Source organism: Thamnophis sirtalis, unplaced genomic scaffold (assembly GCF_051295495.1).
Source record: "Thamnophis sirtalis isolate CommonGarterSnake01/CBP01778 unplaced genomic scaffold, rThaSir2_p1.2 scaffold_3, whole genome shotgun sequence".
NCBI classification, from domain to species: Eukaryota; Metazoa; Chordata; class Lepidosauria; order Squamata; family Natricidae; genus Thamnophis; species Thamnophis sirtalis.
In genome coordinates, this window is record NW_028261383.1 from 127,417,650 (window position 1) to 127,480,978 (window position 63,329).

Consider the following 63,329-nt stretch of genomic DNA (forward strand, 5'->3'; position numbering starts at 1 on the left):
GGTGGACGAATGTTGCCACTCTCTGGCCTAGAGACTATTTCAAAGATATCTCCAGATGATCTTGCTGCAGGAGTAAGTCAAGCAGATAAACCATTGGAATTTTAGTTTGATCCCCAGGAGCTAAACATCAAAGCCTTGTCTGATTGTTGCTTTGAAGAGATAAAGGCTTCTGGTTCAAAGACCACCCTGGGGGAGGGGGAGGACATACAGCAGCTCTTCCACTTAAAAAAAATACCTCTGCTAGAGCTGCCAAACTTTCAAGATATTTACCCAAACATTTTATTTTCTGTTAGCCGTCATAGGACTATCCCCAGGACACCATTTGCGGGGCTTCAGATGACACAATGAATGTATTTTACCCTCTGGCTATTTTCTTCAAGCTACACCAGTGAATGGACTCTTTGGACAAATTCTGGTGGGATTTTTCTCCTTTTGAAGACAGGGTGGGAGCCATTTTGCAGATCTGGACAAGTTTAAGAGATTAAGTAGAAGACAAGTCTGGCACTTTTGTCTCATGTTTCTCCCATTGAAATACAAATAGCCTGTTTTGCAGCCAAGCCATAACTGACAAAAAAGACTTACCTGTCAAAATGTAGAAATCTCCCTGGAAGGGAAGATTTAGCTATTTTCACATATACCAGAATTGTTTATTCTGCTTGTCAGCTGGAGCTCAGACAATCTTGATAAGTTTAAATCTAATTTGCTGTTTGGAGGGGGAGGGGGGAGGCAGGTTTTTGTTTGTTTGTGTTTGACTAATAATCACTCCAAATGTTCCTAATGCTATCATTGAAAATTAATCTAATTGGGAAATGCCTGGGATCGCTTCTATAGTCTTAACATGTAAGTTACCAGAATGCAGTTACTTATTTACTCTTTCCTGTCTGTGAGATTGAAAAGAAGGAATGTGAGGTATATTTGTGTTCAGGTTTTATTTTAAGGACAGTTAATGTAACACTCGATATGGCTAACCCATAAAGAGATAGCTGCAGTAAATTTATATTTCTTTGCTCCTATCCCCCCTCCCTTTAACACCTTATTTGTACTATACTGTCTTTCATGTTTAAAGGCAAGCAGGCTTTCCTTTAACTTAACAGCTAGGTTCATGCATTGCATGAAACCAGTTTATCCATGGTTTGTTAGACAGCCCATGCCCCAGTTAGGCAAAACCAAAGAAATCACACTGCAGCTTAGCATGCTGTATTTATACAGCTAATTACTGTCTTGAGTTCCATAGCCTGTTGAATGATTTACTTGAACTTTAGTTAGAACTATGGCTACGTATCTGCAGATAAAAAAAACAGAAGGAAATGACGGCGATTAGGAAGTGCTCTGTTGCACCAATGGGCCTCCAGTTTGCTAGTTTCACACATTGCATTAAGCTATAAAAGAGTTTCGACTCAAATTGCAATAGGAAGCCAGTCACCGTGACCTATTGAATCATCCCATTTTGGCTTGGTGGGATATGTGAAGTCAAGTCAGACTCATTTTTACATCAAATCTTAAAAGGGAGAAGCAAATCTGCAACTTGCCTCATCTGGGGTTATCTGTGGCATTCATTGACTGAGGTCCCAAAATACCCAAAGTCAAAATGTGGCTGGTTTCTTTGGGATCAGTGGGATATGCATTTGTCAATGAAACATGAAAAAAAAATCATGCCGGTAAATGCACATGAAATCTAGCATTATTGCATTTCATATTCTAACGGTGTACAGTGCAGGGTGATTTGACAATTTTCCCAGTGAAGACAAGCCCTAAATTTACAATATTTTTTTTCAATCTAAAAAAAAGCAGGCGGTCAATGAAAGATGAAGACTGACTGAATAATGTATGTGATTTAGAAGGGAACAGGCACTCTTGCACTCTTCAGATGTTTAAACCCTTAACTTCTTAGGCCCCAGGAAATGTTGCTAATGGTCAAGGAAGGTTGTCAACTGTGCACTAGAACTGTATGTGGCTACCTGGAGGCACAGGCATTTAAGTTTTCAGATTTCATGGGTGAAAGCAGGCCGAAACACATACACTTTGCCATGCAATTGCATCCCATCCCATCTATAATCTTGATTGCCTATGCTATGCTGTGGCCTACATCCTAGGTCACCTGCTTTTTCCTTCTTCAGTTGGTCACAGTGACAAAGACATGTATCCAAGGACTGGAATTTCAATATTGTATATTAAGGACGTGTTGTTTTTTTAATAGCGGCAAGACCAGTCACCACTGTAAAATAATTTCAAAGTAATGAGTCTTAACAGAAAAATTATCTAGAGATGAAAAGTTCTACACAGGTGCCATAAAAGTCAAATTTATAATTAGTCTAAAGCAATCAAGTTGTCTTGCTTCCTCCTTTTGTTGCAATAAAGTTTCAATGATGTATTGCTATAAAGGTTTCCCAAATAGTCATATGCTGTATAACTGGGACTGAAGCCATACTCGGCTCTAAGGAATAACTGTGGTTCACATGTGATGCTACAACCTATGGTTTTCAAACCACCTGGCTGGATCCACACCATGCACTACGACAGAGGTGTCAACCTCAATTTCATTGAAGGCCGGATCAGGATTGCGTTTGACCTGGGGGGGGGGGGGCTGGGCATGGCCAGCTTGAAATCACTCGTGCTGGCGGCATCTATGGTGGCCCGAGTGCTCTGTCAGCAAAAATGTGCTCCAGAGCTCCATTTCAGTTACAACGGCCTCCTGCAACCCTCTGCCAGCGAAAACAGAGCTGGAGAGGGCCACATGCAGCCCTCCTGAGCTCTGTTTTCATTGGCAGAGGTACTGTGGGCCGCTCCTTCACGGTTTCCAAGGCAGCCCCGTGAGGCAGCTCTAAGCACCCCATATGCCATACTGGCCCCCAGGCCTTGAGTTTGACACCCCTGCATTAAGCCAAGCGAACACCAAAGAAACTACATTTTATCTGAACAAGCTGTGTAAACTGATCAGTGCTTGACACATTGGATAAGGAAGAAGCTGAGATGGGATAGGAACTTCCTGCTCGACTGCATCTATAGCAGCTGCACATCTGTTTGGTACATAGCAGGCAGCACTGCAAAAGTTTATTGTGTGCATACATTGGTATAACTCATGACATTAAAATGTGTACATACTGTTCCCAGATTGTGATGTGCTGAAGTTGGGAAGAAAAAATGTCATACATCTGCAGGTAGACATCACTACTGGTGTATGAAATCTGCTGAGAATACTCAAGGACACTCTTAAATTGGAAACCTATCTCCAGCATCTGCTTTTACCCCAAGAATAAAGAATTGGCTTGAGATGGTTCTGCTGAAATGAGCAGCAGTGTATTACTGTTGTGTTTTGGAAAGAAACACTTATCAATCTTTATTTCAGCAGCACACATCAGAGGTGTGTGTTAAGAACATGTCTCTATGATATGCTGTAGATGCTGCAAATATTGCTTCGTTCCCAGCTGCAGAGGACTAACCAAAAGCCATTCAGCGCTAGCTCTCAGATCATGGTGATCAACTTAAACCTCCCCACTTCTTCGGTAGGAACAACATTGATGAAAGTTTTATACAGCACAGCTCCTTTGGGCAACCGGCAGATCACTTCTCGGCTTTCCTTGCTACGGGGAGGCGGTACGTAGATTTCTTTGGTGAACCTCACAATTCCATCTTCAAGAGCATACAACCATTTGTTGTATCCCATCCCCACCTGGGTCAATGAGACACAATCATAATTAAAGAAGGGAAGAAGCAGCCTCTGGAGCAGAGCGCAGGCCCATGCCTATCATTGGGACTGTCAACAATTCTCAAATTCTGGTATAGTTTGCCAACTGTGTGCTAAACTGCTTGCGCAAGAAAAACATTGCTATCACCAGAAGGATACAGCATAATGCAAAGATGTCGAAGTGAGACTGCAGGATTCCAGTTACTTGCAGAAATGAAAGACACGTCTGCAAATTAAATTCAGAATCCCTGTTCTGGTAGGGTCTATACTTGTAACCAGGGGTGCCTGGATTTACGGGTTGTAGCAAGTAATTTGTTTTTCCTTGCAAGTCAATTACATTTGCTCCTTGTCTCTCCAGCTTTTGTTGACACCTGCTCTTGATGGTGTGTTTTGGACTTCTAATAACATCACAGTTGAACCCATTCAGCCTGAATCTGATTCCATGCCAGCTGAATAAGAGGAATGTCAGCTTGTGAGCTCAAAAATGTTGAGTGACAGCTGATTTCTTCACATCCAAAAATGGCTGAAAATAATTTTAGTTTTAAAGATGGTATCTCCAACAAGCCCAATTTTATATATCATTCTACCCAGCTACTTCTGGGCAGAGTAAGCAAGCATTTCTCTTTAGAAGGTACTGATTACAAAAATATATGCAAGTTGTGTTGTGGATCAATGTAAAGAAATGCCTAATTATTTTCCTTTTTCACAACTTGATCCCCTCCCCCTCCAATGATCAAAGTCATCCAATGCTCCAAGATGCATTTTCTTATGTTGTTCTTTCTTTACCTCAGGATATTCTAAAGGGAGGCTGTCCCATCTATGAGGATGGGTTTCCAGAGTATCTGACACATTCTTGTATTTCTACACTGGATCTGAATTTTTACTAAATAGGTGGTTCGAAGTCTGTGAAACTCTAATCAGGATGAGAGGCAGGCTCCAGTTTCTGGTTATTAATGTCAACACTTTTATAGCAAGAGAGATCAAAAACAGAATTTTATTCTGGTCTCAGCTGAGAGGAAGATTCTTGGAAAAAAGGATAAAACTGAAACCAAGAGGTTTGACAGACCATGATGAAAAATGTTTAATTCCAGGATAATTTAGACTAAGACAAGGAAACAGATGCTTTGATAAAAAATGGAATGAAGTCTTAATTAAATGGCATTTGAAATAACAAAGAGAACATCTTACGTGAGCTCCCGGATGCCACCGAAACACCCGCTGAGTGGCCAATATGTTGCCTGCATGAACAAATTGTCCTGCAAATGAGTTAAAGAAAGTAAACCTCAGAAACAAGACAGCTTGAATGCATTTTAGCTGAATACAAATGGACAAGTACAACAGAGCAACTGTCTTTAACATTCCTTCTCACAAAATAGGACCCATTGCAGAAGATAAGAGGTCAAAGGTGAAAAATCTCAGACTCAAACCTTGAGAGTCATGCCCCTAATTTTACTTCGTCTGATTGGCTGAGGCTTTCTAGCACACCTATCCAAAGTATTTTCTCAACAGATTATCAGAATAGCCTCGATTCATACATTAATTCACCACATTACACTCCATTTAGTGTAGACTGCCATCTTGAGATTACCAAAAGGAAAAGAAGGAAAACTCTTCCATTTCACTAATCCTGAATCCATATTCAAGTACAGGTAGTCCTTGGCTTACTACCACAATTGGGACCAGAGGTTCAGTTGCTAAGACAGTTGTTAAGTGATTTGTGCCTCAATTTTACAACCATGTTGCCATGGTTATTACACAAATCCCTGCAGTTATTAAATGAATCATTTGAGTGTTGAGCTAATCCAGCTTTCCCCATTGACTTTGCTTGTCAGAGGCCAGCTGGGAAGGTCACAAAATGGTGAGCACAAGACCTTGAAATGCTGCAACCATCATAAATACGTGCCGGTTGCCAAGCACTCAAATTTGACCATGGAGATATTTAGGAGGCCATATGAGAACTAGTCGTAAATCACTTTTTCCAGGGCCCTTGTAACTCAAACAATTGCTAAATAAATGGGTTTTCAATCGAGAACTACTTGTAACCCAACATGTTATGGCTTAATTTACAAGGACTCATGGGGACATCCTTGCTTTCCTCATAGGGAAATTATGGAGAAGACAACATTAGGAGGGCTGCTAAGCTAAATGGGAAAATAGGGAGTGGGACTTATGATAGCACTGAATTGTTTTGTATTTGTGTGAGAAGGATGAAGAAATCTGGTATCTAGCTGCGTAACTTACTGATTATGTTGAGCAGGATGACACAAGGAAAGAGTCCCTTCTGCATCATCACAGGGCCAGAGTGTCCATGTCCTGAGCCATATTAATGACTCATCTGCCTTGGACTAAGCATTGTAACTTGATGGTTTGTGGACACTTATTTGTTTTGGTTTAGAAGTTCTCAGGGCTTGGTCTGGGCCGTAGACCACCAGGGAATGTCAGGTCTGTAGAAAAATGTGGAGTTTGGCAAACATCCTGGAGGGAGGAAACTGACAAACCTCTGCAGCACTATTGCCAAGAGAATGATACAGATGTGGCTATATGTCACCAAGATCAACCAACATCACTTCTGATTTGGTTCATTCCAAACGGAGCAAGTCAGCAGCCAAATCTGTACCCACTGAAGTTACACTCTTCTGACTTAAAAAAGAAACGTGTAGTAAAACCATGTAATATGTTCTCCAGCTTTGTTACTGCAAACATTATTTTTCAACATCCCATATACTTCCTTAAGGATATAAATTAATGTTACATTTTGAACAGAAGAGGAACCATACATTGTGTCAATACCCCCAACGAAATAAAACTCTGAGGCTTAAGTTTCCTCAAAGTTCCACTTTATTACAGATGCCATGTTGGCACATATAGGAAAACTTGGATCTGAAATCTTCCAGGTTTTCCCACCCAGTTGAAAGTTCAAGATCCTATCCCCACACCCACAAGTTCATCACATAGTCCAATCTTCCACTGCCTTGCTGGCAGTTCCACCCATCCAGTTCTGGCCAGGTGCAGAGACAAGGATGATCTTGGCTTTCTAAGAAGAATGTTATTATGGCTACATATCACCCAACTGCATATAATCCCCCTCCCATTTTCCCACAATAGAAAAAGGGCGTTGGTACTTACCTGATACGCCTCTTCTCATAGTGGGGGGAGGAGTATCCAGAATGGGTTGACCTTGTCCTCTCATGATTAGATGAGTCAGATAAGCTCTTTGCGCCCCCTGGCCAGCAGATATTCCCCATATTTGACAAAGAGCTCTATCCGACTCGTTGCACCATTCACTCCAGACTCTTAATTCAGTTCTTAGCTTTAATCATCTTCAACATCAGTATTTATATAACTTCATAAAAGCATGAACATAACACTTAGTCGTACAAACATAGTCAGGGAGGGACTGGATACCCCTCCCCACACTATGAGAGGCGTATCAGGTAAGTACCAGCGCCCTTTCTCCATAGTGAGGGGGGAGGAGTATCCAGAATGGGACGTACCAAAGCCTGCACGTCCCTAGGGAGGGAGACCCCTGAGGCCCCATGTCCCCCCCTCATGCCAGTTGAGGCATGGGCCCCGCCCTGTGAACCGCCTGCAACACCCTGCAGAAAAAGAGGCTTCTGCCAAGGCAAAAGAGTCCAGTTTATAGTTCCTAGCGAAGGGAGAGGGGAAAGCCCACGTGGCTGCCCTGCAGATTTCGGCCAGGGATGTCTGCATGGCCCAGGCCGTGGATGTGGCTGCACTCCGCATGGAGTGAGCTGTGATATGATTGGTGTCTGTAAGCCCTGCGATTGGTATGCAGTGGCAATGCAGGTTCGCAACCACCTGCCTATTGTGGTGGAAGTCACCTCGTTACCCAGGACCTGGTTGGAAGAAGACAAACAAAGCTTCGGATTTCCTGTTTGACCTGGTTCTCCTGAGGTAAATCCTCAGAACCCTCCTTACGCCCAGTGTGTGCCACTTCTTCTCCAACGGGTGGGACAGGAGTTGGGCAAATCAGTTCCTGGGCTCGATGGAAGCAGGGGCCCACCTTGGGGATGAAGGACGGATCCAGTCATAACCCCACCCTGTCTTGGTGGAAGAAGCAGGGATCCTCCCTGGTGGACAGAGCTTGCAGTTCGGATATCTGCCTGGCGGAGGTGATGGCCACCAGAAAGGCCACCGTAAGAGTCAGGAATTTAAGGGAAACTGTTTGTAAAGGGTCAAATGGAGCACCTGTTGGAGCGTCCCCTATCCTTTGTAAGTTCCAGGAAGGGTACCTGAATACTGTGTGTGGTTTGGGGTTGGAAGCCCTCATGAGGAATTGCCTGACCATAGGATGGTGAGTCAAGCTCTGGCTCCTGCCACGCAGGAGAACTGACGAGATGGCTGAAACCTGTCTCCTAATTGTGTTAGGAGCTAACCCTCTGTCCCGGCCTGCCTGGAGGAAGTCCAGAACCTGAGGCACTGAGGCCTGGATAGGATTGTACCCCAGGGAGTTACACCATGACGCAAAGGCCCACCACATGGAGCCATAGATACACTCTGTGGAGGGTGTGCAGGCAGTCTGGATAGTCTGCATCACCCTGGAGGGGAAGAGTCTTTCCCCAGGATGCTCCGCTCAAGAGCTAACTGGTCAGCTGAAGCCATTGAAGGTCTGGGTGCTCCAGCGACCCCTGGTTAAGGGATATACCCTCCTGGGGGATTCTCCAGGGCCTCTCCCCTGAAAGTAACTGGAGATCTGCAAACCACGGCCTCCGGGGCCAGTGAGGCCAACAGAACCCCTTCCGCCTCCTCCCGAAGGATTTTCCATATGACCCTGGGGATCAGGGGTAAGGGCGGAAAGGTATATCGACGACCCCTGGGCCAGGGGCTTCGCACAGCATCCACCCCTACTGCCCCCCGTGTCTGGTACCTGGAGAAGAACCTCGGGAGCTGAGCGTTGAGGGGCATGGCGAATAAGTCAACCTCTGGCCGTCCGAAGCACTCCGCCAGCTCCTTGAAGATTGCTGGCTGCAGCTTCCGCTCCAAATTGTCCACCTCGGTCCGGCTGAGCCAGTCGGCTCTGATGTTCTCCACCCCTGCTATATGTTCTGCCCTCAGCAAATGCTGTCTAAGATCATAGGCTATCTGAGGTGCTTCTGCGATTTCGCATAGTTGGACATCCCATTCTGAGTTTGTGGTGGGTTCTGGCATGGGGACTGGCCTGTCTGACATTTTTCCCTGGCCATAAGTGTGCTATGATTTTATGGCTATGATTAGCGCAGAGATATTCTGAATGTAAACACAGACGGAGTTCAATGGTCAGCCCCTAGAGTGCGTGTAAAGATAAAGTGAGGGAAGCTAAGGCTCACAATAAAGAAAGGCCTGCCACAAAGGTAAAACAACAACAACAACAACAACAACAACAACAACAATGAAAAAGCATCAAAGCCAAAGTGGAAAATCCGATTAGAACAAAAAGGTCAAAAAATTAAGGGCAGATGCTAGTAACTTAAAGAAAATGCATGAGCAACAGCTTAAAAACAACAAAATCATAAATCGGCTAATCAGAAGATATAGATTGGATACAAGAAACATCAATGAAGCTGTAGAGATTGTAAAACAGCAGATAACAGCAACAGCTAGAAAAATTGAAAGATATGAGGCACGAATCATCCAATATAAACAAAATCAGCAATTTCGATCAGACCAACGGCGTTTTTATCAAAGTCTTAATGTGAATGGTGACATCAAAAGTGAAAAACCAGAAAAGCAGGCCACAGTTGAATTCTGGAAAGAATTGTGGGAAAATGCAAAGGACTACAATAAGGAAGCAAAGTGGATACATGACTTTGAGAAAAGCATTGGCAACAAACAAATGCAAGTATTAGAAATAACAACTGAGATGGTCAAAAATCGAGTAAAAAAAGGTAAAGAATTGGACATCACCTGGAATGGACCGATTACATGGTTTCTGGCTCAAATACCTGACTAGTTTACATGCAATATTGGCCAGGCAATTGAATGAAATTTTACAAAAGGGCCAAATTGATGAATGGTTGACAACTGGAAAAATATACTTGATTCAGAAAGATGCAACATGCAGATAACATGATGGATTATTTGGAAACAAACAACATCTTGCCAGTAGAGCAAAAAGGCAACAAAAGAAGGAGCAGGGGCACAAAAGATCAGCTCCTAATTGATAAAATGACATTAGAAAATTGTAAGAACAGAAAAACGAACTTGAATATGGTCTGGATTGATTACAAAAAGGCATTTGACTCACTGCCACAGAGTTGGATCATAAAATGCTTAGAAATAACTGGCATTAGCAAAAATATTACATCCTTTACTGAAAAGGCGATGAAACAATGGAGAACTGAGTTGGCAGTAGGGAATGAGATCTACGGAATGGTTAATATCAAGCGAGGAATTTTCCAGGGTGATTCACTTTCACCTCTTCTCTTCATCATCGCAATGATCCCACTATCAGTAATCTTAAAAAAAATGAAATTAAGCTACCAAACAGCCAAAGAAGCTGGAAAAATTTCGCATTTACTATATATGGATGATTTGAAACTCTATGGAAAGTCAGAAAGAGAAATCCAATCATTGACAAACACAGTCCGAGTATTCAGCACCGATATTTCAATGCAGTTTGGCATGGAAAAATGTGCCACTGTATCCATAAAAGGGGGCAAAATCACTGCATGTGAGGGAATTGAAATGTCCAATGGCCAATTAATTAAATGCAACGAAAATGAAGCCTACAAATACTTAGGCATTCTGCAGTTGGATAACATCAAGCATGGAGAAGTAAAAACTATTGTCAGGCAAGAGTACACCAACAGAGTTAGGAAAATTTTTGAAATCTAAATTGAATGGTAGAAATACAATCAAGGCCATAAATACCTGGGCAATACCAGTTATAAGACACACAGCTGATTTGGACATTTTGGATCAAAAAACCAGGAAACTAATGACAATGCACTACAGTTTACATCCACGTGCTGATACTGATAGACTGTACCTGCCCCGAAAATCAGGTGGCAGAGGATTATTACAAGTGAAGCAAACAGTTGAAGAAGAAAACATGCACTGGCTGACTATTTAAAAGAAAGTCAAGAACATCTATTAATCGAAGTAAAGAACAAAAATCTACTGAAGGCCCAACAGACGAAACAAGAATACAGAAAAGATGTGATAAAATCAAGAATGGAGAGTTGGCAGAACAAAGCACTGCATGGCCAATTTCTGGAAAAAATAAAAGATAAAGTGGACAGTGAACAAACTTGGTTATGGTTAACAACAGGTACATTAAAGAAAGAAACAGAGTCACTAATCCTGGCTGCGCGAGAACAAGCTATCCGCACAAATGCCATTAAGGCCAAAATCAAAAAATCCTCTGATGATGCCAAATGCAGACTTTGCAAAGAAGCTGATGAAATTGTTGATCACATAATCAGCGGCCTTCGATACCATCGACCATGGTATCCTTCTGCGACGGTTGCGAGAGGTGGGGGTGGGAGGCACCGTTTTTCGGTGGTTCTCCTCCTACCTCTCGGACAGGTCGCAGTCGGTGTTAGTTGGGGAGGAGAGGTCGACCCCTAGGCCCCTGAAATATGGGGTTCCTCAGGGTTCGGTCCTGTCCCCCCTGCTGTTTAATATCTACATGAAGCCACTGGGTGAGATCATTCAACGGCATGGGATAAAACACCATCAATATGCGGACAATACACAGCTGTATCTGTCCGCCCCGTGCCAACTCAGTGAAGCGGTTGACATGATCTGCCAGTGCCTGGAGGCTGTTAGGGTCTGGATGGGAGTTAACAAGCTTGTACTCAATCCAGACAAGACCGAGTGGCTGTTGTGTTTCCCTCCCAAAAATTTGGTCAATATTCCATCACTCAGGCTGGGGGGTGAAAATCTACGCCCCTCAGACAGGGCTCGCAACTTGGGGGTTCTCCTGGAGCCACAGCTGACCTTAGAACACCATTTGTCGGCTGTGACCAGGGGGGCATTTGCCCAGGTTCGCCTGATGCACCAGTTGCGTCCCTACCTGGACCGGGAGGTGCTCGCAAGAGTCACTCACGCCCTCGTGACCTCAAGACTGGACTACTGCAATGCGCTCTACATGGGGCAGCCCTTGAAGAGTATTCGGAGACTTCAACTCGTCCAGAATGCAGCCGCGCGAGCGATTGTGGGTGCACCTCAGTACACCCACGTTACACCTATCCTCCGCGAGCTGCACTGGTTACCGATCAGTCTCCGGATACGCTTCAAGGTGCTAGTCGTAACTTATAAAGCCCTTCATGGTATTGGATCTGGGTACTTGAGAGACCGCCTGCTGCCAATTATCTCCCACAGACCCATTAGATCTCACAGGGTTGGCCAACTCCGGGTTCCATCTACTAGCCAATGCCATCTGGCTACTACCTGGGGAAGGGCCTTCTCTGTGGCAGCTCCGGCCCTCTGGAATGAACTCCCCGCAGGGATTCGGACCCTCATCTCTCTCCAGGCCTTCCGAAAAGCCGTCAAAACCTGGCTTTGCCGGCAGGCCTGGGGGTGATGAGTTCCCTCCCCTCTCAACTTGTATGGTTGTGTGATTCTTGCTTATTTTAATTATCTGTATTCGTTTTATGTTCCCCCTTTTCCCCTTTTGAATTGTTCGCCGCCCTGAGTCCTCCCAGAGAAGGGCGGCATATAAATAATAAAATTCAATTCAATTCAATTCAGCTTAAAACTGAGGAGAAATTTCCTGACGTAATTGAGAGCCTTCTCGCCCCGCCCCCCTCTTTCTCCTACTTAAAGGAGAGTGTTCTTAAGGGGGAAGCCTCTGGAATTCTCCTGTTACTTGGCAGTCAGAAAAGGGACAGAAACGGGCTTGCATACATCGTGAGGCAAGGTTGCTGTAACACCAGAGGACAAGCCGAAGGGGACCCTCCCCTGGGGGGAGGAGTTCTCAGGTGGGGGGGGGGGTTTCTTCCTGCTGCAAGTCTTGTGGCAGCTGCCTCTGTGATTCATCTAGGAGGTAGGCTTGGAGGGAGGGGATTGATCCACCACCTGCCCCTTTAACCTCCTTGATAAGCCTCCTTTTGGCCCTTTGCTGCCTCTCCCGCCCTTGGCTAATGCCTCTGCGATGGTTTCTCACCTTTTTAAGGGCGCCTCAGAGCCTCCGGTGGTGGTTGTTGCTGGAGGGCTGAGAGCTGGGCTCCTGCCGGCCTCCTCTGAGCTGCTGGGGGGCGCCATCTTGAACCACGTGATTGCAAGATGGCCCCCGGCTCCAAATTCAAAAGGCTCCTCTTTGCTGGAGGACATGGAAATGGCTTGTGCCTTTGCAGGCTGCCATGCGGCTGCCGCTGCCGTGCCTCCCCCTGCCTCCCGCAGCTCTTTCTGAGCCTTTCTGGCTCTCACCTTGTTCACTGGTGATAGCTGCCAGCACAGGCTTTCCAGGGCGTTTTAACAACCCGCGGTTCGTGGCTCAACCCCTGAGGGGAGCGGAGGAGCGCTCCTGCTCCTGAGAAGCCTCTGCGGCAAGGGCTTGCCTCTAGGAAGCATGTGCCCTGTCCTCCTGGTTGCCCCAGCAAAGGTCCTCACTGAGTGACTCCATCTCACTCAGTGGCCAGGGCAGCATGCCGCCCCAGGGGGCTTGTGGCAGTCCAGTCCTTGCAGGAGGCTGTGCGTGATGTAGGAAGGCAGGATTCGCCAGGTCCAAGTTTATTTTCCTTAATCCTTTGTAAATTACTGGAGGTCCAGAGTGGTGCAACCTATCCAGTGAGTGGATGAGTCAAATATGGGGAATATCTGCTGGCCAGGGGGCGTTGCCCAAAGAGCTTATCTGACTCATCCAATCATGAGAGGACAAGGTCAACCCATTCTGGCTACTCCTTCCCCCTCACTATGGAGAATGAATAGTAGAAAGTGTGGCAGGCCTGAAGTCCAAAAGAAAAGATCGCTTGCAAGCATGACACGTTGGCTTGCTTCAGGGGGTGGTCCTGAATTTTTGCATATATGTCCTCCCAGATTCCATCTGACCTTGCAGGTTTTGTTAATGCTAGGGTCAAGTCAGGCTCCCTGTACCCCAACCCATTTTTATTCCATCACAAGAGAGCTGGATTTGCTAAGCATATAAAGAATTAGTGAACTGCATCAAGCCAATAGCCCATTTAGTTCAGCCTTTAATGACCCTCAAACAGATGTCTCTATCGAAGTTCAAAGCCTTAGCAAGGAGGGCAAGCACTCTTTTCCATTGTTCCTACAAAAGCAGCTGATATGTCAGGAGTGCTGTTGAAAATCCTGGAGACACCAAACAACCATCAGGACTAGTGACTATTGATAACCCTAATCTAATCCTCTTTTTTATAGTGGTCTAAATCTCTAACCATGACCATCTGATTGCAGTATATTCAGTTTAAATGGAATTAACTTTTTGTTGTTAAAAAAGAAAGGAGCTCCTCAAGTCAAAACTGATTTCAAGCAACTCCAGGTACATTTTGTCAAGAATATGAGCACTACAGTATTTGCTAATAGCTGCTTCTAGGATATTTTTCTGGCTCCACAATCCAGTCAACAGCTGACATTTCCTACCAAGGATGGTAGAAGATAAACACATCTGATCCTGCTTAGATTATTCTGAGAGCAAGCAAGGCGAACAAGATATTGCATCTGACTGCCAGTTTTAAAAAAAATACTTCTTTTCGTTAGTCTTGAATCTCTGAATTCAGAATTTAGTGCATGATCTTGCAAAACCCTGCATTTTTGTGCTCAGTTATCTTAATGAAGGTGTTACATAAGACAGTGTTTCTCAGCCTTGCCAGTTTTAGGATGTGTGGACTTCAACTCCACGAATTTCCCAGCCAGCATGATGTCCACATTATTTTAAATTTGTCAAGGTTGAGAAACACTGTCCTAAGATAAAAATCGACGTAAGTATCATCACTGTCATCACCACTACATCATCAAATTGGGGGTGGGGGGAATACTATTGACTATTGACCCTACGGGATTGGGCAGCATACAAATTTATTAAATTATTAAATTACTAAATTACTAATTACTATTGACTCCCCCCCAACCCCAGTCTCCTTATTTCCAGGGCTAGACTTTTAACTCTTTTTAGCATACAGGTAGACCTCGAGTTATAACAGTTCTCTTAAGGACTGTTCAAAGTTACAACGGCATTGGAAAAATAACATGACCATTGCAGCATCCCCATGGTTATATGATTTACATTCGGGTGCTTGACAACTGACTCATATTTACGACGGTTGCAGTGTCCCAGGGACATGTGATTCTCTTTGGCAACCTTCTGACAAGCAAAGTCAATGGGAAGCCAAATTCACTTAACAATCATGTGAGTAACTTAACAATGGCAGTGGCTCACTTAACAAATGTGTCAAGAAAAGTTGTAAAATGTGAAAAACTCACTTAGCATATTTCTCACTTAGCAACATAAAATTTTGGGCTCAACTGTGGTCATAAATTGAGGATTACCTGTATTTCCTTAAAGCTTCATGTGTGCATAGCTCTACAAAAGCAACCCCCACAAAAAGGGCTTTCAACTTATCCTCCCCCTCCCCCAAAATCTGGACTCTGCTTCAACATCTGACTGTTAGAACAATGTTTCTCAACCTCAACCACTTTTAAGTTGTGTGGACTTCCAAGTCCCAAAAATCCCCAGGCAATGCAGAGAGTTTAAAAGGCTGAAGTTGAGAAGCCCTGCTTTAGAGAGAAAAGGGGGATTGGAGCCAAGCTTTGCTATATATTTTTTTTCATTTCCTTTCCTCCCACACTGTTCCTTCTCTCAGTTAACACATGTTCAAATTTCTATGACCATGCGTCTGCTACAACAAGGGACCCTTGCGGTAACATCAAGAGTAACAAATCTACCATTGCACACTGGACTTCATAAAAGGCATTCTGGACATGATCAGAGAATGATCGAATCATAGGGCTGGAAGGTAAATATTTGTCCCCTAAGGGCTTTTGGCTTAAACGTTATTTTTGCTATCAGAGGTGCTTTTGGAAGGATACTTCTGCACAATATGTAGTCTACTGAATATCTTTATTTTCCCTCTGGTTTCCCAATAACACCACTGGCTATAATTTTGACCCAATTTACCAACCAGATTTACTCGCCAGCAACCAAGGATGGCGTAAAGGAAAAACCAGCAATGTTCTACAGAGTTATATAAACCTGATTAAGAATTCTCAGTACCAATTACTTATTGGTAATTTATTTAGACTCTCCCTATTGCAATGATGGCTAACCTTTTTGTTGCTGCGTGCCTAAAGCGCGCGTGCGCTCACCTATGATGTAATGCACACATGACCCTCCTGTGCCCCTATGCATGCATGTGCAACCTCCCCAGCATGCATCCCGCCCCCCAACATGTGTGTGACCTCCATGCATCCACACTCCGCCCCTCACACACATCCCTGCATATGAGCACATATCTCCCACATGCGCCCTGCGCCCCCCCCCCCACATGTGCAGCAAAGGGCCAAAAACCAGCTGGCTGCCAGGAGGCATGCCGCATGCACGGTGGAGCTGAGCTGGGACAACTGCTCGCGTACCCGGGAGAGAGCTCTGCGTGGCAACTGTGGCATACGTGCCATGGGTTCGCCATCATGGCGCTATTGTATCCTCCCCCCCCCCCAAGTTATATTCTAAAGAAAAATGTACAGAATATAAGCACTAATTGTAAATAGTGGATCTACATTCTGCAAGAAATAGACACAATTTTGCAGTATACTATTGCAGTTCTACCACCTACTGGCTGTCTCATAGTTTACAGGCATAACACAGGACTATCCAGATGGCCAAATCATATTCATCAATTGCAAAAGGCAACTTTACCTGAAATAGTTTATATCCTGTAACAATATTTTAATGCCATCAAATAACAACATCTCCCTATCCCAGGTCCTTGGGAATCAATAGGTGGCTAAAAATGCCAAATCCAGTCTAACCATCTTGCTGACTGTGGAACAAACCGTAATACATAGTACCTAACATGGCAATGCATTGACGAAATTTCCATCTGTCAACTGCAGATCACACTGATTAGACCTGCACATATACTGTAATACAGGTAGTCCTCAACTTACAACAGTTCATTTAATGACCGTTCAAAGTTACAGCAGCACTGAAAAAAGTGACTTATGACCGTTTTTCACACTTATGACCGTTGCGCCATCCCCTTGGTCACAGGAGCAAAATTCGGGTGCTTGACAACTGACTCATATTGATGACCGTTGCAGTGTCCTGGGACCACGTGATCCTTTTTTGCAACCTTCTGACAAACAAAGTCAATAGGGAAGCCAGATTCACTTAACAAGATTACCAACATAACATCTGAAATGATTCACTTAACAACTGTGGCAAGAAAGATTATAAAATGGGGCAAAACTCACTTAACATGTTTTACTTAGCAACATAAATTTTGGGCTCAATTGTGCTCATATATTGAGGACTACCTGTTTACCGATACATTTGAACAGCCAACGTTCTTGAGAATGATTCAATGCATATGCAGGCCAACACCAGCTAAAGAGCTGGCAGCTGTGACCTCACGTTGTTGTGAACAGATGAAAATAATAATGGATTAAATTTATATGCTGCCCAAAACTCTTAGCCACTCTAGGCCACTTAACAAATTGGTATAAAATATTCAAAAACAAAGAAAAAAACCCCAAACCCCAAAAGGTTCACCCACAAATGCGCGAACAACAAAAGTGCGCCTGACTAAACCGCGGTGACAAAAGCGCGCCGACGAATGAGCGCTGAAGTGCGCCAACAACAACGCGCCGACAGAAGCGCGCTGTAACCCTAACCCTAAACCTTACCTTAACTTAAATCGCGCTTCTGTCGGCGTGCTGTTGTCGGCGCGCTTTTGACATCGTGGTTTTAGCGCCGCGCTTTTGTCGGCACGCTTTTGTCGTTCGCGCATTTGTCGGGTCACGACCCCAAAAAGAATAAAGTTGGCCGAAGTGACAAAACTGGATGGAACAAAGGGAAGAGGAAGGGAAAGGATTCTTCAATCACCAAAGCCATGGCCTCAGGACCCTTCAAACAGTATAGTCCATGTTTGATAGCAAAGAGCAAGAAAATTAATTTGGTTTTTTTTTTTCAGTTGGTTTTTTGATGGGCTGTTAATGATAACATAATAAACATAATAAACACAATAAACGTAACAACAACAATTGCAGCTTCCTGCATTAACACCAGCGGAACTGCAAAACAATGCATTACTCGGAACATCGTATATTTTAAGAAGGTACTTGGTTGATATTTAGGCAGCAACCCATATCAACCATTAGCACTAGTCAATGGTATTTGTGATGCATTTTTGATGTTCAGTTGGCTAAGTTTCATGTTTAATGAATAAAGTATGTAATAATGTAACAGTGATACCCATTGTCATCGAGGCACTTAGCACCATGTCCAAGAATTTTATAAAATACATCAAGAAATTGCAGCTTCCTGCAACAACACCAGCGGAACTGCAAAAATCTGTGCTATTCGGAACACTGTATATTTAAGAAGGTACTTGGTTGATACCTGGAATGCTGACAGCAACCCCTATCAACCATCAGCACCAGTCAATGGTATTTGTGATGCATTTTTGGATTTTCAGTTGATTGAGTTTCATGTTTAATGAATAAAGTAAATAATAATAATAATAATAATAAGCAGGAAACCGAATTAAAGTGATTGAGAAACTTACCATCAAATTTTTTGAAGCCGTACCTTTTTCCAGCTCTGTTCCCTCCACGATTTCTGGTGCTGCCTCCACTTTTTTTGGATGCAAATCTCACCACAGTTGCACTGAATGTGGGAACAGGCAAAACTGTTACAGGAAGGGGAAGAAAGCAAGAGTTTGCAATGATTAATCTGCTAATAATAAAAAGCATCCACTATGAGCCAGCAGTTCCCAGTCCAAAATGCAAATCAATTCCCCATGTTTAAGACAATTTGAAATAACTACAGCTTAGTTTAGTAAATGTAGTTTTAACAGCTTTTCTAAAATAAAACATCAGGAGAGTTCAATCTTCCAGATTTCAGGTTGGGGAGACTGTTCCAGGAGGCTGAAACCACAACTAAAAAGCACCAAACACCAGCAAAACCTTTCTGAATTTTTCCAGTATAGTAACCCTCAGCATCCTATTTAGGACATGGATGCTTGGACAGGTAGATTTTTTACAGTATTTGAAGCAAGATATCATACAACTATGTAGCAAAGTGTCAAACCACAGAGATGCAATCAAACACTCAGAATTATTGGGTAGACCATAACCTACTACTAGATAAAGTAGAAGGATGTGGGTTAGACAGCATCACCACCAGATGGATTCGTAACTGGCTGACCAACCACACTCAATGTGTAGTCCTCAATGGAACTGCATCTACATGGAGGGAAGTATGCAGTGGAGTACCCCAAGGCTCTGTTTTAGGCCCAGTACTCTTCAACATCTTCATCAATGATTTGGATGAGGGAATAAATGGGGAACTCATCAAATTTGCAGATGACACCAAGCTGGCAGGAATAGCCAATACTCCAGAAGACAGGCTCAAGATACAGAAGGATCTTGACGAACTTGAACATTGGGCACTATCTAATAAAATGAAATTCAATGGTGAAGAGAGTAAGGTTCTACATTTAGGCAACAAAAACAAAATGCAGAGATACAGTATAGGTGGTACCTTCCTCAATAGTAGTAACTGTGAGAGGGATCTAGGAGTCCTAGTGGACAACCATTTAAATATGAGCCAGCAGTGTGCAGCAGCTGCCAAAAAAGCCAACACAGTTCTAGGCTACATAAACAGAGGGATAGAGTCAAGATCACGTGAAGTGTTAATACCACTTGATAATGCCTTAGTAAGGCCACACGTGGAATACTGAATTCAGTTTTGGTCGCCACGATGTAGAAAAGATGTGGAGACTCGAGAAAGAGTGCAGAGAAGAGCAACAAAGATGATTAGGGGACTGGAGACTAAAACATATGAAGAACGGTTGCAGGAACTGGGTATGTCTAGTTTAATGAAAAGAAGGACTAGGGGATACATGATAGCAGTCTTCCAATATCTCATGGGTTGCCACAAAGAAAAGGGAGTCAAACTATTCTCCAAGGCACCTGAGGATAGAACAAGAAGCAATGGGTAGAAACTGATCAAGGAGAGAAGCAACTTAGTACTGAGGAGAAATTTCCTGGCAATTAGAACAATTAACCAGTGGAACAGCTTGCCTCCAGAAGTTGTGACTGCCTCAACACTGTAAGTCTTGAAGAAGATGTTGGATAGCCATCTGTCTGAAACGGTATAGGGTTTCCTGCCTAGGCAGGGAGTTGGACTGGAAGACCTCCAAGGTCCCTTCCAACTCTGCTATTGTATTGTATTGTATTGTATTGTATTGTATTGTATTGTATTGTATTGTATTAATTTATAAGTTAATCAATTATTCAGTCAAATTGTTCCTAAAGATGGTTACATGACTCTAGGACACGGCAACCGTCATAAATAAATATGAGCTAGTTACCAAGCACCCAAATTCTGATCACGTGACCACATGGATGCTGTAACGGTCCTAAGTGTGAAAAATGGTCATAAGTCACTCTTTTCAGTACCATTGTAATTTTGAATGGTCAGTAAATGAAAGGTTGTAAGTCGAAGGCTACCTGTACTGGTTGAAGTCAGTGGAAAAGGAAATGGCCTAAAATTCTTAGGATTTTTTTTTTAAGCCTACATATGGGTTTTGTCAATATCACATTGTTCAACTGCTCCAAAATGGGACCTTTAAGAATAATTTTAAAAAAGACAGAATAATCTAAATTCTGAAAGCTGATGAAGCCTACCCATAGCACCGTTAAAACAAAACAGTACCTTGTGACACCAATGAAGGAAGATGACTGAACTCCCCAAGGAAGATACATTTAGTAGAATCTAGGTATGTATGAGATTCTCAGTCATCATCCAGGTCCTAGTTGTCCCAAAGGTGCTTTTTCAAGAGGCAACTGGACTTTCTTTGTTTTTCCTTGAAGATGTTTCACTTCTCATTCAAGGAGAGGTGAAGAAGCTTCTTGGATGAGAAGTGAAATGTAAAAACCAGAAAGTCCAGTTGCCTCTTGGGAGGGGGAAAAAGAAGCACATTTGGGATTTAGTAGAATCATTCACAACTATACACCTTCGGTCTGACCTAAGTGTAGTATATAAAATTATCTGCTACAATGTCCTACCTGTCAATAACTACTTTAGCTTCAACCACAACAATACAGGAGCACACAATAGATACAAACTCAAGGTAAATCACTCAAAACTCGATTGCAGAAAATACGACTTCAGCAACAGAGTGATCAACGCATGGAATGCACTACCTGACTCTGTGGTTTCTTCCCTAAACCCCCAAAACTTTAACCTTAGACCAATGGTTCCCAACCTTTTTTTGGCCATGCCCCACCTAAGCATCTCTAAAATCCTGATGCACACCATATAATTCTTACTTTACTCAAAAAGTGAACTCTACTCATGTGGAGGAAGCCTAAAAGGCCATTAACTTGGTTTAAACAAAGTTCAAATTGCCCCCATTAAAAATCAAATTGGGCCCCAAGTTGGGAACTACTGCCTGCCTACTGTCGACTCACCCCATTCCTAAGAGGTCTGTCAGCATAAGCTCACCAGCCTGCCTACCGTCCTTGTCTTAATGTTCCCTTGTATTCGTATCCATTTCATGTATCCAAAATTATGTTTATTCTTATAGATGTTATCTAATGCATGCTTGACGAAATAAATAAAATAAAAATAAATAAAATAAACATCGCCCAACAGAGCGAGCTTTGTAGGAGTTTTTCCAGGCTCGCTCCTAAGCGGGGACAGGGACGAAATGCATCAATTTCTGCAAAGGATCGGCGGTTTGCAATCAATGCAAACCTTGTGCATGAACTTCTACTAGGAACATACTCCTCTGACCCATTTGCAGGCGAAGGAAGCACTGCCTGCGCCAAGCGTAAGCGTTTCTCCCCCTCTTGCTCGTAACTACACACACATTCTACATCTTCCCAGTCCCACCAGTTAGCGTTGCCCGCTGCCATTTCCCCAGAGTTAACCCCCAGTCCGGGTAGGCTTCCGCCCTCCCGACCTTCCCGACTCACGTTGCCTGCCGGCCACGGAACTTAAAGAAGCCAGCCGGCCCAGCAGAGCCGCCATTTGACCTTCCCTCGCCGCCCTGCGAAGCGGCCCAGCCTCCGCTGCGACACTTCCGGGTCCGGGAGCGGCGGCGGCGAGCGCGCGATTTGAACGAACGTTTTGAATGAATGAGCGAAGCGCCTGGCTTCGGAGGTGCAGGGTCTGGTTTTGCAAAGAGATCGAAAGCGAGGGGGTGAGAGCCGAAACGTTTCGTGTGGTTTTGTAAACGGAGAATTCTGGAGGACCAGCACCCGAGTTCACGTGATGAAGGGTGGAGTAATATTTTAAGGCGGTTTGCGTAAACAGAAAATACCTTACTTCCTTGCTTCCTTCCCTCCTTCCTTCCCTCCCTCCCTCCTTCTCTTCCTCCCTTCTCTCCTTCCTTTCCCCCTCCCTCCCTTTTTCCTTCCTTTCATCCACCAATTAGGGCATAAAGCCAGCAAGCTGAATTCCATAGCTGGTTCAAACTCGCTTTTAATATATAGTACAGTAGTTCTTTTTCTTCAAACGAATCTGATGTTTATAAGATTTTAGACAAATCTTTCCGTAATACTTTCAAGATTTAAAAAAAAGTTATGATGTGCTTGGAATGGGGCATATTTTATAAATATTTATACAGTTGGGCAGATATGGTACCATTGGACAATGTTGTAAGCTTTCTCTGATATCTTCTTTAGTTTGTTATGTTCGCACAACATTTCCTTAATCTTTGTTGTCACCCCATCAGCGAGATAGGCTTATAACAATAGCACTTAGACTTATATACTGCTTCACAGTGCTTTTACAGCCCTCTCTAAGCAGTTTTTACAGAGCCAACATATCCCCCCCAACAATCTGGGTCCTCATTTTACCCACGGATGGAAGGCTGAGTCAACCTGGTCATCATTCTAACTGTTTTTGGTTTTTTTTTAAAGTGTTATTGCCAACAGCAAGTTGAAGCAGTTAATCCTATGTGTATGTGTACTGAGCAGATCCACTTTCCTGCACAGGGATGTAGCTGGATATGCCTCCCACTGCAATATATTCTATCTGTCTACTTAGAAATGAACCCTACTCAATAAAAAAGTCAAAACTTTAACAATCAGAAACAGAATTTGCAACAACTCATAAAAAAGATGAAAATTCTTCAAAGAGGCTTCATCCTTCCAAAGCAAACTGTATCTTCCTGGGAGGGGAAAAGAGATTGATGGGCCATTTTAGTGTAGGATTGCTTTTAAATTATAAATAGGGAAGATAATACTGGTAAAGCAATACAAAATCAGTCTTTCATCTAAGGTGTAGTTTCAGTGCAATTGAATAATATTGGCTCTGGTTCTCCTATTTGAGTTGTTCCATATCCATCTTTATCACTTTATAAGTAGAAGTGTCATTCTGTGCTGTTTGGGAATAAAATATACAATTAAAATAACAGGCAACACAATTCATTTCATAATGGGTATTCTCTTTCCCTAGGAGAAATACACATAATTGGTGACAGAATCCTGCTTGTTTCACATCAAAGAAATTGTAGTTTATGAACCTTTCTCTTGTAAGTAAATTTGGAGTATATCTTAATGCAAATAGCTAGAATATATGGAGATCAATACTGTGTATGTAAAGATACAATTACTGTATGTTGATTTTGTCTGGCCGTAATATAGGAAAAAGAAAAGATAGATGATGATATTTGAGATCTTGCATTCTGACTCATTAAAAACCCTCAGGCAGACAAATGACTGGGGGAGAAGTGGGCAAAAGAACTGCTATGGCCCCTTATTGTAATGGTCCCTTGTTTTTTGGAATTCCAGAAAAATGGAATTTTGGAGTTCCCCTGAAAACTTGATTCTCTCACTTTGTAAGGCTCTATAGACCTTCCTGTTCTGCCAATTTGGTGGGTAACTTTAATTTTTTTATTGCATAATCCCTAAGAACAAATTAGTAATATGAATACATGATAAAATATAGTCCCTTTGAAAATATAGAAGGAAGACATCAGCGATGAGTTATTACCATAAATCCTTGGCAGGTCAGTGGGAAAGGTCCACTCCACTGACTTTTGACGCTGCCCTTATTGCAGATGTTTCTTTGTGGGTTATAGGGTGACCACAAGGAATAATAGTGTTCCCCCCTTCCACACATGAACTGTTTAGCAACCAGGGCTGAATAACTAATTGTAGAGTTCCTGGGGGCATGACCCATTTTCACTTGGGTAGTCAGATCATCTGCAACTCCTGGGAACTAGTAGGGGAGCCCACAGAAGGCAATGGATTAATATGTGGCTGGAAAGTGTCTTTTTCCTGTTCCTCAGATTAGACCTCTTCAGTAGCTCCAAATAGCTCCAAGACTCCAAATGTATTTTTCCACAGCATCCAGAATTCCAAGCTATGTGATCAGTTATCTTTTGAGATAAACAGTCTTTGGATCTCGAAATTCTTAAAACATGGGCATTGCTTATGCTGGTTGGAAATTTTAGGGACTATATCACGAACACACATGGAGAAGAATCACTTGGGGGAAACTGTACTGAAGATTGTTTTGACATTACATTAGCTAAACCCAATGTGGAAACTTACACTCCTTATCCTGACTTGCAGAAGTATAGGCATTCCTCATGCAGGAGTACACTGGGCAGGAGAATAGAAGGAACAAATAAATGCTGAGGTCTGGTGACTTGGTTTTGATTGATCTCTCTCACAATTGGCTGATTCTTTTCTAGCATTAGACCCTGATCAAGTATCCTTGAAGGAATGTGACTTTTGAAGAGGGAGAACTTTCTGTTGTTGAATTCAACAGTTTGCTTTCCCCCCCTCAGATGCCACTCCAACCCAGCGCAGTCTCTTCAGTGCCTGAAGCTAAACATCATGTTCTCAGAACTGGATGAGAGCAACTGTGAAGAACTACCAGTTTTCCTTTCTGTAAACAAACCTCCTTCTGACCCACAAACCAGCCTCCAGCCTTCTCCTGAGAACCAAATAGTTGTGCTCTCTAGCTCAGACTCGGAAGATTCATTCCTTTGCTCACCTGCCAGGAAAAAGCCCTATGGTCCATGCAATTCAGTCAAGATGGCTGCTTCTACAGATGTGAGACTGCAGCTCAGTAGCGAGAGGGAGGAGGAGGAGGAGGAGGAGGAAGAAATGCTTGTCCCCTTGGCCGAAAGGCTGCAAAGGAAGTTGCTGGTAGCTGGACCCTCTACAACCGCTCCTTCATTTACTAAGATCCAAACAAAGAGTGCCCAAGAGCTCAGTGGGCAAAATAAGCCCTGTGTCAGTGATGAAGACTGGGTGCCCACTTGCTGGCAGGAGCCACTACCTGCTGGCTCAGATCTCCAAGAAAACGTGGCACCCAGCACTTGGGAATTTTCAGACAGTGATCAAGAGCTATATTCATGGGATGCTAAGTCACAATCCTTGCCCCAGCTCCCAGTTCGCATCCCTGATAATAAGATGCAGGATGGTACCCGCCAAATATGCCTGAAGTCCTTTCCTCTTCAGACAAGTACAAGAAAGAACCATCAGGATTTGGACAAAGCTTGCCAGGCTGCCCTGCAGAAAGGCAAAGAGCAAGGAGCTCAGAAGCAGCTGCAGGAGCAAGAGAGACAGAGGAAAGCAGCTTTGGCCCAACTTCGCAAAGCCCAAAGACCAGAGCAGTGTCTGAAACACATTGGAATAGTGTTAGACCCAGGTATGGTTCCCCCCCCCCCCCCCCCCACACACACACTTGGCTTTCTTATCTGTTCTTCTCCTTCTTAGGGAATCCATCTTGAATCACAGCCTCCAATAGGTCTCTTACAGATTAATGGTGCGGATGAGATCCTTGCTGCTTTGCAGTCAATGGAGAGTAGCTATGTGATTGAGAGCCAAATTGTGCCCTGCAGCATCACCTGGAGAAGGAGAACTGGCCTAGCACAGGTATGAGAGTATGTGTCCTCCCCCGCAGTCTTTTGTTTGGTAGTTTTGATTAATGAAGTTTCCTTGGTTAATCTTTTCTTCTGAAGGAATCCTGGCCATGACCTAATTGTTGTTCCTTTTTACTAATGGTAACTGTCCTTCTATTTTTGTCCTTCCTATTTTAAATGTATGCTTTGGCTTGAAGGCTGAAGAAGACAACTGGATGGAAGAACCCAATGTCCTAGTGCCAGTGCTGCTCCCAGACTTCATTGCAATGATTCATAACGGCAAGCAGGTAAGATCGGTCTAGCAATGTCCAACCCTAAAAGCGCAAAGCAAAACAAAAATCTCTTGTTCTAAAATACAACACACAACACGTGTTTTTTAAATAATGAATCAGATTTCCCACTGTGAAATAAAGAGTAGGGAGACTCAGGGGCAGTGAATGTTCTCATTTATTATGAAAAGTTGATGCGTCCAAAACTGACCAGCCCTCCTTATGGGTGTATCAGCTGCAATGCTTTTGCTTGACAAATTTAGGGAGCAGAATTGGAGAATGGAGAACATCAGTTTTCACTAGAATGGAAAGGATTTGAAACAAAAAGAATGTGGCCTTGCTACATTTAGCTTTACAGTGGCCTATTGTAAGTTCTTATCAGTACATTCCATTGCAACTCTTGAATTTCAAGATGCAAATGTTTTGTTTTGTTTTCCTAACTAAGACCATTATTCCCTGTAGGAAGTAATCTGAGGAAGGGCAGGAAGTAATCCAAAATTTATTTGTAGATAGCAGAAGGGCAAGAAATAATCTTGAGATTTATTATGCTATTATTTATGGACATGTATGCATGCAGCATTTTCGTCTCCTTTCTGACACGTATAAATATGAATGCATCTTTTTGACTTCTCTTTAGGAGGAAACTCCCTACAGAATGTACTGTCTAACTCACACTGCTATGCACCTTGATTATTTCCTTTGGGCATTGCATTTTGATTTCCAAAGCAGTGGGCTCTCAGTGGCCACCAGGCCCAGTTGCTGAATATCTCCTCCTCTTGCTGGGAAGCCACAGTGAGAACGATCTCTGGTTCTCAGGATGGGCTAGTCAAGTGCATTGGGTCAACACTGCGCAATGCAAAATGCTGGATAAAATGATCCTTTGGAATAGTCCACCAAGGCGTTTCTTTTGCTTTAGCAGGAGAAATCATCTGAGCTGTGTCTAAGAGGCTGGAAGGGCTGCACATCTTTGCTTCAGTCCAAAGAGCTAAAGAACTATCCTTTCTGACCTTTTGAATTTTTGCAGCCTAGGATGGAAAGTCCATCTGAAACACTGCAGAGTTTTGTGGCGAACATCACAGAGAAAATTCCTGGGAAAACGCTGTCATTGGCAGTAACAGAACTAGAAAAACACTTCAGGTTAAAATTTACTTTTCATTTCTGAAAAAATAAATAAATAAATAATCTATCTATCTATCTATCTATCTATCTATCTATCTATCTATCTATCTATCTATCTATCTATCTGACATACATCGATCCTTTAAATCAGATGCTTTCTGTTCTTGATAGGCCAGGCCACTCCAAGATAAATTACTGCTTAAAACACGGAAGAAATTCCTACCCTCTGAAATCTCATAATTTGATCTTTGAGGCCCTGGGAAACACCTTAGGGTGGGGGTTGTTCAAATCTCAGGGAACCTCATTTAAGAAGGCACAGTCCTGGGATCCCACTAGATGGCATTGTTTAACTAAAGTAGTCCGGAGTGTACCCACCCTGCAGATTGGATTGGCTAGGCTGATACTATGGTTAACCTCTCAGAGGAGGCCCAGATAAAAAGATGCAGCTTCAACAGCAGCTGACATTAAAATATTGGGAATACACTTCTATTAGGAAGTAGTTCTAGAGCAGAGTACCACAACCCAAAAGGCCAGAGTTCGGGTATCTCCTAACACCTCCCCAGATATTGCCCATCCACGGCTACAGTTTCAGAAGCTGAGATGATCTCCTTGAAATGAATCCAAGGTTTATAGTCCAGAGGTGGTATTCAGTCGGTTCTGACCAGTTCTGGAGACCCAGTAGCAGAAATTTTGAGTAGTTCGGAGAACCGGCAAAGACCACCTCTGACTGGCCCCGCCCCCATCCATTCTCTGCCTCCTGAGTCCCAGCTGATTGGCTGCATCATCTTCTGTTGCCCTGTGCAGAATGGAGCTGGAAAGCAGGTTAGTGGGGTGGGGTGGAAATGGGGATTTTGCAGTATCTTTCCCCTGCCATGCCCACCAAGCCACACCATGCCATGCCCACAGAACCAGTAGTGAAAAAAATTGAATCCCACCACTAATGTATACATCAGTGAATTGAATTGTGTCTTCAGTTCTCAGAAACCCAAGTCACAAAAGAAGCTGCAGCAAGCAGAGCAAAGTAGCAGCAAGGCACAGGAGGAAGGCAAGCCAAGGAAACGGAAAGAAAAGGCCATTCCAGTTTCTCAGTTGTCTAGGCTGGATGTGGAAGAAGTAAGTAAACCTGGTGCAGAGGGTTGTGTGGCTGGCTATCTCGGCCATGTCTCAGATTCTTCCTTGGGATCATCACCTCTTCTGGAAATGATGTTTTTTCTGCTGCCAGATCAGGCTTCAATCTCTAAGGGAGGCTAATGGTGAACCCTGAAATGTCTCTCCTTGCAATACACATCCACATATTAAACTAAATAAGGTAGGCTTCAGATGCACAGATTGAAAGGAGGAGACTGCATGATGCAGTCAGCAAGGAAGATAGGTGAGTGAAGGATGCCAGGAATCATGACATTCAGACATTAGAGAAGCAACCCTAGCCAATTTTTTTTCTTCTCTTTTTTGTAAGCTGCTCAGAGTCCTTCGGGATTGGGCAGCATATAAATTTTATAAATAAATAAATAAATAGCAATTTAATAGGTTTTGAAGTCTGTTTTTGTTCAGCATTAAGATGGCATACTTAAATTATGAAAGAACACAGCTTATACAGCTATTTCTAGATTCCAGGAAACTTTTAATTCCATCCCCATTCATCCTAATCACAGAATTGTTCATTCTGATCTGGTGCTCTTCCTAGTGGCCAAGTGCTAGCTTGGAATTTGGGGAGTTGTGATCCGAATACAACTGAAAGGCACTGGATCGGAAAAGACTGCCTTATAAAACGGTACTCAGAAGGACAGCAGAATATGCCGGCCAAAAAGAGATAACGACGCTCTGAACTACTGGGGGCAGAGGGAAATGTTTTTGGATCCAATGAGCTGGAAGAGTGGCCATCCTGAAGGAAATAGTGCCACCCGTTATGAAATAGTAACTTATGTCTAGTGTCTTTATTGATTTTTTTTTTTTAAGATATGTCTGTTTTCATCCTTGCTTTTTCAGGCTCTGGTCGAGCTGCAGCTTCACACAGGTGTCCAGGTTCAAGTGCTTGCAAGCTGGAAGGAGTTTGGAGAATTTGCTAGTATGTTCACTAAGGCTGTGGCTGAAGCCCCATTCAAGTGAGTGAGCTAACAAAGAGTATATGCATAGTATCTAAGGCTATCTTGTGTACCCATTGCATACATTCCTGGACAGGATTTGCTCATGGTCACTTGTGCTTTAATCATTCCTGATAGGACGATTGCAGCATCTGTGCATGGTGCTTCACTAGAAGAGCACCTGAAAGCTTAAGTTGGTCCAGAATGCAACGTTGCACAGTGCAGCTTGTTGTATCTATGTGATATGGCTACTTCATGAGCAGCCATGGCTCCCAAGAGGCTTCTAAGTGCAATTCAAAGTCCTGGTTATCAGCATTAAAGCCCTACTCGATTTCAGGAGCACCTGCTCACCCCATATACCCCTACGAGGCGGCCATGCTCCAGGTTCCCTTTTTTAAGACCCAAATATGGTTACTTTTAGAAAAGCCATTAAGAACTACATTTTCCCCAGACATTTGTGACCAGCTGAGTTGTCTCTATTTGTTTGTTTCATTGTCGTGCTTGGTTTTTATTTTATATTTTGGGTTGCTTTTTTAATGTTAGCTTTTTCCCCGTTTATTCTCTGTGTTGTATACTGCCTACTCAATTGTTTGAGTTGGTAGCCCTAAAAAATCCATTAAATAAATACATTCTGTGAATTCCTGGCACATTTGCTGTAATCTGCGTCTTGTTCCTATTTTATTTCATTTCTAATTTTCTACCACAAATCATCTTCGTCTGTTTTGCAAGGAAAGTCTTGGTGTCATGGCGCACTATAGGTAGATGCCTTACGAAAGGGGTTATTTACACCAAAATTTAGCAATTAAGATGTAGGCAAAGTAATGAAGCACGTGTTTGCCAGATGTTTTAGAAAAGAGACGAGTTTGGCCCATATTGTGCTTATCTCTCGAAGTAATCCAATTCCTTCAAATATCATTCTGTCAAACAAAGTGCCCGACTTCAAATATGGCATCTGTATGAAGATCCCATCTTCCAGCTTTTGATTTGCATACAGCAACAAAAACATCACAAGAGATGGTTTGTTTCAATATTTTGCCACATTTCTTCCTTGTCGTTTTTTGTAGAAAGGAAAAAAATAAAACCAGCTTCTCCTTCTGCCTTGAGGGAGACTGGTGTAGAGGTGTGAAAGTGGATCGTACTGGAAAAGGACTGCTTCAGGTATGGAAGAGACAGATTCAGCAACTCAACCGAGTCAGTCTGGAGATGGCCAATGCCATTGTAGCCCAGTACCCTTCTCCTCTGCTTCTGATACAGGCAAGGCTTTACATTTCTATAAGAAGGTATATTCAATGTGTGCATGCCAATTCATATCCAGCTAGCAGAAGAAATTTAAAATCTCATGCTGAAATTCTCAGATGGTGCAAGAAAAAAGAGACTGTTTCACATAGAAAACCTAGATTTTGGAAGTAAACTGATTTTTGTTTTTCATATATTCTGTTGGATGATATTCCAGTACTTCAGAACCATTGACAAAAGTATTGTCCTCAACATACGACCACAATTGAGCTCAATTGTTGTTAAGCAAGATAGTTATAGAATTTTGCTTCATTTTATATCTTTTCTTGCCAGAGTTGTTAAGTGAATCACTGCACTTGTTAAGTTAGTAACAGAGTTGCTGAGTGAATCTAGGTTCCCTATTGACTTTGCTTGTCAGACAGTCACAAAAGGTGATTTACATGACTCTGGGGCACTGCAACCCTCATAAATGTGATCCAGTTGCCAAGCATCCGAATTTTGATTACATGAGCATGGGGATCCTGCAACGGTTATGTGAAAAGCGGTCGTAAGTCACTTTTTTCAGTGCTGGTGTAACTTCAAAGAGTCACTAAACGAATGGTTGTAAGTCGAGAATGGCAGTTGGTCTTACTTGAACTGCATGTTTTGAAGAAGGTGTGGGAGGAGTAACCAATGGTATTAACCCAGCCCTTTTGCCTAGGAGACTGAGGTGATCTTTTGAGGCCACACCTACGTTCCTAAAGGAAGGACAGACAAAGAACAGCACAACACAAATCCTTCCTGTCTGCTATTGCTTGACCACTGAGCTAACTCAGGCCCTTGGCGCAGGGCGCCCTACACAAGGGGAGAAGTGACTCCTCCCACACCTTCTTCTAAACATACAGTTCAGGTAAGACCAACTGCCAGTTTCCGAAGTGAGGTGTGGGAGGAGTAACCAATGGGACATACCAAAGCTAGATGTCCTAGGAGGGAGTTAATGGGCCTGAGCCCCTGGAGAGTCAAGGACTCCCTGCAACACCCTCCTTCCGAAGGCTGCTTCCGCAGAGGCATAAGCGTCTAGCCGATAATGCCTAATGAAAGGTGAGGGAAAAGACCAGACGGCAGCCCTGCAAATCTCCTCTATGGGTGCCTGGGTGGACCAGGCTGCTGAGGTGGCCGCACTTCTGGTGGAGTGCGCTGGGATGCCCTCTGGGACCTGAAGTCCCCGTGCCCCGTAGGCCTGAGAGATGGCCGCTCTAATCCACCTGCTAATGGTGGCCGGGGAAACCCTGGCACCTCGGGTGGATGGCTGATAGGATACGAAGAGGGCTTCCGAATGCCTAAAGTGGGCTGTGCGCTTCAGGTAAATGCGCAAGGCCCTTCTGACGTCCAATCTGTGCCAAGATCTTTCCCTATCCCTGGAGGGTTGCGGACAGAAATCCAGCAGTACTATCTCTAGGGCCCTGTGGAATGGGGAATTGACCTTGGGCATGAACGCGGGGTCCAGCCTGAGGATGACCTGGTTCTCTAGAAAGGTGCAGAGATCCGCTCTGTTGGAGAGAGCGTTGATCTCAGATACTCTCCTGGCTGAGGTGACGGCAACCAGGAAGACGACCTTAAGGGTCAGACACTGAACGGAAACCTCCCTCAAGGGTTCAAATGGTGCCTCCGTCAAGGCCTGGAGGACCGTGTGTAGGTCCCAGGTGGAGATTCGATGGACCACTGGGGGTTTCAGATTCGCCACTCCCTTGAGGAAGCACCTTAGGACCGGATGTTGGGATAAAAGGGGAGCATTCATCCCCCTCAGGACCGTAGAAAGGGCGGAGACCTTGGCTAGGGGTCAAACCCTTCTCTAGTCCCTCCTGGAGGAAGTCCAGAACCTGTGGTACAGAGGCTGAAGCTGGGCGGAGATCCTTAGCTTGGCACCAGTCAGTGAAGGCCACCCAGGAGGCATTGTAAATACGAGTGGTGGACTGTCTCCTGGACGCCTCCACGGTCTTAATGACCTTCTCGGAAAAATGAGCCTCACTCAGCTGCTCCCGCTCAATCGCCAGACGGTCAGATGAAGCCACTCCGGATCCGGATGCTCCAGGGACTCCTGGTGTAGGGACACCTCCCCCGCTGGGATCCTCCAGTGGGGGGCTGAGGACAGATCCACTAGGTCTGCTAGCCAGGGACGGTGTGGCCAAAAGGGAGCCACTAGGATGACCTCCGCTCCCTCTAACACCACCCTCCTCAGAACCCCGGGAATGAGAGGAAGGGGGGGAAAGGCGTAGAGAAGACCTGGTGGTCATCTGCATCGAAGGGCGTCTGTGTCCATGGCTCCCCTGGCCGGGAACCTCGATATGAATCTCGGCAACTGGGCGTTCTCTGGGGTCACAAAGAGATCCACCGTCGGGTGTCCAAACCTCTTGCAGATCTGTTGGACAATTGAGGGATGAAGCTGCCACTCCCCGTTGTCAATCGTCTCTCTGCTTAGCCAATCTGCCTGCTGGTTCTCTGTCCCGGAGATGTGCTCCGCTCTGATGGACTGAAGATGTCTCTCTGCCCAGTTCTCCAGTCGCAGGGCCTTGTCGCAAAGTGCCTTGGAATGGGTGCCGCCCTGTCTGTTCACATGGGCCTTGGCCGCCACGTTGTCCGTCAGGACAAGGACATGATGTCCGGTCACCGTGCTCTTGAAGTGACGAAGGGCCAGGTGAATGGCCCTGAGCTCCAACCAGTTTATGTTGTTGCGCAGGTCTGTTGGAGTCCAGCGGCCCTGGGCAATCTGGGTCTCCAGGTGAGCTCCCCAGCCGAACAGGCTTGCGTCCGTGGTGTGGACTTTTCTTGCTGGTTCCTTGAAGAGGCATCCCTTGTTCAATGCTGGAGACAGCCACCAATGGAGCGAGAGCAGCACCTGGGGTGACACTCGAACCTTGAAACTGGCATCGCTCGTCCCGGCTCTCTGGTATGGGAGTAGGAACCACTGGAGCTCCCTGGCGTGCAGTCGGGCCCACGGTACGATCCCTATGCAAGAGATGAATTTCCCCAGGAGCCTGGAAAAAAGCACTGCAGGGACAGAGCGTAGCTTGCGAATCTCATGAACCAGTTGTACAATGCTGTCCTTTCGATCTTGGGAAAGGAAGACCTCCCCAGCTACTGAATCTATAATGGATCCTAGGTGCTGGAGTCTGGTGGATGGGACCAGGTGACTCTTCTCCAAGTTGATGGAGAATCCCAGGGCCCTGAGGGTGTCGATGGTGGTCCCCAGGTCCTCCTTGGCAGATTCTGGGGACCTAGCTAAGACGAGGATGTTGTCTAAGTAACAGAACAGACGGACTGGGAAGGAGCGCAGGTGGCCTGCGGCTGCAGCCAACACCTTGGGGAAGGTCCTGGGGGCTGAGGCCAGCCCAAAGGGAAGGGCCCTATATTGGAAGTGGTTGCCCTCGTGGGAAAACCTAAGGAATTTGCAGTGTTCCGGGGCGATTCTGATGTGAAGGTAGGCCTCCATGAGATCGATGGAGGCCAGGAAATCACCTGGTCGGATGCCCTCTAAGATGGATTTTAAGGAGGCCATCTTAAACTTACGGAAGACCACCCTGGAATTGAGTAGTTTAAGATCCAGGATGGCTCTCCACCCCCCTGAACTCTTGGGGACTAGGAATAGGTTCGAGTAGAAACCGGAGCCCTTCTCCCTCTCTGGGACCCTCTCAATGGCCCTGATCTCTAACAGGTGTTTGATGGCCTTGGCCTTAAGGGCCCGTTTGGTCGGATCTGTGGAGGAGGCGAAGGTGTGGAACCTACTAGGGGGTAGTGAGCGAAACTCCAACTGCAGCCCGAGCCTTACAGTCTGGAGGACCCAATCATCTGAGGTGACTCGTTCCCAGGCATTCGCGAAAAGGGAGAGGCGACCGCCAATAGGGTGATCCGCAGACAGATCACTTGAACCTGCGGAAAGGGTGACCGCCTCCTCCTCGAAAGGGCTGCTTGTCCTGCTGTTGGCCTCTGAACCTGTCTCTATGGAACTGCCTATCCCCCTGCCTGTGGAACCTGGGGTTCTGGTACCTCTGGTTCTGGGTCTCCACTTCAGGCGGCCAGTACGAGGTTCTCCTGGGATATGGAGCATGCCGGAAGTCTGAGCGTCTGGTGGTCGCTGGGAAGACCTTCCGCTTGTTCTTATCCTCCACCAGGATAGGATCCAGCGCAGTTCCGAACAGCTTATCACCGGTGTAGTCTGCTCCTGTTAAGTGCCACTTAACCCGGGACTCTGCCTGCCAGTGGCGTAACCACAGCAGGAGCCTAGACGCCACTGAAGATGACATTGCCCGAGACGCATACTTAACTGCGTCCACGGTGGCATCCACTGAGAACTGCGTGGCTGCCAGCATCTTGGAGATGTCCTGCAACAAACGAACTTCTGAGGCCGGAGTCCTGTCCCTCAGCTGCTCCAACCACAGCACCGTGGACCTGTTGAAAAAAGAAGCCGAAGCGGCTGCCCTAATGGCCCATGTTATAGCCTGGAACGTCTTACGCAGCACGATGTCCGCCTTCTTGTCCTCTGCCTTGAGACAGCTGGCGATGTCCCCTGTGATCACCGCTGACGCTGAAGCTAGGGTGGCAACCAGGTTGTCCACCTCAGGAACCTGGAGAGCTTGGGCAAAGGTTGGGTTAAGGTTATAGAATTTCCTCTCATTTCCCCCTGGAGTGGGAAAAGACCCTGGCTTCACCCACTGAGATTTGAACACCTGTAGAAACATTTCTGGCGTGGGGATCTCCTCCTTAGCCACAGGTGGTTTATGGAAGGGCCCCTTCTTCCTCTTGCCCTTGCTAGTGCTAGGCATTTCAGACACAGGCTTAGGATCTGTGGGGGGGTCCAGGTCTGCTGTGGCACTTGCCTTACGGAGCAAGGAGCTAAATAAGGAGGGGGGGAAAAGACCACCGACGGTGGAGTCGTCCTCTGCCTGGGCCTCCTCATCCTCAGAGAACCCCCACCTCCTTCAACTCTCCTTCCTCTAAATCGGAAGCCTCACTTGCAGTAGAGGGGAGGAGACCTGGCTCCTCTGGCAGCCAATGTACTGGGGCGGTCCTGGTGGCCCCTGGAGTGCTCCTGGGGAGCCCTGCTCCTGGAACTCTGAGGCTGCTGGTTTATCCCAGAGGCCATCACTTGGGCTAAGGCCCTACCTAGCATCTCCTGAAAACTATTGGTGAGCTCAGGCAAGGCAGGCTGGAGCTCTGGTGGCTGAGGATATTCCCTGGGATCAGGGGATAGAGGTGCCAACCGATGCCTAGCTGGACTGGGGGCCCTGCGCCCAAATAGATCAGCCCTAGACTCAGCTGGAAGTGCAGGCGATGGGGGGGGGGGCGATAGGGAGCTGTGCCTGCTGCCTGAGTCCCTTGGGGAACCAGGGGATGCTACCCGGGCTTCATCCAGGGCTGGAAACCTGTGGGGGGATCGGGACCTGGAGGGGGAAGGGTTGATGGTAGCCCTGAATCTTCTAGTCAAGGCCCTGGTCATCCTAACCTCCTTCCTAGAGGTTGCTTTCTTGGGGGCCTTGGATTTGTCCCTCCTAGTTGGGGATCTCCCCCTGGGAGCCGGGGAGACTCCCCCAGAAGTCCCCTCCTCTGGATCCACACGCCCTGGGGATCTAGGCCTAGCATCCCTGTTCCTTGCCACCTCCACCATGGTACTTACAGTTGCGGTGACCACCAACCTCCTCTTTCCTTCAGCCGGCTTAAATAGGTCGGATTCAGTCTTCTGCCCCTGAATCCGCGTTCTTCTCTCTTCTGCCGCTGATCTGCGGTCTGAGCCACCGGCAGGCACCGCTCTGGAGCCCTCCCCGCATCACTGGCGGAGTTGGTCCTAAAGGCAGCCTCTTCTGGCTTCGCTGGTGCCTTTTGAGCGCTTTCGGCGTCTGTAGGAGAACGCCGATCACACGCTCACTCACATGCTCAAGATGACGGCAAGATGGCGACCGCCGACCTGCAGTCCGAGCCTCCTCCTGGAGCTAGGGAGCACTGTGGCGATCTCTGATGGATCCCCGGGCCTCCGCTGGTCTTTGTCAGCCTTTTCCGAGGCCGCACGGTCACTCCTATCGCCCCCGCGATGCGGAGGCTTCCCCCCCTCTTACGTGACCGTTCGGTCGCTCGGGGCGCGCGCACACACTAGCAAGCAGCGAGGCTTGGATTCTAGCAGCGCTGAGCACGGCAGAGGAGGGGTGCAGCGATGCAGTTGATGGATAAAGGTAAAATCCACTTGTAAGGGAAAAAAACCTGTAGAAAAAAAACTAAGTTCTCGAAGCGAAGGGAGAGTCAGAGAAACACTCCTTTTAGGCCGGAGACTGAGGTTAATCTGGAGGGGTCAGAAGGAGGAATGTAGGTGTGGCTTCAAAAGATTACCTCAGTCTTCTAGGCAAAAGGGCTGGGTTAATACCATTGGTTACTCCTCCCACACCTCACTTCAGAAACCTACCTAATTACTCAGATGCTACATTTAATTGTGCTTAAAGAGAGCTTATTCCCTAAGCAAGTAGATACAGTATCCTCCTAAAAAGATGACCTAACTTGGTCCCATTATTGGTAGTCAGCTATGCATATGTGATTCTAGTCTACGTGTCACCAGTTTCCATGGAATGACTGAAGTTGGAAAAATTGCTGCTTCTCAGCTAGGAATAGAATTTCACACTACTTTCCTTTTCCATCTTCTGCCCGACACATTTATCATAGGTGTCAAAACAATTATGAACTATCCAAAAGAACATGTATGTTTACTTATAGAAATAATGTTTTGTGTTCTGGCTGCCTCCAGGCTTATGACAGTCACACTTCTGAGCAGGAGCGACACAATCTTCTTGCGGAGGTTCCTGTCCGTCGTGGCGATGGAGTGACGACGACAACGAGGCGAGTTGGTCCAGACCTCTCCAAACGGATTTATTTGCAGATGACTTCTCGTAACCCTGACCTTTCCCTGGATGTTACTGGTTGAGCTTAAAGTGTGGATTTCTCTAAAACTCTGCTCAAGCAACTTTTAAAAACATAATTACCGTACTTCCTCTAAATTAAACTTTTCTGACGCTACTGCTTGGATCTCGATCCAAACTGATTCTTTTATCCTGTGGAAATCTTCGTAAAACCCATTTATGAAGATAAACATTTTGATGGAAATTAAGAACTGACGTTCTTTCTCTGTGTAATTATATACATACATACATACATACATACATACATACATACATACATACATACATACATAATTTAGAGTTACAACCCCTGGTATGCCCAAATATGGGAGGAAGTTTACTGCTTCCATTCTCTGCCTATTGGCTCGTCACAAGAGACCATCCAGACAGAAACCCAATATTTTTACTGTTGCCTTTGTTACATTTATGTTGTATTTGTGCTGAAAAATAAATAAAGGGAGACTAGTATAGATCTATTTCAAGCTATTTAGCTCTCATCAGCTAGCCATACCCTTGCTGGGAATCGAACCATATATATATTTATATATATATATATATAAAATTTGGCTGTGTGAGTGTGTGTGTGTTCCAGCATAATTTTGGAATACCTTGAGCAATTTCAACCAAACTTGGTACACAGATGACTTACTCTCTATTACTCTCTAGAGACAAATGCTGGGGGGGGGGGGGGGGAGACACAGACTTAACACCCCTCTGGGTGTGTGTTCTGTTAAGATGCAGCCTGTTGTGCCTTTAAATTACTTCTACTGTACTGCCATAAAATGGATTCTACTGTACAGCACAGTGGAGTTGCTATGGTAAAGGCTTCACAATACTCTACAAGGAGGCTCCCTCTGGTAGGGATGAAAATCCAATATTAGAAATTACATTTGGTCTGAACATTTCCCCCCTATAAATAAATACCCGGGCAATGGCGGATTATCGGCTAGTACATTATAAATTTTAGAGGGCTCTTTTAAAAAATAAAAATTATCTGAAACCTATGAGCTGAATGGCTTCCAATAAACAAGCGAAATATTTCATTTCCTTAACTTAGCATTATTTACCATTGTTTAGAAAGTATATTTTAACATAGATGTGTACACTCTTTGTAACGTAATAAGTATAAAGAATTCAATAAACAGCATTTGTCAGGTAAAAGCTTTTGAACTGCAGCTCTGCTAAGTGATTCTGGAGTACCTCATCCAGCAAACTTTGGCATTTCTATTTTATATGCTCTTTCCCCATTTTGAACCGTTACCAAACTATGCATTCTTCTCTCGCACACTATTACTGCTGAAATGGATGTTAAACTATATAGTTTCTCAATGCAGGAACCTGTACTCTGTAGAAGGCTGTATAAATGGAAATTTTTTTAAAGAAGTCTGGAGGGTATAGTTTCTAGAAATACGTGGCACAGGTTTCAATGCTATGGTTCTCATTATAGATGTTACAGAAGTTTCTCTAACCCACATTTATGCTTTTAAATTCCCACCATTTCAGTCTTATTAATACACATCTATCTAGAAGCTTCAATGGCTTTAGTTTTATCTAAATCGACTGCTTTAGAGAACGTAAAATAGCTGAATTTCAGGTAGCAAAAGGAACTTTTTTGTAAGAACAGCAAACAGAAGCTTTTGCTAAGTTCAACCATAATACAGTTTTTGCTTACCATGTTGAGGCAGCCTAGTCAAATGTTATTTGTTCAGAAATTTACAGAGATGTCTCTAATCTATAGGGACATGGTAGCTCAGTGGCTAAGATGCTAAGCTTGTTGACCAGAAAATGCAAGTAGAAAAATAGGGACCACCTTTGGTGGGAAGTAATTTAGTAATTTAATAGATTTGTATGCCGCCCAATCCTGTAGGACTCTGGGCGGCTAGGTAACTGTTGTGTGCGCCTTCAGCGTTTACTCATGCTGGTCACAGGACCACGGAGTTGTCTTCAGACAGTGCTGGCTCTTCAGCCTTGAAATGAAGATGAGTACCATCCCCTAGAGTCGGAAACGACTAGCAAATATGTGCGAGGGGAACCTTTACCTTATCTAATCTATGGTCTGTTAACATCTAATCTTTGGGTACACCATTGATAGAACCTTGCCAATTTGTTCTTTCGTCTTCAGCAAAATCAGAGAATGTAGATGTCTACCAAAATATTATATTTGGGCATATGCAGAAGTATGTATTTGTTTCTATCCAGAGCAATGTTTCTCATCCTACTAACTTTTAAGATGTGTGGACCTCAGTTCCAGACATGGCCACACATCTTAAAAGTTGCTAGGTTGAGAAACATTGTTCTTGAAAGACTTGAATACATTTTCCCAGCAGTGCAGTGTAGATTAGATGCTGTAATATGCACGTTTAAGGTTTTGGATGTGAAACATCACATTTGGATGTATAAAGCAACAGAGAAATACTGCCTGGGCGGGCATGTAACAAGAACTAAGCAGGAACCAGGCAGATTTTCTATACTTGAATGTGAGTCCTCTAGGAGAGTATTTCAAAACCTCAGCTGCTTTTGAAGATATATGGACTTCAACTTCCAGCATGCTGGGTAGAAAATTGTGGGAGCTGGAGACCACAAATCTTAAAGTGGCTGAGGTTAAGAAACTACAGCAGGGATCCCCAATTCCCAGTCCATGGACCGGCACCGGTTCATGGCATGCCAGTAACCGATCCATGCAAACAAGCTAAGCCCCATCCACGGGATGTAGGCAGCATGTGTAACCATGCCTCCCCTGGCCCGCAGAAAAACCTCTCTCCATGGAACTGGTTCCTGGTGCCCAAAAGGTTGGGGGCCACTGCTCTAGAGAGTATTAAGGCTGTAGCTATACAAAAAAGTGGGAAAACATTTTGAAAGAAGGCACTGGCAAATCATGTTCATATTGTTCATAAAGTCACCAGGAGTCAAACTGGATTTGAAGGAGTTTTTATGTAACAATAAACTTAGCTCTCAACTGTATGGATGATTTAGCCATCTGGTATAATGGTTTCCAGAATGAGCATCTTTGCTAGAATGGTAATATGCAAAGGCTGTTGCGTAGTAAAGCTTTTTATAATGACAAGCTAGCTTCACTTGATAAGCAGTTTTTTTCTACAGACCAGAAGTCTATGGTTTGCAGCCTAAAAAAGGCTCCACTCTGGAAAAAGAATACGTTATTTATCAAAAAGATACAGTAAAGAAGATCTGGGCCAACATCTGCTCTGTTTAAAGCCGCCATTGCTAAACAACTGAAAGTGATTTTCACCAGAGTTTATAATTCCATAGGAATTCTGGCTATGTTAATATGGGGGTGGGGGGGGGAGCAGGAGGCAAGTGTCCTTCAGAGCCCAGACAGCATTATTGCTGTGAGTTTGGCTGCAGTATATTTTGAAAGATTTCACGACTTGGTAAAAAGGTTAATGCATCTTCATACAGCATATTCACACTGACACACAGTGGCTGGTGCTGTAGCTCTGTAACCCTACAAACAGCCAGAGTGCTCAAGGCACCTAACAGGAGAAGCAGAAACATCTTCAGCAAAATTCTAGACCAAGAGCGTTCCTTTTTCAGTGGATGAGACGGATGGGAAACAGAGGGTTCTGTAAAAAAAACAATGGGAACAAAAAAGTTGTTATTAAACTGATCGCCAAATAAAAATAATCAATTCCATGCTAAGCAGCAAAATCAATTTTGCCTCAGACCTAACTCCATAAATTCAAAGTACATCCAGTGTGAAATCATCTCTGCTATTTAAGGAATACAAAGCAGAACAAGTAAATTAATTGAACTCTTCCATGTTTAACTGATCCTATCAAGGCAAACATATGAGGGTTGTTAAACTCAACCCAAATAGTTCAGCGAACCTTCCTATCCAGCCAAGATCTTTCTGTACTTTTAAGACTTCTGCTCCCCAGAGAATGAGTGCTTTGATATTTGATTAATTGGTATTTTTTTCCTAATGGCTAATATATTAGCCTTGCTGATATAAAAAAATAAAAGGCTACTAATATGGCTAAATTATATAACCACAATCTTCTACTCAGTTCTGAAAGCTGGCAACAGAAAGAGACTGGGCAAATAAAACATCTCAATAGATATGTGGCTTGCTCACTTTTTTGCCATTTTTGGATTATCCCCCCTATGGGTTTCAGGCTGTCTGTAGACTATTAAAGACATATATGTGCTGTGTCCTTGTTGGTCTTTCTGTGACGGCATATTTACCAAACTTAGTCATGATAATTTCTTCCCTATTTCAGATAATTCTTATCTTTCTTTAGATAAGAATATTTTCTTACTTTTATTTTCACCCTTTTCTCTTCTTTGTTGTGTTGTCATTTTCTGCTTTGCAATTCTAAGAGCATCATATTCTCTTCTCCGACGTTCTTTCTCTTCAGCCTTCTCCCGCTTACGTAGTTCCTTCTCTTGAGCCTCTCTCACTTGCCGCTCTGCTTCACGCTTCTTCTCTAGCTCTGCACACAAGCATAAACCCAAAATATTTCTTTTAGAAGACTGCACCTTCACACTGCTCTATCCAATCAGGAGAAACAGGCTTTGCGGATTTATCTCAAATAAGAAAGTTGCATTTACCAAACAGGCTCTCTTGAATTTGTATCCAGCACAACCAAGATGGCCTGCAAGGCCAGTGTATCAATTTTTATGCTGTAACATAGGAGGTATTGAGAACACAGACTAGCAGTGATGGCTTCTCTTCACCAATCATAAACAGCCAAATTGTTGTGGTCCGCCAGCGGCCTGCAGAGCTGGCAGCAGAGTCAGACAGTGAGGAGGTTGGGGAGGAACCTGGGCCAGTCCTGGAGTCTGGGGAAGTCTCGGATGTAGGCTCTGCGTCGGAGGCAGAGAGGGGGCCAGGGCCATCTGGGAGTTATGTGCTGCCTCGTGAGCCTCCAGAGTTGGACAGCAGCGAGGCAGAGGAACAGGCTCTCCCTGTTCCCAGTGTGTGCATGGGCAGAGCGTCCAGAAGGCAAGAACAGTTAAAACAGAAGGGGCGACTCGGAAGTAAGGTTTGGAACTGATTGGCCCCTCCCATAGGACATAAAGGAGGAGCAAAGGCACATGAGCCTTTGCAAGGAAGCAACTTGGTCCATGCTGGTCAGTTTACCTTCTGAAGCTCCGTTTTGATTCTTTACTCCGTGTGGCCTTGCCAAGCTAATTGCCAATTAAGTCTTTGGCAGTGTGGCAGTGCGTCAAGGAAGATAAAGGTGGGTTTTATCAGCCTTATCCTGAAGGACTTTTGCAGCCTACTGTAGAACTCCTTACGACTACTAGTCAAGAATGCAAGTAAGGACTGTGATGTTGATGCTATTATACACCTTGGCACAAATGATCTGACCCAAAAAGATGTACTTTCTGTGAAGAATGATTTCCAGAGCTTGGGGTATGAACTTAGTAGTAAAGGTTGTAGGCTTATCTTTTCAGAGGTTTTAACAGTATATAAGGAACAAAAAGGGAAGGGCCAGCGTGTAGCAGAGTTTAATATGTGGCTAAAGGAGTGGTGTAAAAGGGAAGGCTTTGGTTTTATTAGTCATAATGTCTGCAGCTGGTCCAATTAAAAACTGTACAAAAGAGATGGTTTGCACCCATCCAAGAAAGAGACTGAGTTACTTGGCATTAAATTCACAGATTTTCTGGATAGCAATAGCAATAGCAGTAGACTTATATACCGCTTCATAGGCCTTTCAGGCCTCTCTAAGCGGTTTACAGAGAGTCAGCATATTGCCCCCAACAATCTGGGTCCTCATTTTACCCACCTCGGAAGGATGGAAGGCTGAGTCAACCCTGAGCCGGTGAGATTTGAACCGCTGACCTGCTGATCTAGCAGTAGCCTGCAGTGCTGCATTTAACCACTGCGCCACCTTGGCTCTTGGATAAACATTTAAACTGAACAGCAGGGACAGAGAATTAATTGATATAGAACATTTCTGTCCCCAGCAATCTAAAATTCATAGGGTTATCAGTGCATGTAATATAGATGTTTGTGAGTAAGATTATCAGTCCTGCTGCCAAGCAAAACCAAGCATTTAATAGTGAGTGCCATACCATGTGCATGAATCATACAAGTGGCAAGAAAATTGGGGCAGTCAGGCATAACACAGGTTATGTAGACAGTAAACACAGGGTCAATCAAAATGGACTCAAATGTCTATACACCTATGCAGAGTATGAGGAATAAACAGGGTGAATTAGAAATTCAAGTAAATGAAGGCAGATACGATATTGTCGCCATTACAGAAACTTGGTGGGATGAAACCCACAAATGGAACATACAGCTAGAAGGATTTAAATTATTTAAAAGAAATAGACCAAATAAAAGAGGAGGTGGAGTTGCACTATATTTAAGAAATAACTACATCTCTACAGAAATAGAGCACAACAATGATGAGAACTATCTTGAATGCATTTGGGTCAATATTAAAGGTTGGGGGGAAATGACATTGCCATAGGTCTATACTACAGGCCACCCAACCAAGCAGAGGAAGTAGATGAACTTTTTGCTAGTCAGCTAACTAAGGTATGTAGGAAGCACACCATAATAGTAATGGGGGATTTTAACTACCCTGACATCAACTGGGAAATAAACTCTGCACCAAGTGGAAGATCCAACAGGTTCCTAACAAACCTAGCACACAACTTTGTTTCCCAAAAAGTAGAGAATGGAACAAGGGGATCAGCCATATTGGACTTAATTCTCACTAACAGAGAGGAATTGATAGAAGATGTTGAAGCAACAGGAACCCTGGGGGCAAGTGACCAAGCAATATTGGAATTCAACATTATGCAAACACAAGTAGTAGAACAAAGTCAAACTAGAGTCTTGGACTTTAAAAGAGCTAATTTCAATAAACTTAGAGAGAGCTTGGGAAGAATTCCATGGATGAAATTCATGGAAAACAATGAAGGGGAAAACAACTCAAAAAGCTTGGGAAATTTTGAAAAATGAGATTACAAAAACCCAGTCTAGCACAATACCAATGAGGAAGAAAAATAACAGCTCCTAAAAGAAATCCTTCCAACTCTGCTATTGTATTTTATTTGGGACTCATTACGGGCTGTGAATGAATGCAATTCACAGCCTTTGAAATAAAAAGAGGGTTTTGGGGATTAAGCGTGTGCTTTTTACTGTATCAGGAAGACTAGGTCAGAACACAAATCAACTCTTCAATACATAGCCGTTTTGTAATATATAGATAGATCTCAACTTATGACAATTGAGAAATTTGTTAAGAGAGCTTTGTCCCATTTTACAACTTTTCTTGCCACCTTTGTTAAGTGAATTACTGCAGTCGTTAAATTAGTAACACGGTTGTTAAGTGAATCTGGTTTCCCACTGACCTCTTGTCAGAAGCTCACAAAAGGAGATCACATAAATGTGGGACACTACAACCGTCGTAAGTATGAACCAATTGCCAAGCATCCAAATGTATATTACGTGACTATGGGGATGCTGCTGTGAAAAACAGTCATAAGTCACTTTTTTTCAGTGCCGTTATAACTTTGAACTGTCTCTAAATGAACTATTGTAAGTCGAGAACTACCTGTACGGCATACTATCAATAATAAACACTTAAAACATTTTAAATATGCTGAAATGGCTGGGTCAATTTTCTACAGCAAAAATGTTATCACTCAGTGAAGCTGTATTTTATCTCTCCATAAGCCACTAAAGCCTCATTTGGCTAGCTGCTCCTTGCTCCTCTGTCTTGAGGATGTGCTACTTGCAGCATGGCATTTACAGCTTTCAAACCCCCACAATTCATACCACTGAAACTCAATAGCAAAATGGCTGGATTTTGAGATATAATTTTGACTTGGTGAAAAGACAAAAATGGTAGAGTTTGCCAAGGAGAAGCCTTCTGCTCCCATTGTTAATCTTTTGCAAAAGCAACAGCATTTAAATAGAAGACAGAAATTTGACAATTCAGAATGGTGACTGGAAAGTGAATATTGGGGGCAACCATGAAGAGAGACCCTCAAATCTCCTCTGGAATAGAAAGGACATATAAGGCAATAACATGAGCCATTTGAAATAGTTCTTCATCTGTATTAATGGGTAGGCACAGAGTTCCCATTTGGAACAATTTGGTACATTCATTATGTCAAGGAGTTCCATTTCTGTACATTAAAAATATGTAAGTTCCCTATTTAGGAATGACTTAACAAACACAATCAAAAGGAGATTCAGATGCATTCCCCGCCCCGCCCCCCCTGAAAAACCTAAGAAGTAAAAGGCTGCTAATTCAACAAAAAAGCCTATAAAAATAGCATTAATAACCAAAAGTAGTTATTATTTCTTTTCTTTTTTTAAACAAAAGCCCATGTACCAAATTTTGCTTTGGAACAGAAAGCTATTTTAATCTCAGCTTGAATTGTTTAAGAATTGCTTAAGAATGTTAATCTCTCTTATGACTAATCATTACCTACTAAAGAAGTGGGAGGAAGTGAGGGATTGTGTAAGAAAATTAATTTTATTCAAGAACTTGATAACAGATTTCATTCTTAAGCACGAGAATGATCTGGATGGTGCCTGTGAAAGTCATTTGAGTGCCCTCTCTGACAAGACTTGGTGAAAGAGTCAGTCGCTTACTGAAGGGCAGTTGGAGAGGGAGGGAGAGGGAGAGAGAAAGAGAGAAGCTGGCACAAAAATAATATGCTGCCAATAACGCTTTGACTACACACTGTGAAAAATGTCCTGTTCGTGGCAGACTGAGGTTCTTCCCAGTCATATAAAATGTTTAGATCAAAAAGGATTTACAATTGAAACATGCTAATATTTTGTCACAGTCAAATATCTTTCAGGCAAACTACGAGAAAGTTCAGCTTGGGGGGGGAAAGTACTGTAGACAGCAAAAGACTATTCTATTCTATAAAACAAACTATATCCACAACCTTAGCTTTGTGAGTGTGCGCATGTCTCTGTATCAGCTTGGAAAAAAGCACTGTATCTTGGAGGATGTAGCTGCCCTTTGTACTCCAGCAAGATTGCACCAACAACCTCCCACTTTTTTCTGTGTGTGTATCTATTAGCAATTGAATATAGTCCTTTATATAGAGTAGCAGTCACATTGGATTTCAACAAATATCTACTGCCTATCATGTGTACTCCATTTTTCTACCAATTAGTCCAACTATAAAGGCAGAATGACCTCAAGGATAACATAACCTGACTTCCCAATTCATGTTCTTCTCACCAATTACATAATAATGGCTTAAATTAAAGCTGCAATACCGGAACCGGAAAGCAGCACAAAAAGAAGAAATGTATATCACGTCCTTTAGACAGTTCCTTCAGGCGCATCATTTAATTTATATCGTGCCAAGGAACTGATCTCTGATACCGGTTTTCAGATGATTCATCACAGGGTGAATTACGAGACTCCACATGTGAACACTTACTTGATAAAATTGTTAAGTGTGGGATGGGAAGGAAACTATTCTCTCAAACAGGGCATTGATCCTGGATAATCTCCATTCTATATACTGATGTAAAAAAAATCTCCACTTCCCAAATGCAATCAATGCATCTTGAATAACATTTTCTCTCCCACCTGGCATGGAAAGCCCAACCCCCCCCACCCCCGACAAACACGAAAACCCCCACACTCGATCCACATTTACAAGCAAGTCAAAGAGTTAATTTGTTAAGGGAAGTGAGGAAGATAGATCTAATTTAGAGTACATATATAAGCATACTAGAAAATAAGAATGTAGTGTAAGTCAGAATGAATAGGAAATAATGATCTATAACACAGAAAACAAATATAGATCAAAGAGCCTGGTGTTAACTTAATTTGGTGACAAAATGCTTGCTTGACTGGTAATGAGCCCCATTTGAGTTAAAAACCTATCCTGTGTAAATGAGTTGTGTCATTCCCCAAAGAAAGCCCACATCACAAAATGAAATAGAATTGTTAAATTTACCTTGTTCTTTCTGTAACTTTCGTTGCCTCTCACAATCTAATTCAGACTGGAGGACTCTCATATGCTGCAGTACCTTTGAGATACACATATATTAGATTTTACAGATAAATTAGGAGATACACGTGAATTAGGTTTTACATTTACAGAACTAGGAGGAAAAGATAGCATCCTTTTCTTTACGCACATAGAAACTGATCTTAGGAAAGATGTTTACAAAAGAGGAAGTTAATTTGGCTAGTCCCAAAAGTATTTCTTAGACCAAGAGGACTTGAGAAGCCGAATGTCATTTAATCCAACTCCTCATTTCTCCACCCAAAGGCATAATACATTAGTGGACACTCCCACATACAGCTAGATATACAGTGCAGAGTACAATGTACCATTCATAAAGAACAAACACATGGAGTAATGCCCACAGAGCAAATAATTTCCAATTAATGAAGCAAGTGAACAAAGTCACATATTACAAAAAGGAAGGGGATAGGAACAAAGCCCTCAACCTTGGTGAGAATTCAATTCCAACTGAAAAGTGAAAAAAATTCATTTGATCCATGAGTATTTAATATTAAATTATTGTCATGTACACAAACTTTCAGCAAATAATTTACACAAATATCTCGATGTTTGTTTTTGAATGCCAAGGAAAATAAAAGAAAGTGATACGATTAGGTCTTAAGCACTTCCTGCCAATGAACACGTAGTATATCTTCCATCTCTGAAGCATTACTTAAGCATCGGAATCAAAGCCACAACACATGAATTATTATAATATAAAACTGTATTAGAGATCATCTAGAACAGGGGTGTCAAACTGGATTTTCTTTCAGGGCCAGATCAGCATTGTAGTTCTCCTCCGTGGACCACCCCCCCCATGCCCTGTTTTGGCTGGCAGGGTGCTGCAGGAGTCTGTCCAGGCCAAAACTGGGGTGTAGAGGGTCACTCACAGGGGGCACCATGCTCTGTTTTTGCTAGCAGAGGCACTGCAGGCCAGTCCTTTGCTATTTGCAGGCCAGATTTAAGCACCCCACAGGCCACATCCAGCCTGCAGGCCTTGATCTAGAATATTAATTCAAGTATATGCTATGGAAAACATCTTTGCTTCAAAACGGATTAAATTGGTCACCTTAAAAATCAATGTATATTAAGTGTACCTTGGACACAACAGCCCTGGATTGAGAGAACTGGAGTAAGCTCAACCCATTTGACCAGTATTTGTCATTAGCTGTTCTTGTTTGATTCTTTAAGTGTATCCCTCTGGCCACGGTGCCAACCCCAGCAATCCCTGTAGGGATCCGGCTACTGTGCATGCAACTGTCAGGCCCTGGATTAAGGCTGGAATGATAGCAGGAACTGTTGAGTTTATGAACTTGAATGAAAGGATGTCCATAACATTGCATAAATGTTTGCTAGGATCATTCTGTGTACTTTTTCTAAATGCCACAAGGGGTTACTTCCCAAAGTCTATCATCCCTCTTAATGTTCTCTGCAAATGGAATGATTGCTCTGGAGGCAGACATAGAAAACTGATATCAGCTGCAATATCTGTGCAGAAAGAATCTGTTGTTCCCTGCTAAGCCACGTTTTCTGAGGAACTGAAGTTGTCACTGTCCTTTCCCTTGAGGGCAAAACTGTTGAGCAGGTGTCTAGACAGTTGTAAATATGGATGAACTGAATTCTCAAGTGTCCTATCCACATCATCACCTGGATGCCAAAACAAAGTGAAGGGGAAAAGGCCCCGACTTGTGGAATTGATCCTTCCCATATGCAAATATGAGGAACAACAAGCGAGCCTGCTTAATGGGAGCATGCAAATTCTGCTTAGCATATAGAGGCTGGTTAATTGTCTGGAATTATAACCTCAGCTTTGGATCTTAAGCTCTTCATCCTCAAAATCTGCCATCTAATCAATCAGTTCAGCAACTTGAGGCTTCGAATTGCTCTTAAAGACCTCCTTTGATAACCTAAATACAATTGAGAATATACTGGAATTCCTTTCCCAGGTTGACAAGCTGGCTTCTCACAGATGGTACATAGCAAGGGTCCCCAACCCCCGAGCCATGGACTGGTACCAGTCCATGGTCTTTTAGAAACCAGGCTGCACAGCTGAGGTGAGTGGTGAGCAAGCAAAACCACGACCAACCACTCCCGGGTGCCAAAAATGTTGGGGACTACGGGTATATAGCATCTCATCCTTTGTTGTTTTTCCCCAATCTCTAAAACTAGGGAAAACAAGAATCGTCTCTGAATTTCAGTGCAGTTGGATAGTCTTCAGAAGCCATGTGTCTTTGCTAGTACTATCTCAAGTATGGCAAAATGATGGCAGATGCTCACCCACCTACCAAGAAGGTGGTGGAGTTAATTTGAGGAACACTTCTTATGGAATTTATCTGCCTCAAAGTCTTTCTTGAGTATGGTTGCCATCTTGTAAGGTCATGGGAAGAAGCAGAAGTGTTTATTATAATAACCCTGGGGAGAAAAGAAGCCAGGGCTCTTTTCCTATGCCTGCTCTTCTCCCTTCCAGATACTGATAACAAGGAACCCTCTTATTCTTGTTCTCAACCAGGACAGGCTCAATTGATTCCCCAAAGGTTACTTATTCTACCATAATGGTGTGTCTGCCCATGATTGAGTTATAAGTTGTGTCTCACTGCTATCTCTAGCCATACATTATAGACTGCTTAGAACTGTGTCTGCTGTTAGTTACATTGTTCTATGTATTTTGGCCGCATCCTCTCGCAGGAGCTTCTTTTCAATAGCTTGAAAATTTGAAGGAAACTCACCCAGTGAACACCATAAAACTTGCCATTCTAAAAAAGTTTAATATTTGAAGAGCAGTTAAAAAAAAAAACTAATTCCAAACGTGATTAGGAAATGTAGTTCAGTCAAGCTTTATATCCATAGAGGCTATGTTACAACTATGAGCTTAGTTGCAAACCCCTTGACTCTCAATCACTCAATTCTGACTCCCAAAGCTGACTCCCAAAACCAGTTCCTATGATCTACTCTTGAGGAGCATTTGGGTGATCTCACTAGCTCTTTTCTGCCAGCCAGCCAGGGTTCAACTTCTGGCTATTGATCTCCATCATAATGTTGTCCCTGTCCTTCAGGAACAATATTAGTTCACCACATCCTCACTGGAAGTATTGTCTGACAGCTCATAATATGCCCCCCCCCCCAAAAAAAAGGCCCTAGAAAAAACCACCTGTAGTATTTGTTTTTTAAAAAAGGTTTTACAGTTCATTTTTTTATCTTTGAATTTGGACATTTTTGTACCTCAGAGTATATTTCTAAAAAATGAGAAAATGACCCAGAATATTAAGAAACTCTCTCAAAGGTGAAATAAGAATATTGCATCAAAAGAAAAAGTGAATTAACTTACTCTGACAGCTGCCAGTTTACACTGTTTTTCATCCAAGCAATCTCCAGCTACCTTCGCTAGTGTTGGATCCAAAGGGTTGTCTTTCAGATCAAGCCATTTCAGGTTCTAAAAAGGAAATGCATAGAAAACTAGGCCCAGATCATGATCATGGTTTTCAGTTTTACTCTTTGGAAGCATTCTGAGCCGCGGTGGCGCAGTGGTTAGAATGCAGTACTGCAGGCTACTTCTGCTGACTGCCAGCTGACTGCAATTTGGGCATTTGAATCTCACCAGTCTCAAGATTGACTCAGCCTTCCATTCCTTCTGAGGTGGGTAAAATGAAGATCCAAATTGTTGGGGACAATATATAAACCGCTTAGAGAGGGCTATGAAGCAGCATATAAATCCAAGTGCTATTGCTATTCTAATTAGTGCTGCCCTCAATGTTTCAGAGAAGGAACAGTAAGAACAGATACACTAAATGCACCCTTATTTCTGAACAATGATAGAAAAATCTCCAATATATCTTAGGCTAAACCCAATCTAAGAGTTCTAAAAGAATAGAATTACCTTGAGTTGGGCAAAACTAACAGGCAAAGTAGTCAATCGATTGTTCAACAGATCCAAGTGTTGCAAGTTGATCAAGCGCCCAAAGTCTGATGGTAGATTCTGAAGCCGATTTTTGCTTAAATCCAATTTTACCAGATGGGTCAAGCTGCAGAACTCTGACTGGAACCCAAACACAAAACACAAAACCATGCAATTTCTAGGAATAAGCCTAATTAAATTATTTTTGAGCAACAATACAGAGGACTGACCTGTTAGAAAACTGAGAAGTGATATCTAAGAATGGAGGTTCAAAGACTTTCCAGTTTCTCTCTTAAGCTGTTTATAAAATGGGAACACAAACTTTCTTATCGTGGTGTAGGGTTTCCTGCCTCTTCATTGTGAAATGAAAACGTGTACATTAAAAAACTATTAACTGTACGTCCTTCCACTTATTTGATATATGGGTTTGCACCGCATTTTTAAGGGACATAAACATGTTTGATTTGCTTAGTGTATTGCATGTATCCAGCTACTGTGATTTATAACCACAATTTATGGCTTAGACACTCAATCTATAAATTGTTTACACTCTTCTTTTCAGTAACTCTTGCTTCCAATAATCAATGGCCTTATCTCAGAAAATAACAGCTAAAGCTCCTTTCCTTTTACCACAGAAGACTGTGTGTAACATCAATAATGAAAAGTTCCTCCAAGATATAAGGTTAAAACTCACCGGTAAAGTAGCAAGATTATTACAGGACAAATCCAAAACTGTTGCCTTTGGAAGTCCTGTCTGAAAAAGAGCCGAAGAATTAGAATTAAAAATTATATTGTACATTTATTAACTGACAATAAATCACTGTAACCTTAATATTACATTGCAATACCAGAAACCTTCAGAATTGAATATTTTCTATAATATGGACAAGCTTTCATTTTCATTAGATAGCAACATCCCAAAAATATTCATTTACCATACAGGTGGTTCTCACTTAACCACCATCCAACAATACTACCCTCTGTTCTCAAAGTTACAACTGCCATACTACCACCATCACCACCCGTGGTCATGTGATCACATTTTGGGCACTTGGCAAGCAGCTTGCATTACAACCATTGCCGCATCCCACATCACATCACCCATTTTCAACATTTTTGCCAGTTTCTGGTGTTGCAGAAAATGCCCATTCAGGAGAATTGATTTACACATACTTGCTTAATGACTGTGGTAACTTGCTTTACAGCCATCATAAAAACAGCTGCAAAATTGAGTCAGATCACATGGTGACCACTTAATGATTAGAATATGGTACACATATGCATTACAGTATGGTATGCTGGTTTAACTGCTGCGGACAGAAATGCACTATAGAGTGATCAATTTGGCACAAGAAACCATTGGTTGCCCTCTAATACCACTGGATGACATCGCCAGGTCTCGCTGCTTTAACAGAGTAAGGAAGATACTCAGAGATGATTCACACCCTGGTCAGTGACTCTTCACACTTCTACCATCTGGCAGAAGACATCAAAGTATAGCCATCCGAACAAATAGGTTTAAAATAGTTTCTATCCTTGGGCTGTTAGAGTCTTAAACATAATCACAATCACTCCACGCACATGTGGAAATGTATGACTAGTTTTTCTTTTTCTTTCTTTTTCCTAATTACTTGCATAGGGATTATTCCTTATACTATTTATGTTGTTTGTATTTGTTGTCATGGATTGCACCAGTGAGGCTAAAACCAATTTTGTTGTATACATGATGTACAATCATAATAAAGGCTACACTAATATACTAATGACTGAGCATCAAAATTCTAGGATCAATTATGATAAGTAAGGACTACCTATATTATAGTTGTGGCCTGATATCTATCTTAACTTGGAATTCAATTATATCATTAAAATCCCATGAGATTTGTCAATGAGTTAAAAATGAGGCTTTGGGTTTGTCTGTTTTTAAAACTGAGCTATATGAGGCAATGGAAATCAGATGTTGCTCACGTAACTGGAAATGCTTGTATATACTATCATTCTTACATGTTCTACCTGATCAAATATTCTCTTTTCACCTACTGTGATTTCATACGCTCTTTTCCATTATCCCACCTCCAGCCTGTTTAAAGACTGCTGTTTCCCATGGAAGGAAACAGGAATTTCAAGATAAACCGCTGAGAAGGGGATAGGAAGCTTAATTCACCCCGCCTACTCCTATGAACTTGAGCAGAGCTTTAGTGATCACAAAATTTTACAAGATGGGAAAGCCACAGAGTTTATGGATTTCTGTTTGTATTAACTGGAGTTTCATAACCAGCTGAAAGATATGAAGCTTTGAAAAAAATTAAACTTTTCTGAAGTTTGACAATCTATAAGTTTCTACAAAATAAAAGGCAACAATACTTGAACAAGAAGAAACTTTCCCACAATCCACATACAAAAAATGCACGATGGGGATTTCAGGGGAAATCTGAAATCTCTTGACCAGTTTCCATCATGTACATCTTTTGACAACAGCCAGTAAGCACGTCATGATGCTGGGCTGCTGACTCAAGAAAGCAAAACAGCAATAGGGCTTTGAATGTTTCTTGAAGAAAAATGTATATGGATTGTGGGAAAATTTCTTCTTCAGGTATCGTTGCGTTTTATTTGTGATCCCCTGCTGTTAAGTATGGCTAATATCAAGAATAAATGGAAAGCCTACAATTTAATTAAATCTACACAGTATTTCAGTGGTGCAATGGCATAGCAGTTCAGATGTTGAAGCTTGTTGGCTGGAAAGCCGACATCCCATGTTCGAGAGCCGAGCATTGCACAATGGGGTGAGCTCCCATCCTCACTCCAGATCCTGCCAACCCAGCAATTAGAAAACATGAAAATGTGAGTAGATAAATAGGTATGCTTTGGTGGGAATGTAACAATACTCTGTGATGTCATGCTGGCCATATGTCCACAGAAATGTCTTCAGATGTCTTTAGATTCAACGGCCCTTGAAATGGAGATGAGTACTGCTCCCTAATCAGCAATGACAAACAGAGTAAAATCCAAAGGGACTTTTTTACTGTGTTTCATAATTATGTCACAATTATGTTATAGACCTGTTATTTCTACAGGCCATAAAAACAGATACCTACCAGCTCCTTAACTGGAACTTCATTCAGATCACATAAACTTAAATCCAATTCATTGCCATCCAGTTTGTCCTTCAAATTAATTCCTTTTCCTCCAGATTTTGCCATAATTTCCAATGAAGAAAAATTGTCCTGCTAATCTGATAAATATACTTATGTTCCTAAGAAAATAGAAAGATTCAGATTTCACATATTAATGCTGTAGATAAATACCGGTATGATTAGCTGATTACTTTACTGAAATATTGTTGTATCTTTAATTTATGTTAATAATAAACACTATCTCTGCTGGTTATATTAAAAAGCAAACCCTATAGAATATAGCAACCATTAGCAATTATAGCTGCTTTGTATTGGCTCAGAAGCTAAGCTAGGTCAGTCCTGGTTAAAACCTGAAAGTGTGGCTACTAGGGAATGTCAGAGCTACAAAGTTGAAAAGCACCCTAGAAACAGGCTGTGCCAAATAACTTTTTTACTGTTCTTTTAAAAAAACTGAAAGTCACCAGAGGCAAAGCTCTATTCCAAGAAGGTGGTATGTACCGTATAAAGAATATATATATATTCCAGAAATAAAGAGAGATTTCAATTCTATTTAGAAATTAATTCTAAGTTCTAGGGGGAAAATAACATTTTTACTTATGTGGGAAGCTGGTAGGTGACTCTCCAGAATCTATGGGACATCACACTGAGAAAGCTCTGTCACTTAGAACAATCCACCTAACTTCATTCTCTAAAAAAAGAGTGGGTGGAAATATTCCTTCAGCCAGACATTCCAGCTCCAAGCTGTTCAGGGCATTAAAGTCAGCACCAAGAGTCTGTAATGGGGCTAGAAATATACAGTGAAAAGATGGGCATCTAGTGCCCTTTTCTCGAAAGCGAGTGATCACTTGAGCAGAAAAAAGAAGTCAAGCTTAAATCGAGGGCATCTTTCACTGTATCCCAGAGACAGCCCTGGGGTGGAAGCAAACCGAGCTTCCTAACCTTGTGGAATTAAATCCACCAGAACTATTTGATATGACGTCCCTTCCAATTTTTCAGTTCATGTTGGAATACTGAAAAGAACTGTAAAATGAACGTTTGTTACTTGCAGATAAAGTTTAAATCCTTTTTTTTTAAGAGCAGGAGCCCACTGCTTTTCATCAGGTGATACAAACAGGCGTTTTTTTTTCCTTCCTAGTGATAATTGCCAGTGGGGAACTCTGCAGCTGCTGAAATCTCTGTCAAGCCAGTATAAGGAAGGAAACAGTGTGAAATCATACAAAGTGTGAATCAGATATTTTTGAAATTAACAGAGTAACAGAGTTGGGACCTTGGAGGTCTTCTAGTCCAACCACTTCTATTTGAACCACTTCTATTTGAAGTGGTATTAAGGTTTCCTGCCTGCTCAGGCAGGAAACCTTAATACCACTTCAAATAAATGGTTGTCCAATCTCTTCTTCCAGTGTTGGAGCATTCAGGACTTCTGGAGTGTTCATTGTTCTCACTGTTAGGAAGTTTCTCCTTAATTCCAGGTTCCGTTTTCACAGGTTTTGTGGCTTTGCAATCCTTAGCCGGGGCTAACCGGAACAGTTTAGCAAAGGTTTCCGAGATTGACTAAACCCACAAGGCAGGACCAGCTTAACGTTGGTGTTAAATCGAAACGGGGGTGACTACTGGAGCAGAGCCCTCTCCAAGACGTGCGAGCCACGGAGTCAACAGGACGAAAAGAGGCACCGAGCGCTCCCCCTCCGCCAAGCCTAGCCCAGCCCGGGGTGGACTTTGGACTTCTCCGGCGGTTGTTCGCCGCTCAAGAGCAACCCTCCTCCCTCTCTCCGGTGCCCCTTCTAGGCAGCGATTCCAAAAAGGCCCCGCAGCAGCAGGAGTTACACCCCCTTCCTCCCGTGCTAGTTAGTGCTACCCACCCACCCGCCTTGCCACGCCGCGTTAGCCGACGAGGACGGCAACGGCAGCAGGCAAGCCGAAAATCAAGCGAGCCGGTGGGCGTGAGAGACAGAGACGCCCCCACCCGCCGCAATCTGCCCCTCTGAACGCCAAAGACCAAAGGGGGGGTGGGGGTGGGGAGAGCCCTTTGCGCCGAAGGAGACCCGCGCGCGGAGACGCCCCACTCACTCACGCGCCACTGCTGCGCCCGCCCGGGCCAGCCGCTTCCGGACCTCTCTCTGTCTCTCTCTCTCTCTCTCTCTCTCTCTAGGTCCCCCTCCCACGTTTGAGAACAACCAGCGAGAGAAGCCACGTAGCAGCGAGAGAGCCCAGCGGAAATCAGGAAATGGCCTCGCAGCGCCCTCCGGAGGCTATAAATGCCCTGGCGCTCAATTTAACCCTATTAATCCCGGTGTTGGGGCGGAGGGAAGAGTTATGCTTGGGAAGGTGCTATTAATTAGAATATTAGATCGTCGTCGTCATCTCAGCGAGTCCGCAAGCGGCAGTTTCCTTTTTTATTTTATTTTAAAAGCGGAATAGAAAGTGTAGCAGTCATAAAGTGAAATAAGGCGCGTGCATGAGCGCCCCAACGTGCCTACCGTCCCTGTCCTACTGTCCCCACTTACTCGTATCCATTTCCTGTATTCATATTCATACTTATATCTGTTATTCATATTCATATTCATACTTATATCTGTTAATCCACATACAAGCTTGACAAAATAAATTAAGTTAAATCCACAGTTCGTTTAAGCTTCTCCAGGATACAGAAGGCGTTAAGCTGAAAACTTCTCAGTTGGTGACAATAAGCACAATAGGTAGAATTTTTAATAGCAGTCTGGAAGTGCTTTGCCGCTTCCTCCTACCGATCTTTTTGCAATTCCTCAGTCTAGTCGACCCTCACGGAGTCCCAATTGGGTCGACCATTGTCTAGCCCCGCTCTTAACTGGCTTCTGTTACAATGCTCTGTGTCTCTTTGTTTTTGAGCATTTATTAATTTTTGCCAGAAGAAAAATGCAGCAACAGCAGCGTGAACATTAAAAACATAGATCTTCTTCCTCATCTTCTTTTTTCTCCTCCTCCTCCTCTTCCTTCTCCTCCTCCTCCTGGTATTGAACAGAGTGTCTCTTTTTAAGCCAGTGACAGGAACATATTTGTTCTTATCCTTTGTTTTCTGATGTAATGGAGTGCTGAGATACAGCCATTCTTATACAAACATGGCCCATGGAGTTTCCTAACTTTTCATAGATTAGATACCAGGAACAAAGAGTGAAAGAATAAACTACATCTAATCGTATACTGCTGGAGTTTTCTTTCTTTTCTTTAATGTGTTCCTTATTCATACTAGCAGCATAACTTTTATTTAAAGTGTACAAGAGTTGCATTTCAGGCATCTAAAATAGAGATGATTTGTCCTCTGGTACTGGAGGAAATTCCTGAAAATGCCATAGATAGCTTTAAACAGAGGATCACTGAACTAGTCGACTCAGAATTCTCACTCAAGACTAAGGTGACCAGATGTCCCAATTTTCGCAGGACAGTCACGATTTTGCACAATTTGTCCCGCATCCTGGGGCATTCTTAAAAAGTCCCGATTTTTGTGACTGGACCCGAAAATAAGCCTGCCCCACCCCCAGCCCTGTATACCCGTCCCGGCCAGCCGGTATTTTGTCCCTTCTGTCTCCCCGTTGCTCAGAACAGCAACTCTGGAAAGGTCCTTTGCTAGCAGGCAGGTTCTAGGACACCTGCCGCCACCAAAGGACCTTCCCGGAGTTGCTTTTCTGAGCAACGGGGAGACAGAAGGGACGCAATCTCCTTTCATTCTCCCTCTGCCTCATTCACTTGTTTGGGCAGCAGAGAACGAAAGAAAATGGCATAGCCGAGGACAAAGGAGCCTGCAGCCTCCTTCATTCAAACGTTCAGGCAGGGGGGATTGGGGGGGGGGGCTTTCTCGCATGCCTTCTTTCTCTGAAGCCATGCCGGATTCAGCAAACCGGGCAGCGTGTGTCCTTGGGATTGTGCAGCAGCCAAAGATCGCCTGGTTAAAAAAGAGCCCATCCATGGGGGCAGGGATCCACACACACACACACACACACACACACACAGGGAGGGAGGAGAGACAGACAGAGAGAGAGAGAGAGAGAGACAGACACACACAGAGAATGACAGAGAGAGACAGAGGGAGGGAGGGAGATAGAGGCAAAGAGCCACACAGAGAGTGAGAGACAAACAGATACAGAGAGAGAGGTGGGGGGAATTTAAGAAACTTCGAAGTGAATCTAGGAAGAGGGAAGAGATGGAGGACTGGCTTTACGCTCCAATTTCTGAGCCCCCAGCTGTTAGTGATGGAGGAGGAGGAGGACGAAGGAAGGGTTTGCATTTTGTCAGACTGAAAGCTCATTCTGTGGCGTTTTTAAAAAGTCCCGTTTTTTTTTTTAAGCACAAAAGGAAAAATCTGCAAAAAGTCACGGGGAGCCCCTGGGATTGTTCCTCGCAAAGCATCATGGTCGCAGAGAATGCAAGTGAAGGTGCTTATCTCCCCACCCGGCTCTGTGTCCTTCTATTCAAATCGGAGTCACGCTGAGTCCCATTCAGAGGACGGACGGACGCTGTGCTTTTTTTTCTTTTTTTTGTTTTACCTATGTTCTCACAACCATGCAAAGGTGGGTTTTGTGCTACAAGGGTCTTTCTTTCTTTCTTTCCCTGTCTGCGGTTCCGATTGCAGTTGCTTCAGATTAAAGTACCGTTTCTCATTCCTTGCAAAACTGGGGAAAGGGCAGGGCTGTCTCCCCCCTTTCCTTGCAGCACCCTCGGCTGCAAAATGTTCCCCTGATTTGGTTTATAAGTTCACAGCAATGCGATCCAACAAATAGGAAAGTTGCCCCCCCCACCCCCAATCCCTCCCAAGGAGAGAGTGGGAAGGAGATGAAGGAAGGAGGGAGGGGGGAAGGAAAAGAAGAAGGGAGGGGGGGAGAAGATGGAAGGAGAAAAGATGGAAGGAGAAAGAATAGAAGGAGGAAGGATAAGGGGGAAGATGGAAGAAAGGAAGAAGGGAGGGAGAAAAGAGGGAAGGAGGTAGGAAGAGAAGGGAAAGAGAGGGAAAGAGCAGAAAGACAAAGAGGATGAAGTTGATAGGCAAGAGGAAGGAGGAAGGAAGGAAGAAAGAAAAAGGGAGGGGGAGAGGAAAGAAGAAAAGATGGAACTAGAAAGGAAAGAAGGGAGGAAGGGAGGAAAGGGGAAGACAGGGAAAGAGCAGAAAGAAGAGAAGGTGAAGGTAGATAGGCAGAAGGAAGGAAGAAGGAAGAAATAGGAAGGAGGGAAGGTGAAAGGATGGAAGGAGGAAGGAACAGAAGCGAAGAGGAAGAGAGAGATGGAAAGAGCAGAAAGACAGAGAAGGTAGATAGGCAAAAGAAAGGAAGCTGAAAGAATGGAAGGAGGAAGGAAGAGAAAAGGAGGAAGGGAGTGAGTGAGGAAAGAAGAGAGGATGGAAGGAGAAAGGAAGGAAGAGAGGGAAAGAGCAGAAGACGGATAAGGTGAAGGTAGATAAGCAAGAGGAATGAAGGAAGAAGTGAGGCGTCTCGAGGAGGGGGAAATCATTTACTGACCAAAGTTACAATGGCATTGAAAAAAGTGACTGATGACCATTTTTCACACTTAGCGACCGTTGCAACCATTTTTCACAATTAGCCACCGTTGCTGCATCCTCATGGTCATGTGATCAAAATTTTGATGTTTGGCAACAGATTCGTATTTATGATGGTTTCAGTGTCCTGGGGTGACCTTTTGACAAAATATAAAAATTTTAATCAAGCCCCCCCCCCCACCCCCACCCTGGTCAATGGTGTCCCTCTTTACCAATCTGAAAATCTGGTCACCTTACTCAAGACACAAATAACTTTGGACCCATTATACAGGTAGTTCTTGACTTACAAACAATTTGTTTAGTGACCATTTGAAGTTACAATAGCACTGAAAAAGGTGACTCATGACCATTTTTCACACTTATGACCATTGCAGCATCCCCATGGTCACAGGATCAAAATTCAGATGCTTAGCAATTAATTCTTGACAGCTGCAGTGTCCCCATGTCATGTGATTCCTTTTTGCAACTTTTTAACAAACAAAAGCCAGTTTGACTTAGCAATGGTGTTATTACTTAACAACTGCAGTGACTCACTTAACAATGGTGGCAAGAAAGGTCATAAAATGAGGAAAAACTTACTTAACAAATGTCTCACTTAGCAACAGAAATTTGGGGCTCAGTTGTGCTTGTAAGCTGACAACAACCTGTATGAGAAAATTCTAATTGCTGGGTAAGGTGGATAGAAAAAGATGAGGACAACCAGCAGCAAAGTGGATTTGAAATTACAAAAGGCACTGAAAAAGTGACTTATGACTGGTGTTCATATTTATGACCGCTGCAGCATCCTCATGGTCACATGATCAAAATTCAAGCGCTTGACAACTGACCAGTATTTATGACTGTTGCAGTGTCCTATGGTTATAGTAGTAGCAATAGCAGTTAGACTTATATATCGCTTCATAGGGCTTTCAGCCCTCTCTAAGCGGTTTACAGAGTCAGCATATCGCCCCCAACAACAATCCGGGTCCTCATTTCACCCACCTCGGAAGGATGGAAGGCTGAGTCAACCCTGAGCCAGTGAGATTTGAACAGCTGAACTGCAGAACTGCAGTCAGCTGAAGTAGCCTGCAGTGCTGCATTTTACCACTGCGCCACCTCAGCTCCTTTCCTCAGTTATGATTATCTTTTGCAACCTTCTAAAATCAAAGTCAATGGGGAAGCAGATTCACTTTACAGCCATGTTACTAATTTAACAACCATAGTAATTCACTTAACAACTGTGGCAATAAAGGTCGTAAAATGGGGCAAAATTTACTTAACAGCTGTCTTGCTTAGCAATGGAAATTTTGGGCTCGACTCTGATAATAAATCAAGGACTGACTTCCTGTAATGAGTTCACCATTGGGAGACCTGAAGGATCAAGTTGGGGATAGATTGTTTTGAAGACAATCTATATGGTCACTAAGAATCAACCCAATTTGACACATAATATATATTACTATAGATTTCCCACATTTTTCGGAGTATAAGACGCACCCTTTTTCCTCAAAAAAGAGGCTGAAAATCTGGGTGCGTCTTATACACCAAATACAACATATTTTGCCTCCCAAAGCCCCGCCCCTTCACCAAAATGGCCGTGCATACCCTTATTGAGGCTTCCAGAGAGCTTCTGAGGGCTGGGGAGGGCAGAAATGAGGAGAAATGGGCCATTTTTACCCACACCCCACACCCCTCAGCAGCACTCTATAAGGCTCCATAAGGCTATGCATGCAATTTTTTTGACATAAAATGAGCCCGTTTTTGCAAAAAATGGGCTGCTTTTTACTCGTTGGGGGGGCACCTCCCTAGAGCACTCTGCAAGCCTCCCCAAGGCTATTCATGCCTTTTTGGGGCGGGAAACCGGGCCCATTTTCATGAAAAATGGGCCATTTTTGGGAGGTTTGCAGAGTGCAAAAACTTTTCCCCCCCCCTTTTGGAAAGCTCTTTAACTGATCAATGAGAATTACATTGATCAAGTACTGTGCCAGCAGAAACACCTACCTATCTACTGTATTTCTCTCTCTCTCTATTTCTCTCTCTCTCTATCCCTCTACCTACCTCCCTACCTACACACTTTCTCTCTCCCTACCTACATACTGTATTTCTCTATCTATCTCTATTTCTCTCTATCACTTTATCTACCTACCTAATTACTCTCTCTCTCTCCCTACTTACCTACTGTATATATCTCTCTCTCCCTCTCTCTCCCTTTATCTCCCTACCTACCTACCTACTCTCTCTTTCTCCCTACCTATTTACTGTATTTCTCTCTCTATTTCTCTCTCTCTATCCTTTTACCTACCTACCTACCAGGGGTGGGTTTCGACCGGTTCGCACCGGTCCCTGCGATCCGGTTGGTCGCCGAACCCGGAAGTAAGTAACTTCCGGGAATGGCGAAGCCCCCCCCCGCGCCCGCGCGCGTCCGCACACCCGCGCCCGCTCCTTACCCGGTTTTTACGAATTCTGTGCTTCTACGCATGCGCAGAACGCATACAGCGCCTGCGCGATCCTCCAGGAGCAGCTGGAGCATCGCGCGGACGCTAGTACGCATGCGCGCGCCGCGTGCGTGCGCGAGGACGCCGCCGGCCTCGTTCCAACCGAACCGGTTGGAACGGGGCGAGAAACCCACCCCTGCTACCTACCTACCTACCTACCTACCTACCTACCTACCTACCTACCTACTCTCTCTCCCTACCTACTGTATTTCTCTCTCTATCTCTTTCTCTTTCTCTATATCCCTCTACCTACCTACCTACACACACTCTCTCTCTCCCTACCTACCTACCTACTGTATTTCTCTCTTTCTCTCCCTCTCTATTCCGCTATCTACCTACCTACTTTTTTTAAAAAATTGCCTCTTCAAAACCTTGGTGCATCTTATACTCCGGTGTGTCTTATACTCCAAAAAATACAGTAGTTTTTGTCTTTCTAAAATTATCAGTAGACCACTTCTGGGAGTTAGTTCAAATAAATACATATGTAATCAAGCTTCTTTATATTGGTTTTCTGACTCATTGCATTCTTGGATCTATGCCATAAAATCCATGTTCAGACCTTTAAAATTATGCAATATTAAGATCGGGAACTTATTGTAAGAGAAACTTAAGTTCATTGCCTTCTAAAGAGCAAACATTACGACATTTCTTTGAATTTCTTTTTACAGCCTGACAGTATAAGAGTTCTCTAAGGGTAAAAGCTACCTAAATCATTCCTTTTTACAGTATCAGAGCTTTTCTGCCCAAATTGCATAATCAGACCTAAGCAGGAAAAAAAAGTGAAAAATGCCAATAATAGAATAGTAAAGCTGATTTGTTCTGGAATCGATACTTCGGCTCATCCTGAGCATGACAGCAAAGTCAATCTTAGCCCTAAATCCACTCCTGTTCACATTTCATTAGACGCTTCGCTAAAAAACCATTTCAGATCAAATAAAAGCAGCAACTGCATTCAAAAGAGCTGTTCCACTCTACCAGAACCGAAGGGAGAGTCAGGGCAATCTCATCACCTCACAAAT

General features: G+C 43.6%; 4 protein-coding genes across 10 annotated transcripts in view; 2 read left to right on the forward strand and 2 right to left on the reverse strand.

Annotated features, from left to right (window-relative positions):
* LOC106553869 (uncharacterized) overlaps positions 1–2,310 on the forward strand; it is a 40,889-nt gene extending 38,579 nt beyond the window's left edge. For all 3 annotated transcript variants that reach the window (XM_087710003.1, XM_014072449.2, XM_014072450.2), the window contains one exon: positions 1–2,310. This exon is cut by the window's left edge and continues 591 nt beyond it. The gene's annotated coding sequence lies outside the window, so the exon portion shown is untranslated.
* A 710-nt stretch (positions 2,311–3,020) lies between these two features.
* MRPL27 (mitochondrial ribosomal protein L27) lies at positions 3,021–21,917 on the reverse strand. The gene is made up of 4 exons (XM_087710004.1): positions 21,791–21,917; positions 18,373–18,495; positions 4,874–4,941; positions 3,021–3,670 (listed from the first exon to the last, which is right to left on the reverse strand). Exons 1-4 carry the CDS (start codon positions 21,843–21,845, stop codon positions 3,464–3,466), a joined length of 453 nt encoding a protein of 150 aa, XP_087566130.1. The 5' UTR covers positions 21,846–21,917; the 3' UTR covers positions 3,021–3,463.
* Positions 21,918–24,610: 2,693 nt separating this feature from the next.
* EME1 (essential meiotic structure-specific endonuclease 1) lies at positions 24,611–37,645 on the forward strand. Its single transcript, XM_087710005.1, has 8 exons — positions 24,611–25,484; positions 25,584–25,711; positions 25,896–25,985; positions 26,992–27,104; positions 28,061–28,199; positions 29,073–29,188; positions 30,232–30,421; positions 37,167–37,645. Exons 1-8 carry the CDS (start codon positions 24,665–24,667, stop codon positions 37,341–37,343), a joined length of 1,773 nt encoding a protein of 590 aa, XP_087566131.1. The 5' UTR covers positions 24,611–24,664; the 3' UTR covers positions 37,344–37,645.
* Positions 37,646–40,229: 2,584 nt separating this feature from the next.
* On the reverse strand, positions 40,230–56,507 carry LRRC59 (leucine rich repeat containing 59). Of its 5 annotated transcripts, none has more exons than XM_014053910.2 (8): positions 56,387–56,507; positions 54,277–54,434; positions 51,876–51,935; positions 51,164–51,322; positions 50,615–50,719; positions 47,236–47,308; positions 41,595–41,768; positions 40,230–40,898 (listed from the first exon to the last, which is right to left on the reverse strand). In XM_014053910.2, the coding sequence occupies exons 2-8, from the start codon at positions 54,379–54,381 to the stop codon at positions 40,657–40,659; spliced, it is 918 nt and encodes a 305-aa protein (XP_013909385.2). In that variant the 5' UTR covers positions 54,382–54,434; positions 56,387–56,507; the 3' UTR covers positions 40,230–40,656. The 5 variants fall into 5 exon arrangements, with proteins under 5 accessions (XP_013909385.2, XP_087566135.1, XP_087566132.1 ...); XM_087710009.1 differs by having other exon boundaries at positions 51,876–51,931; positions 54,273–54,434; XM_087710006.1 differs by having other exon boundaries at positions 56,383–56,447.
* Between the last annotated feature and the right edge of the window lie 6,822 nt (positions 56,508–63,329).

What these genes read in the sequence shown, in the direction of transcription:
- EME1 (XM_087710005.1), top strand. Translation starts at nt 24,665, where the DNA reads ATGTTCTCAGAACTGGATGAGAGCAACTGTGAAGAACTACCAGTTTTC. An exon ending in GTGGCTGAAGCCCCATTCAA is followed by an intron (nt 29,189 to 30,231) that starts GTGAGTGAGCTA and finishes CGTTTTTTGTAG; the next exon opens with AAAGGAAAAAAATAAAACCA. An exon ending in CTCCTCTGCTTCTGATACAG is followed by an intron (nt 30,422 to 37,166) that starts GCAAGGCTTTAC and finishes GGCTGCCTCCAG; the next exon opens with GCTTATGACAGTCACACTTC.
- MRPL27 (XM_087710004.1), bottom strand. Translation starts at nt 21,845, where the DNA reads ATGGCGGCTCTGCTGGGCCGGCTGGCTTCTTTAAGTTCCGTGGCCGGC. An exon ending in TTCCGTGGCCGGCAGGCAAC is followed by an intron (nt 18,496 to 21,790) that starts GTGAGTCGGGAA and finishes TTCCTGTAACAG; the next exon opens with TTTTGCCTGTTCCCACATTC. An exon ending in CGGCTTCAAAAAATTTGATG is followed by an intron (nt 4,942 to 18,372) that starts GTAAGTTTCTCA and finishes ACTCATTTGCAG; the next exon opens with GACAATTTGTTCATGCAGGC.
- LRRC59 (XM_014053910.2), bottom strand. Translation starts at nt 54,381, where the DNA reads ATGGCAAAATCTGGAGGAAAAGGAATTAATTTGAAGGACAAACTGGAT. An exon ending in AAGTTCCAGTTAAGGAGCTG is followed by an intron (nt 51,936 to 54,276) that starts GTAGGTATCTGT and finishes GCTCTTTTTCAG; the next exon opens with ACAGGACTTCCAAAGGCAAC. An exon ending in AAAGTTACAGAAAGAACAAG is followed by an intron (nt 41,769 to 47,235) that starts GTAAATTTAACA and finishes GCTTGTGTGCAG; the next exon opens with AGCTAGAGAAGAAGCGTGAA.